We start from the raw sequence: 72,089 nt of genomic DNA on the forward strand, positions 1-72,089 counted from the left end.
GATGATGATTTATTCGATAGAATAGTTTAATGGTTGATTAAATTTCTTTTAATTGTAATCCAAAACGGGAAAAGGTTGTTATGGATTTACCTTTCAATTAACTGATGGCTAATAAGATTATAGAAATTAGAAAAAAAAAATTAAGAACTTTTAAGAAACTTCAAATAAGCAAACCATATCCATTAACAACTAACGTAACTGACGAGGTAAGATCCGGTCCAGCTAGGCCCAATACAACATTTTAGGGCAGAACATAGATGGCCTAACAAAGGCTTTGGCCCTTACCATCCCCTATATATATAAGTCATCTCCCCCATTTAGAGGGATCCCCTCCTTCTCCTCTCTCTATACATATTTACTTACTCCTACTCTAATTTATTTGTACTTTACATATACAACGAATATCACACTGACTTGAGCGTCGGAGGGTGGTCCAGAGACCCCGGTCTCTGGTCCCCTTCTAACGTGCTATTTATGTTGTTTTTCAGTACCCACTCAGAGCAGATTGGAGAAAACGAAGTGTGCTCCGTCTATTTCCTTTAGTAGATGCAATGACCAAATTACCCCGGTGGTGGATCTTTGCTTCTTCAGTGGCACCATCCATGCTTGTTCCTCGACACCAAACATACTTCGTCCTTCTTTGTTCCTCTTCAGATCTGCATTCTTTTTGGGTGTTTTTCCACTGACATGAGTCTAGTTTTCTCCATATCTATGTTATGTTGGATCTCTATAGGATACTTCTGCATCATTACTTCCGGATAAGTGTTTTTAGATTTCACATTCTGATAACGAATCAATAATCTGCAGATTCGAGTTTCATTTGAGCTATTTTAGATGTTGCCAGATCTGCAATTATCGGTGCTCGAGCCTACTTTTAATTAACCAGATTTGATTTTAGAGATCAGTCTGCTCTCTCAAGCTCCATGATCTGTAACTCTCAGATCTGCGTTTCTCGTGTTGCATACACGAGATCCAGATCTGAATTCAAACCTGCATTTGACGTTTTGGGGTCATTTACATTCGAATCCTAAGCTCCATGCATTAGACATCTGGTTTCCTCCGTGCCAGACTTTGGTTTCTCATAACACATGTCAACTATCCAATATCCAGAAGAGCTTTTACCTTTTATTGTGTTTTTATTATTTTCTTATAAAATGTACATTTACTAGTGCTTAATCACAATAATAGAAAAACAATAAACGTATTCAACTAATTATTTAAAAACTAAATCCGAAATAGAAAAACCTACCACTCCTCATCATTCTTCGAAAAAATCTTTCTCCTCCAACTCTTATTCAACTTCACTGCCTTCTTTCTTCTGCTCATGATCTTCAGCTAGATGAAAATTGACTTTGGCAAGCCTGTTCTTATAATTAACCACCCTGACTGCCGCCTCATTGTGGTATCAACGCAGGCTGTAGTCATCCGAGCTATACTCGTCTTTAAGTGGTTTCAAGAGCATCAATTCTGCCTCGATTTCCTTTACTCCACCGGGTTTCTCATACAGGTTGCTGTCAACTTCCCAGCTTTTACTACTGCATCAGCGCGTATACCCTGCTGCCCAAACATGAAGCGAAGATAGAGTTTCCTAACTTTTTCAACATTAATAAATGCAAGTTTCACTTGACCTGAAATGTACAAAAAACGTTGAAAGAAAACAAAAACTACCGTACGTAAAACATAAAAATCGAAACTTTATGTTTTGAAATTACATACCGTCGTCGACCTCCGCTTTGAATCTTTCGTCTCGACCAAAGAACAAGCGCCTCAATCCCCAATCTTTCGGGTTCATAGTAATTGTAATTTCTGAAACAAAACAGAAGTGAAAAAATGGTTTATTTGTCCTGAGATTTAAATGTACACAAAAATGAAAACTCATGAGGTAAAAAAAAACATTCATTTAGAGAACCCTAGATCTGGGGAGATTTTATCAACTACTAAGACAAACCGACAAACATTTCAACAAAACGATTGACGATTTCAGTTGGGTTATGAAAATGATCAGTCTTTATCAAATTCCAAAACAAACCCATAAATATTTAACAAAAAGATTGATAATTTCTTATGGGTTTGAAGAAATTATCAAACTTTATTGACTCCATATCCACAATATGTTGGAAGATTTGGAAAGGCTAGGAATGATCGGATCTTTTCTTGCCGGTTATTCAATGTAGCGGATATAGTCGTGAATGTGAAATATATTGGTTTTTTTGTGGTTTAAATATAGATACAAAGGCAAAAGTGTGAATTGGGACAATTGGTGTAGATTTACCTTGATGTAATCGGTTTGTTTCGGTTGTGGCCTTGGCATTCCTGTTTCATCTTGTAACAAGTTTGTTGTAGGTTGTTGTGTGAATGAAATTGACTTTTCAAAAAAAAAAAAAAAAACAAAACAAAAAAAAAAAACCCTTAAGTCAAAGAAGGTTAAAGGCAAAAACATTTTGGGTTTTACTTAGGGTTCCTACATAATGGGAGAAATTTACAGTGCTATATTTAATTGCCGACGTTCAAAATAAATTTAGTGTTTTAATTAGGAATCTTACTTTATCGAATGGTTTGCTGTGTTGACCATCGCCTTTTGTAGAAAAATACCTCAGTGTGGCGTTTTACAAACAGTAAAAATCTTGAGCCTGTAAAGGCGGCACGACACATCATCATTTTGATACAAATAATTTTCAGGATTAGAATATTTGATTGTATTGTCCCATCATCACTATTTATTGGGTTATCATATAATAGAAAGTTAATTTAGATAGAAATGTTAGTAAGTAATCTTAATCATCTATTTATTAATCAATTATTAAGATTAAATAAGTGAAATGTCTTTTTCGTAAAACGTAATGGATTAAAGACACAAAGAAATGTCTTAATTCTAAAACACAATGGCAAAAAACACAAATAAATGTCTTTTTCCTAAAACACAATGGACTAAAACACAAAGAAATATCTTGTTTCTAAAACGCAATGGACAAAAAAAAACAAAAATATGTTGTTTCTAAAATGAAATGAACAAAAAACACATAGAAATATGTTATTTCTAAAACGAAATTGACTAAAAACATAAAGAAATGTTGTTTTTTTTTCTTAAACGCAATGGACTAAAAACACAAAGAAATATGTTGTTTCTTAAACGCAATGGACTGAAAACACAAAAAAACTTTTTTCATTTCTTTGTAAAACCCAAGGACTCAATTCAAAAACCCAGATCGTAAAAACGCAATTCAAAATTTTCTAACACAAAACGAAGCCGATTTCTTCAACGATTGATGAAATTTTAATGCTAGAAATAATTATTAGCGATTGAATCGAACGAATTGGGTGATTCGCTTTAAAATCACGGGAAAAAAAATGATAAATTGTATGAAATTAAACTGGCCGGTTTCTTCAAAAAAGTTGAAGAATGTGTTGATTTGTTGTTTGAATCATTGATTGATAACGAAAATCGTACTATGATGTAGTGATTATTGAGATAGAAAGTGAAGAAAATGTTGAAGATGCTATGTTTTGAAAATGATGGGTTTTGAAGTTACCAAGAAAGAAAAAGGGAGAGGACATCATAAGATTAACTAAAATACAATTTACATTGCTTCCTACCATTTCTAGCTAACTATACTTGCTATATATACGGAGTGTGGAAGCCATAGGTGCCTTTGTCGTTTCCTACTATTTACCATTTTAGTTTTTTTTGCATGTGAATTTATGTTATTGGTTATGTTATTTCATTTATTTAATTATGTTATTGTTTATGTTATGTCATTTTTTGCATGCTTAACTGGTCCTTCAACTAACCATGGGCGAAGGTACAGTAATAACTGGGTATCACAGGCTATGGCTCAACTTCGTTTTTATAGTGTAATTTTCTTCTGTTTGATATAAAGGATACCTATGAACAAATACATGGATACCCCTAAAATATAGGATACTTTAATTTACTAAAATTCCAAATTTTGATAAGCACAAACCTTTTACAACACCAGACTTATATAATAATTAATCGCAAAGAGTTAACCCAACTTAAGTATAATATAATTGAAAGAGGCCCAATTGACAAACATAGCCCAAGCTTCAAACCAATAAAATATCATTTTGTTTTGTGTATGAGCGGCAACGTAAGAAACAAAACATCACAAAATTACAATGTGATGGAACGATTTCAAGCTATTAAAAAAGAGAGGACAAATCTATTAGGAATTTGTTTTACGTTATTTATTATCGTTCTTTTATTATTGTATGATTGTACGGTAAAAAAATTGATACCCCTTGATGTGCGTAAAATACAACATATAAATTATATCAAATGCGACGTAAAATCAACTCTTTTTAGGTACTAATTTTGGAAAAAAAACATGTTTCTTTGTTTCTTTTTAATTTACAGGATCAAAAGAGTTTAAACGCACAAAAGGAACAAATTAACAGCAGAAACCAACGTAAATGCAAAGAAAAAGGATTGACACGACTCGCCAAGCCTCCATCCACATCCAAACCAACCAAAATTACAAGAACAGAAGCTCTGGCACGGGGCCGTGCCCACCAGGGATGGGTCGTGCCCAATCAAGATTCCCTGCAAAAGAAAAGACAACAGCAAAAGACAAACCAGACAAACCAACACGGGGCCATGCAACTAAACACGGGGCGTGGTCAACTCTAAGATTCGCAGAATTAGAGATAGTACAACAAGTACAATTGCCACGGGCTGTGCCGTTGACATACGGGACCGTGTTAGTACAAGACCTGACACTGCAATTAATGAAGAAGAGAGAGAAGAACGGTCACGGGGTCGTGCCAGTTGGGCACGGGGCCGTGTGAACAGCCTGACTTCAGCTATAAATAGGGGTGCTTGGTTTCATTCCAACTCATCCCTTGATAAACCACTTCTCTCACACTTGCCACCATTCCACCACCACTACACACCAACACCAACACCAACACCATCACCATCACCATCACCCATCTTCCATATTTTAGAATGTGTAGTAGTCTCGGGATCCAAGATCGATCGTAAGAGTTGTAGTCAAACAAAGACCATGCTTGGCTAAACTCTTACATCACTTGGTGAAGACAAATCTTTTATGTGTTACTTTTTGATTTCCAACCTTTGGCTCCTTTTTATTTGGGTATGTATTAATGACTTTAATAACTAGTTTTCTATATTGAAGGTAAATTTTACTTAATCATTCTTCATGTTTTGTTGATTCACTTATTGGTGTCTTTACGGTCTATATAAAGCACGTTAACTGCCTGGAAGGGGGTTAGAAGGGTGGTTGGGTGATGTGTATAAAATGCAACATATAAATTACATCAAATGGGGCATAAAACTAACCCTTTTTTTAGTACTAATGTTGGAAAAAGTGTGTTTCTGTCTTCCTTTTGTATTTTCAGGATTAAAGGAGCTCAAATTAACAAAAGAAGCAAAAAGGCAGCTAAATCTAACATAAATACAAGAAAAGGAACAAAAGTGGATTGCCCGACCCCTCGACAGCATCCTCCCGAGCAAAACAGAGAAGGCAGAAGACTGAACACGCCCCGTGCTCAGCGAGCACGGGGCCGTGCCCAAGAAGCAGTAGAAAAGACAAACCTGTAGAAACTTCTATTGTTCACCATGGGGGCGTGCCCAGTGAACACGGGGGTGTGCCCAAAGTACTGCAGGCGCATTAATTGTAATTGCGAATTACAATTAATGAGGAGAGATAGTGTCAGACAGGCACGGGGTCGTGCCCAGCGGACACGGGGCCGTGCCCAGGCCTCTGTTCAGCCTATAAATAGGAGTGCTTGGCTTCATTGCAACTTATCCCTTGGCACACCACCTCTCTCACACTTCATCCACCACCCACCACCACCACAACACCATCATCCACCACCATCATCCATTGTCCATCATAGAGTGTGTGAGTCGTCTCGGGATCCAAGATTGATCGTAAGAGTTCTTGACAATCAAGGCCATGTTTGCCTAAGTCTCTTACATCACTTGGTGAAGACAAGTGTTTAGTATAATACTTTTTATTTTTAATCTTTTGCACTTTTTATTTGGTTTTGTATTAATGACTTTTAATAACTAGTTGCTTATGTTGAAGGTGACTTTTCCTTATCGTTTGTCCGTGGTGTCTTGGCATTATTTTACTGTCTATATAAAATAAAAGATTTTCACCATTCATATCTCCACGGTCTATATGGAGGTATGTTGGCTACCTGGTCGGGGGTTAAGGGAACGGTTTGGTAAGGGTCTTGCCCTTGTTCCGCGTTTAGAGGTCCTGCAAGGGACCTCGGTCAAATTTAGTAGGATCTCCTTCAATACCTAAAGGTATTGGATGGCGGGGATCCAAACTCTTTGACCCCCTCATAAGTTAACTACTATTAATACTATAACCCGGCTATTTAGGACTGTATCCCTGCTGACTCAGACTACTTAGTCGAGGGTAACGTCACCTCCAAAAGAGGGGCCTACCATAATTTGCATTAATAACTTAATTCATTATCTTTCAATAATCCGACCCTTTAGGATTGTATCCTTGCTGACTCAAACTACTGGGTTGAGGGTAACGTCGCCTTCAAAAGAGGGGCCTACTACAATAACTAAGATAATCTCTTAAACAAGTGCAAAAGTGCGAAAATAATCAAAGGTTATACTAATACACGAGTCGGATCCAAGTGATTCATCTTGTCTATCTGTTTTATTTTTATTTTATTTTTCAGCATTTAGTTAGTTTTATTTTCTTAGTTTTAAAATCTTTTTCTAACATTTTGATGTAACGTCCGCTTTTTCAATAAAGTTAGATTACTCACAAAAGGATGATTTTTCGGATGATTTAAATACCAACTTACACATAATGAAAATTTTACAAAAATTGGGCATGACCCGTTCGTAAAACGGACGTCACCCCTGTTTTAACATAATAGAAAACGTTCACCTAAGACCCTTTTTACACTAAACCATCCCAAACAAGACAACAAGTTTTCAAATCTAAAACTTCTAACAAGGTTTAACAAGTAACAAAAACATAGACCCAAAAGCATGTATGTAAACTTGCGGAAGCGCTTGGTTTAAAGAGGCTTGAACATGTGCTCGCTCCAAATCTCCAAGTCGCCTATAGAGGTGATTTACCTACATAAACATTCAAATTTAAAAGAAGTTAGATATTACTATAGTAAGTCATAACCTTTCGTCATATCTTTATCATACAAAACATTCTTGCTTTTACGCATTCGACAACCCAATAGTTGGGTTAGGAGTTAAGCATACACGTTCAACCCGTTTAATTGGGTTTAGCATAAACACTCTCGTAGAGAGTTAAGCATACACATCCGACCCATTTAATTGGGTTTATTGGCTTTCAACATTACTCTTTCTTCTATCCGTGAAACGGATTATAACTTTCATCTTTATTGTAGCATTCAAGCTATCCGTTGGAACGGATGGCGCTCGTCTTTTACTTGACACGATTGGATTTCAATCGATCAAAATGCATAGCTTAACACCATTTTCGTTAACATGCCCAAATCCACAAGGGAATTGTTGCTTGCTTACTACTTGTCGCATTTGTTACACAAAGATAGTTTTACATCAAAATTTATATAAATAGAGAATATAACAAGGACTCGTATGCAACGAAACATACCTCGATCTTGCGCTCCTTCCGTTTTCTTGGTGCTTGTACCTTCTTCCTTTACGCCTACATTAGAACATTTATTCTTTCATTTAGTCTATCGATTCATTCTACCAATTTCATATACATTTTATCTTTTAGGCATTTCATCGAGCACTTGGTAGGCATCACAATTAAGATACAAGGTACAAGTCTATTAAGCATATACTTACTAGTTCATCATAACACAATAATCACCTTCCTTTGAATTAACATAAATTTTTCATCCTAAATCAATTTATCTAGCATTCAAACATCACAAACAATTTCATATATCAACTAACACATGATCATAATCATTATGAGCTTCCTACTAGCAACATAATCTTTACAAAGTGGGTTTTCACTACACTTTTCATGCAACCTAAAATCAAGCATCATTCTTGCCCTAGAAGGTAATTACAACTCAGATTTCCCTATTTTGATTCAAGAAATCGAGATTGGGATTAATCCCCTCATCCTACAATTCAAGATTTTCAGAAATTGAACTTACCACTTGAGAGATTAGGGTTAGCTAATCACAATTTAGGGATCATGCACCAAATTGGCCTACGAATTTGGATTGAATCACTTGATTTCTTGACTAGGGTTTCCCCTTCCTTTTTGCCTTGTTCGATCGCAGAGAACTCCCACACACGTACTGTGTGTGGGTTTTTACCATTAATCATTTTTAATTAATATTGTTTTTAAGTATTACAACTTTAACCCCTCTATTTCCATCACAATTTAAATTCTAGCACCACCCTTTTATTTCTATATTTTAGCGTATGCATAATAATTATTTTTGGGGTGTTACAAGTCTACCCCCCTTAAAGAGGTTTCGTCCCCGAAACCTGGCACAAACATATTTTTGAGTGAGTACGTACCAAAAAGAAACGGGTAGTGCTTTCTCATATCGTCTTCCGCTTCCCATGTAAGTTCCGACCCCTTTCGGTGCTGCCATTGCACCAACACTTGCCGAACTGCTTTATTGCGGAGCTTCTTCACCTTGACATCTTTAATGGCCATTGGTTTTTCGACATAATTCAATCCCTCGTCCAACTCGATGTCATCGAGTGGTACTAACGCGGTTTCATCCGCAAGACACTTTCTCAATTGCGATACATGGAAGGTATTGTGAATTCCGTCTAGAGCAGGCGGTAATTCTAATCGATATGCAACGCTTCCCACACGAGCCAAGATTTTAAACGGCCCAATATAACGGGGACCCAACTTACCACGTTTGCGAAAGCGGATTATACCCTTCCATGGGGACACTTTCAGCAGAACCAAGTCTCCGACTTGAAATTCAATGGGACGTCTTCTTTTATCTGAATAAGCCTTTTGTCGATCCTGGGCTGCTTTCAGTCGAGCTCTAACCAACTTAATCTTTTCATTCGTTAATGCTATTAGATCACTTGGCGCAAGCTCTCTTTGCCCTATTTCTCCCCAACATACGGGAGTTCTACATTTCCTCCCGTACAGTAATTCATACGGAGCCATTTGGATACCACTATGGTAACTATTATTATAGGAAAATTCCACTAGTGGTAAATGGTCATCCCAACTTCCCCCAAAATCCAGGGCACACGCCCTCAGCATATCAACCAGTGTTTGAATGGTTCTTTCTGACTGGCCGTCAGTTTGAGGGTGGTAGGCGGTACATATGTGTAATTTCGTACCCACACTCTCGTGAAACTTTTGCCAGTAACGAGAAGTAAATCTAGTGTCCCGATCCGAGACAATTGACACGGGCACGCCGCGTCGAGATATAATCTCGTTCATGTAAATCTCCGCCATTTTCTCGGAAGAGTAGGCTTCTTTAATAGGTAGAAAATGAGCGCTTTTCGTAAGTCGGTCCACGATTACCCATATCGCATCATGCCCCTTTTTCGTTCTAGGAAGCTTGGTTATCAAATCCATCGTTAATTCCTCCCACTTCCATTGCGGTATCTTCAAGGGTTGTAATTCCCCGTATGGCTTTTGATGCTCGGTTTTCACTTGGGAACAGGTTAAGCATTTCGCGACATATTTGACTATGTCGCGTTTCATGCCCGGCCACCAATAATTGGCCTTCAAGTCCCGATACATCTTTGTAGCCCCAGGGTGGACCGAGTATCGTGACTTATGTGCCTCATCGAGTAGGGCGGTCTTGACTTCACAGAATCGGGGTATCCAAATTCGGCCGAATCGCGTTTTGAGTCCCGTCGAATTTTCTTCTAACTTATCGATTACACCTTTTAGTCTTTCCTTCTTTAAGTCTTCCGCTCCAAGCGACTTCATTTGAGATTCACGTATCATTTCAAGTAATCGTGGTGTAACAATCATCTTCATGGACTTTACACGAAGAGGAGACGGATACTCTCTTCGGCTTAACGCATCGGCTACCACGTTTGCTTTTCCCGGGTGATAAAGGATATCACAATCATAATCTTTGATAAGCTCCAGCCATCTCCGTTGCCTCATATTTAAATCTTTCTGCTCGAAAAGGTACTTGAGGCTTTTATGGTCTGAGTAAATAGTGCATCTCGTGCCGTACAAATAATGTCTCCAAATCTTTAAGGCGAACACTACTGCTGCCAATTCTAGATCGTGAGTCGGGTAGTTTACTTCATGCGGCTTCAATTGTCTTGAAGCATAAGCGATGACTCTTCCCCTTTGCATCAAGACGCAGCCTAACCCCTGGTGTGATGCGTCTGAATAGACCACTAAGTCTTCAGTTCCATCCGGTACTGTTAGAACCGAAGGACGGGATAGTTTCTCCTTTAGCATTTGGAAGGCCTCTTCCTGCTCCTTACCCCATACAAACTTCTCTTTCTTTCTTGTCAGTTTCGTTAATGGTAAGGCTATCTTCGAAAAATCCTGTATGAACCTTCTATAGTACCCGGCAAGGCCCAGAAAACTTCTTATCTCTGTTGGGTTCTTCGGAGAGACCCACTTCATTACAGCATCAATCTTTGAAGGATCAACTAAAACACCTTCTGCGTTGATTACGTGACCCAGGAATTGCACCTCTCTGAGCCAAAAGGCACATTTTGAAAATTTTGCGTAAAGTTTCTCCTTGCGGAGAATTTCGAGTACTTCACGCAAGTGCATTGCATGTTCAGCTTTGCTTCGCGAATAGACTAAGATATCATCTATGAACACGATTACCGATTTGTCTAACATGGGTCGGCACACCCGGTTCATAAGATCCATAAACGCAGCCGGCGCGTTCGTCAATCCAAAAGACATGACTAAAAATTCATAGTGCCCGTAACGGGTTCTGAATGCAGTCTTTGGAATATCTTCTTCCCGTACTCTAACTTGATGATACCCCGAACGCAGGTCTATCTTGGAGAACCAACTCGCCCCTTGTAATTGATCAAAAAGGTCGTCAATTCTAGGTAAAGGGTAGCGGTTCTTTATAGTCAGCTTGTTTAATTCCCTATAGTCGATGCACATACGCATCGACCCGTCTTTCTTTTTAACAAATAGAACGGGTGCTCCCCAAGGCGACACACTTGGGCGTATGAAGCCCTTATCTAGAAGATCTTGTATTTGTGTCATTAACTCCCGCATCTCGGTGGGAGCAAGTCTATAGGGAGCCTTCGCAACTGGCTTTGCACTCGGGTTTAATTCGATGCGAAATTCTATTTCTCTTTCGGGTGGGAGTCCCGGCAATTCTTCCGGAAATACATCCGAAAATTCATTCACAACCTCAACGTTTTCAAGCTTCGGGAGGGTTTGTCTGACATCTACTACATAAGCTAGGTATGCTCTACTCTCGTTAAGTACGTATTTGAAAGCTTGGACCAAGGTGCATAACTTGGTTTCTACATTCCTCTCTCCTTGAATACTCAATTTTCTTCCACTTGGAGCTTGGATGAGCATTACCTTATTTTCACAATCAATCTCCACATGGTGCCGCGCCAGCCAATCCATCCCCACAATCATCTTAAATTCCCCCAAAACCATAGGTATGAGGTCGATGTCAAATTCCTCATCTTCTATAATGAATTTGCAGTTTCTACACACCTCGTGTAAAATATAGATCTTACTATCGGCTATTTCTACTTCTAGAGGCATTGGCATTCGTTCAATCTTAAAGGACGGATGTTGTATAATTTCATTCGAAATAAATGATATGGTGGCTCCAGTATCGAATAGAACATAAACCGGTATGGAGTTTAGTAAAAAGATACCTGAAATCACATTCGGGTGAGACTTGGCTTCTTCGGATGTAATTTGGAACACCCTCCCTTTCGCTTTAGAACCCTCTTGCTTCTTGTCTTCTTTCCTTGACTCCTGCTGAAATTTTGGGCATTCCGATTTGACATGCCCTTTTTCAAAACAATGAAAGCAAGTCTTCGGGTTGTTTGGACACTGGTAAGACGAATGCCCTTCCTTACCACATTTGTAACACCCTTTCTTGCCTAACAAGCATTCCCCCGTATGAAGCTTTCCACAAGTCTTGCACGGCGTGATACCGCTCTTCGACTTATCTTTTCTTCCTTGCTCTTGATACTTCCCCTTTTTGGCCGGGGTCGAACTTCCACCTTTTTCATTTGGTCTCTTTTCTCCACGTTCTTCTTGCCTCTTGATTTCGATTTCTCTATCCCGCGCTAAATTGATTAGCTCATCAAGAGTCTCACACTTCGAGGGAGTGATGAACTCCCTAAATTCTGCCTTTAACACTCCATAAAAGCGATTAATCTTCATCCTTTCAGTTTGCACAAACTCTCCACAAAACTTCATCTTATCCATGAAAATGTTCGATATCTCATTTATCGTTTCGTTTTTCTGTTGGAGACGTAAGAAATCTTCTTGAATCTTATCAACGGCTGACTGAGGGCAGTGATATTTCATAAAAGGATCCTTAAACTCTTGCCAGGTCATTGTTTGGAGCCTTTCTTCGCCTATCTCTTTACTGTGTGCATCCCACCAATCTTTTGCCTGAAAAGTGAGTTGGCCGGTAGCGAACATCACCTTATCTTCGTTATCACAACGACTTCGAATAAACACCGCTTCTATATTTGAAATCCATCTTTGGCATGCAATCGGGTCAATTTTACCATCATACGTTGCGGGTTGGCATGCCATGAAGTCTTTATACGTGCACCTTCGTTCTTTGCTTTTGTTTCTAGATCCCTCTAATAGTTCTTTCAGTTCTTCAATCTTGCTAGTCATCATAGCGTCTACGACTCCCAAAACCCGGTTTTCCACCTCTTGAGCTAATCGCGGAAGATGGGCTTGCATAACCCCTTCCGCCACCTCCGTAACCCTACTATTAAACGCTTCTTGCCGAGTTGCGTCATCATCCTCATTGACATTTCTTGCATCAGCCATCTACACAATATCATGCTTCTCATTTAATACAAATTACAAACTTTCCGCATATCATTACTCATTAATCATCATTCACTTAATCCATTTCATGTCATTTGCTTCATTTCTTTTGATTCTTATGAATCCATTCTCGTTGTAATCGCTAATTGTGATTACATACACTTGTTAAACCTTATATGGACATTACGTAGCCATGAAATAAGCTTTCGGACAAACCGGTAACACAAAGCATGAAAAACAAAACAAGTTCAGCGTTTTGGCATTATGTAAGCCGTCGGCGACGGCTATATGCCCGTCGGCGACGGGCTCGTATGAAGGCCGTCGGAAGGTTTTTCCCGTCGGCAGTTAGTTTAGGCGTCGGGCAAGAGGATGCCGTCGGCGACGGGGGTTAACCCGTCGGCGACGGGCTTCCGTTTTGCAAAAACGCTGCTGTTCCATTCTTAAGCATGCTCATTCGATTTCTTCCATTCCGTTCAGGTTCTACAGCTCCTGAACTTATCATTTGACCTTCTCTTAAATTCTTTTAATTATTTCTATCAAAATCATAAAAAAGAACACACTTGCAACTTATTTATAACTTCAAAGTTACCTCTTGGGCGATCTTGGAGCGAGCACTCTTTCGAACGAGCCATCGGTTTGAGTTCAAGCACCGCGTTTAACGCTCGAATCCCTCAAACCTTGGCTCTGATACCAACTTGTAACGTCCGCTTTTTCAATAAAGTTAGATTACTCACAAAAGGATGATTTTTCGGATGATTTAAATACCAACTTACACATAATGAAAATTTTACAAAAATTGGGCATGACCCGTTCGTAAAACGGACGTCACCCCTGTTTTAACATAATAGAAAACGTTCACCTAAGACCCTTTTTACACTAAACCATCCCAAACAAGACAACAAGTTTTCAAATCTAAAACTTCTAACAAGGTTTAACAAGTAACAAAAACATAGACCCAAAAACATGTATGTAAACTTGCGGAAGCGCTTGGTTTAAAGAGGCTTGAACATGTGCTCGCTCCAAATCTCCAAGTCGCCTATAGAGGTGATTTACCTACATAAACATTCAAATTTAAAAGAAGTTAGATATTACTATAGTAAGTCATAACCTTTCGTCATATCTTTATCATACAAAACATTCTTGCTTTTACGCATTCGACAACCCAATAGTTGGGTTAGGAGTTAAGCATACACGTTCAACCCGTTTAATTGGGTTTAGCATAAACACTCTCGTAGAGAGTTAAGCATACACATCCGACCCATTTAATTGGGTTTATTGGCTTTCAACATTACTCTTTCTTCTATCCGTGAAACGGATTATAACTTTCATCTTTATTGTAGCATTCAAGCTATCCGTTGGAACGGATGGCGCTCGTCTTTTACTTGACACGATTGGATTTCAATCGATCAAAATGCATAGCTTAACACCATTTTCGTTAACATGCCCAAATCCACAAGGGAATTGTTGCTTGCTTACTACTTGTCGCATTTGTTACACAAAGATAGTTTTACATCAAAATTTATATAAATAGAGAATATAACAAGGACTCGTATGCAACGAAACATACCTCGATCTTGCGCTCCTTCCGTTTTCTTGGTGCTTGTACCTTCTTCCTTTACGCCTACATTAGAACATTTATTCTTTCATTTAGTCTATCGATTCATTCTACCAATTTCATATACATTTTATCTTTTAGGCATTTCATCGAGCACTTGGTAGGCATCACAATTAAGATACAAGGTACAAGTCTATTAAGCATATACTTACTAGTTCATCATAACACAATAATCACCTTCCTTTGAATTAACATAAATTTTTCATCCTAAATCAATTTATCTAGCATTCAAACATCACAAACAATTTCATATATCAACTAACACATGATCATAATCATTATGAGCTTCCTACTAGCAACATAATCTTTACAAAGTGGGTTTTCACTACACTTTTCATGCAACCTAAAATCAAGCATCATTCTTGCCCTAGAAGGTAATTACAACTCAGATTTCCCTATTTTGATTCAAGAAATCGAGATTGGGATTAATCCCCTCATCCTACAATTCAAGATTTTCAGAAATTGAACTTACCACTTGAGAGATTAGGGTTAGCTAATCACAATTTAGGGATCATGCACCAAATTGGCCTACGAATTTGGATTGAATCACTTGATTTCTTGACTAGGGTTTCCCCTTCCTTTTTGCCTTGTTCGATCGCAGAGAACTCCCACACACGTACTGTGTGTGGGTTTTTACCATTAATCATTTTTAATTAATATTGTTTTTAAGTATTACAACTTTAACCCCTCTATTTCCATCACAATTTAAATTCTAGCACCACCCTTTTATTTCTATATTTTAGCGTATGCATAATAATTATTTTTGGGGTGTTACATTTGATTAGATTAGACATTGAGGATAAACCGGTACTAAAAGCTCTTGTGTCCTTGGACGACCTCGGTATCTTACCAACACTATACTACGTCCACGATGGGTGCACTTGCCCATATGTGTGTTTAGTGTTAGTAAATATCGTGTTTTATAAATTTAAAACTTGGCTAAAAAGTGTAAAAAGGGCTTAAAATATATATCTAAAACATATATACACTAACATGCATCAAGTTTTTGGCGCCGTTGCCGGGGACACAAGGATTTTAAGAAAGTTAGGAATCAACGGCCTAATCAATTTTTTTTTTTTAATTTTTTTTAGGATTTTTTTTTTAGTTTTTCAGCTTCTGCAGAGCTCAGCACGGGCCATGCCTGGTCGGACAGGGGCCGTGCCCAGCGTTGTTACTGGCAGTTTTTAGTTTTCCAAGTTACAGAAGGCTGACCACGGGGCCGTGTCGGTGCAACACGGGGCCGTGTCCAACTCTCCAGTAACTGGGATCTGGAAAACAATCACAGTAACTCTGACCACGGGCCGTGTTCATTGAGCACGGGGCCGTGGTGAACCTTCTGACCAGCATTCTTTTCTGTTTTTGTTGCAGGACTTGGAACTAGACGCCAACCCTACGTAGTGTATGAGCTCCAATTCTAATAAGGACATAAAAGAACCTCTAGAAGAACCCGAACGCTTTCTCAGAAAAAGACTAAAAGCCAAAAACCAAGAGAAGGTTTCGGGAAACCCACTTCCAATGGCGGACCAACGTACCCTCATGGATTATCTACGACCCACCATAGGTAACCTCGGCGCCGCCATCAATGCACCGAATGTTGAAGCTAATAGCTTCGAACTTCGGCCGCATTTGATACAGATGCTTCAGAACTCCGCAACCTTCCATGGGCTTGCGGACGAGGATCCCCATCTACATATTACTAATTTCTTAGAAATATGTGAAACCTTTCGGATTAATGGAGCATCAAATGACGCCATCCGCCCCCGAATGTTTCCTTTTTTACTAAAAGACCGAGCAAAACCTTGGCTTAACGCCCTCCCAGCTGGATCGGTAAACACCTGGGATGAACTAGCCCAAAAATTTCTATATAAGTATTTCCCTCCCACTAAAACGGCTAAATTAATGACTGAAATTAATACATATTCACAAGAGGACGGGGAATCCTTGTATGAAACTTGGGAAAGGTTCAAGGAGCTATTGCGAAAGTGTCCACATCACGGCCTTGCGATATGGCAACAAGTGTCCACTTTCTATAATGGGCTGTTGCCACACACAAGGCAAACACTGGACTCTAGCTCCGGGGGACTTTTAGGTAATTGACGTGCAGTCGTGGTACACACAAATTTAATCCGAAAAACAACTATAGATAGTGGTAAGAGGGTATCGAACTCAGGGAGTATGTGGAAAGTATGTCGATTGTATAGCTTTGCAATTAAACTACAATTAACCTAATTTGCAGAAAATAAAGATCAACGATTTTAGATTGTTGTTTTAGAAAACTAAAATTAATAACTAAGAGCAAATTGAAATTGGTTGTTTAACAGATTAGGAAAACAATGACCATCTTAGGATTCGGTTTCTTTAAATAATTGTGTGTAAATTCAACTAAAAAGAGTTACATAGACATAACTCATGTATAGATAATTGAAGTGATAAAAGGGAACAAAGTACTCGGATTGTATAAACGCGAGGTTGTTTCCCGATGACCAATTAATCAATAACCAACCCTAACCCTTCCCGTGATATCTCGATTGCCAACGGCACCAAGAACGTACGATCGAGACTAGAAATTGCACTATCAATTAACACCCTACAAACAATTATGCATACACCATGATAAACAAGCAAACACAAGTTATCATTCTAGAAATTCAGAATTGAACACACAAAAGTTCAAGAGAAACCTACACCTAAGATGATCACCGAAAGTTCTAGCCACACATAGCTTGGTGAATCATCATAACAAGCAATTCAATGTTCATACAAATCGAAAACACAAACCGAATGTTAGGAATTGTTTAGAACCAAGCCAAGACAGCCAAAATCGCCCCCAAAGTGTTTCACAAACCTCGAATCATGAGAATAGCCCAAAAGACACCATCAAAACTCACTTAATGTGGCAGTTACACAAATTCCGCAGACTCCACCGTAATTTACGGCCCTACCGTAAATTACGGTACACATCAAACTGTTACGGTGCTGCACTACTGTTTTACGGTAGCCTCCAGATGACTTTCAGGTCTACCGTAAATTACGGTGGGACCGTAATTTACGGTAACAACCTGAATTTTATGCTTTGTTTCATCCTTTGCTCCGCACTCAACCCGTTTAACTTTAAACCTTCCAAAGCTGCACTTTTCCTCAATTTAAGCCGCCAAACCGTACCTGAGACATAAACAACAGTAGTTATCTAATTCAAGATAATTACATACATAAATGAGGGATAAACTTGTCTTTTAGCATCGCAAAGGGTTGTCCAATGGACCACCCGTCACATCCCCACACTTATCCGTTGCTTGTCCCAAAGCAACTCATCAAATCAGTTTCTAAACAAGTGATCAATGTAAACCAAGCAAAACATGCAATCTTTTTACTAACCCCTTTTTAACACCCAAAACAATGCACCCCTCTCTAAATCTCTCCTCTCGGCTACAATTGAATACTAGCAAAGATAAGCTAGACACACAATAGGCAAACGGGTGGTTGCACAATCATAGGCTTGTACCTAAATCAATTCTTCTCCTATAAGTGCCAAACATGAATGCAAATCAAAGGGACTTCAAGGTTGTAACGTGGCTAGGTGTATGGGTAGGAAATGGGATATATATGAAGTAGTGAAAATTTGGCCCAGTCTTTTTATTACACAAATAAACAATATAACAACTACCAAACTAACTACTAAGTACAAGACAACTAAACATCCTTTCTTTTCATTTTTCATATTTTTTTCTCTTTTTTTTTCTTTTCTGATTTTTCTGATTTTTCTTTTTTTTTTTTTTTTTTTTTTTTTTAGAAAATAACCATGCAATAAAGCATCACATATCTACATCACATTACTACAACTACTACTAATAATAAAAGACCGGGTCAAATTGGGCAAATTTTTAGGTAAGTAGCTAGAGGTAACAAATGATAGGCTTTAAGGCACAAATTGGGCAACTAAATGTCCAAACCCCCGCCCCTCTCACTACCATGCTCATATATAAAACTTATGAGGTCCAACCCCCCAAATCCCACACTCGCTCACACCAACGACGAGGCTACCTACATGCTCTTATCCTTTCTACATTCATGTCTAACTAAAGACTCAAATCGCATTCAAGCACAAGTTCTAACGCACCCCCACCCGTAGCCACTCTCATCAAAGATAAGCATTATTTATATACAAGTGTGGCTACAATTCTCACCAAGAATGAAAAAGGTATCAAGGGTTGCCGGTGCACCATTTGGGGTTAATTTAGGGTGTTCAAATTTTCACATCGTTTCGCTTGGCTCAAAATTTTTCAAAATCTTCAAAAATTCCCCCCATCCCCACACTTGGGATACATTGACCCCAATGTATGGCTTTAGGAGGCTTTGATCACTAAAATCATTCAACATCACAAAAAGCTTCTTCACTCAAACCACAAATTTCTTTTTGTATTTTTCATTTTATATTTTTTTTACTTTTTTTTTAAAACAAACACGACACCACCAACAAGCACCATCCCAAACTCAACAAAACAAACATACACTACCCAACCGCCCAACCATAAACAAAGCAAAACTACAAATATACACAAATTATACAAAAGAGAGAACACCACCTGACTAATAGTAGCGCGGTCCTGGAGGTCCAAAAATGGAAGACATCATGTCATTCCATTCTCCAAATGCAAACGCGCCGCTGCTACTCCCTCCTTGTTGTTGGGCTCCCTCTTGCTGCCTCGGGTCAATCCATTGTGAGTGGTGAAGCGGTGGAGTCGGATATGAGACACTACCATCATAAGGCGGTAACGAGGCATAATCCACATGTTGTGGATCCTCAACAACCGGCCTTCCGGCATGCCAATCTGCATGCATCCTCCTCGCTTGATCGTCATAGTACCTATTATTCGTTTCCACCTCTCGGGAATACGCAAATGTGCGGTTCCATACCTCACTACGATCAAGATTTTGCTTCAAAGAACGTTAAATACTTGCACTCATCATGGTATTTTGGTCATATAACGTCCGCTCTGGACCCGTCCATGTATCGAAGTCAGAAGCCGGAGGACGTTGGTTTGCTATTACTTCTTGCATGGTACCTTCATACGCCCACCCGGGCACATAAGATCGCTCAGTATAATCGTAGAAAGCACCACCAAAACCTCCACCATGACCCCCTTGACCCAAATTCAAATTCACACCGCCTTGCGGTTGCTCCTCATAATCTTCATCCCCACTTGGGATCTCCCCTTCACTCTCGGGTTCATCCGCTTCACCCGGTAACAAATCTCTGGCACCCGCTTTAAGAGCTCTCCATCTTTGACCCTCGGATTTTAACTTGTGATACCGCTCTGATTGGGTATATGTCCAACCACTTCCCATTTTGTCTAACGTAAACGGTTGGTGCCTCTTCGTTACCCCTCGATCCTCCGAAGTAAGAGCTTTCTGCTGTTTCATCAACCCCATGATGATCCTACAATATGGGACAATGTCCCTGCCATATTTGTTTCGGCTGATCCACAGGTGGTGCATGATGAGATATCGTATCGGAAAACGTGGAGACCTATGCATTAGCGAATAGAGAACAGGTACCTCCGGGAATCTCACCTGTTCCTTATCTCCTCTGCGCGGTATCACATTCAACAAACAAATTGCTAGCAACAGCTTTGCCTCGATTCTCAAATTTTTCCGGTACAAAATTCCATGATACGTACCCGGCAAAAATAATGTTGCTAACATATCGTTCCACCGCGGATGCTTCTCCGGTTTCACTAACAGATCATCGAGAGTGGGAATCCTGTAATCACGAGCCGGGAGACTGTCATACTCCCCGAGCTTCTTCAATGTGTCAAAGGACATCTCCACCGGTACCCCATGTACCTCACCAATTAACTTCATCTGTGATGGCTTGTCATAATTGCTACATTTCAAAGTCGCCATCCATTCTTGTATCTCGGTCATAAACAGGTTGCTTTTGTCTTTATCGAAACATTTAAGCGCCGATTCCCATCCTAACGCTCGAAATTTATCAAACACCCCAAACTGTTGGAACTCCACTTCCCGAACTTCTCGTTCACAAATAAAGGCCGCTGCCTTGTTTTTGAGCTTATTCATTCTATCATGATATAACGTTGGCTGCCACTCCTCTGGCTGGTCATCCAGAGGACCCGAATCCCATACCGGCTTATCATGTGGATCCAACTCCATTTCTTCTTCACTCCCACTCTCGCTTTCACTTATCCGACCCACATATTGCCTTTTTCGCGGTTGTTGTTCCACTTGTTTGCCTTTCCCTTTCGATGATGACGAACTGGATCCTGCTTTTTCTTTTGTCTTAACCATTTTCCTACACACATGAGAACAAACAACACAAGGAAACAAAGCAAAATTAGGCTCTTCTCTCCAAAACATCCCCACACTTGCTTGTTACTATGGTTGTAGATGCTAGTGAACTATAAGTGTATAAGTTTTTCAAAGATTTGGGCATGGTGTCTCTACAATGTAGAAATCCCCAAAAGTTCACTACTTTACTAACCATCCTACATCTACAACCATACTCATGTTCAAGAACAAGTAACAAGTAATACTATAAACAAGCAAGTGGGGATGAACAAACATCAACAATAACCTCAATCTTCACAATGCATCATCAAAATACACAAATTAAACTTCCATACCTTGTTTTGAAGATGCTAAAGTGCTTGTGAAACAAAAACTCCAAAAACCCCCAAAAATTTTCGGACTAGGGTTTGGAATTCGGACCCAAAAACAGCGTTTTCTTGTAAATCTCTTGTCAAAATCAGAAACTACGTGAAAAATTAGTCAATATAGACTCCAATTTCACTTAGTTTGGACAAGAATTGATGAAGCTATGGAGGGTTAAAGGTTGGAGAAGAAGAAAAAGATGTGGGTCTTTGAGAGATATGGTGATGGTGATAGATGAAGAAGAATTGTGTGGTTAGGGAAAGCTTCACGTGACCAGATGTCTTTGTGTTTTATTACTTTTTTTTATTATATGCAGAACCCCAAACGACGGACCAGCAATTTCTGCGTACCGTAACTTACGGTCCCACCGTAAGTTACGGTGAGACCTGGACAACAATTCTTCACCGTAAAACAGTAGTGAAATGCCGTAAAGCCTCCCAATTTTTCATTTCCACCGTAAATTATGGTAAAACCGTAAATTACGGTGGCTTCTGGGCGATTAAGGTTCACAAAAATTAAATTTTGAAGTGACTTTTTTTATACTTTTTTCAGTTTTTTCGATTTTTTATGTTTTTTTTTTAAATTTTTCAAAAACGTGTAAAAATCACCCTACCCCCTCAAAAGTCCCGTGTTGTCCTCAACACCGCGTTAGAGAAATTCGTGACCCGAATGTCCCCACACTTGTTTCAAACACGGATTTCGAGGAAATACGGCAATTGTGCAAACTATACAAAACAAACGAAACAAAACACTACTATGTACACTACCAAACCTGGGCCTCTCATGGTTGTTCCTCATCGACCGGGCGCAAGATGTAGCCCGCTTTGTCAAGCTCCAAGTTATTGATGTCGTTCCCCTCCAAGTATGGTTTCAACCGGTGACCGTTCACCGTTTGTTGTTTCAATGTTTGCTCATCTTGGATGTCTACATCACCAAACCTTCCAACTCTCCGAATGACGTACGGACCCATCCATTTGCTTTTAAGCTTGCCCGCGAACATCTTCAATCTTAAGTTATACAACCAAACTTTTTGACCCACTTCGAACGTTTTCTTTCGCAATTTTGCATCATGCACCTTCTTGAGTTTATCCTTATAAGCTGATGCACATTCATATGCCTCATCCCGAATCTCTTCTATCTCGCTCAATTGCAACTTTCTCAACTTCCCCGCCTCATCATAATCCGCGTTAACCGTTTTAATTGCCCAATGTGCTCGATGCGCTAACTCCATTGGCAAGTGACAACCCTTACCATACACCATCCGGTAAGGCGTTGTGCCAATAGGAGTCTTGTAGGCCGTTCGGTATGCCCACAACGCATCATCTAACTTACTCGACCAATCCTTCCTATCCGTTCTTACCGTCTTCATGAGAATCTCTTTGATTTGACGGTTGGACACTTCGACTTGTCCACTTGTTTGCGGATGGTAAGGTGTGGCAACTCGGTGATTCACACTATACCTCTTCAATAGTTTCCCAAAGTTGAAGTTCTTGAAATGCGAACCACCATCACTTATAATGACCCGCGGGATTCCAAAGCGAGAAAAAATGTTGGATTGGACAAATTTACAAACAAACGAATGATCGTTTGTTCGTGTTGCAACGGCTTCAATCCACTTCGAGACATAATCCACCGCTACCAAAATGTATAGGAAGCCATTCGAATTCGGGAAGGGACCCATAAAATCTATACCCCATACATCAAATATCTCAACAACCAAGATTGGTTGTAACGACATCTCATCCCTCTTCGATATGCTTCCCATCTTTTGACAATTTATACAATTTCTAGCGAATTCACATGCATCCTTGAAAATGGTGGGCCAATAAAACCCACATGAGAGCACCCGATAGCCCGTTTTGTGCCCACTAAAATGACCCCCACATGCGGACGAATTGGCATGGGTCAAAATTTCCAACACTTCTGTTTCGGGCACACACCTTCGTATAACTTGATCCGGTCCAATCTTGAAGAGATCCGGTTCATCCCAAATGTATTGTTTTACTTGAACCATGAATTGTTGTCGACGTTTCTTGGTCCAATGACTTGGGATAGCACCCGTGGCTAAGTAGTTGACATAATGAGCATACCATGGTGCAACGAAAGTGGAAACGGCTAAAAGTTGCTCGTCGTGAAAACTTTCATTAATTTCACTCACATCATCGATCCCTTCCACCGGAATCCGAGACAAATGATCTGCCACTACATTCTCACTTCCCTTTTTGTCTCGGATTTCTAGATCGAACTCTTGTAACAATAAGACCCACCGAATCAAACGAGGCTTCGCGTCCTTTTTCTCCATCAAGTACCGGACCGCGCTATGATCCGAATAAACCACCACTTTGCTCCCCCAAATATACGAGCGATACTTATCCAAAGCATACACCACCGCTAGTAATTCTTTCTCGGTTGTGGTGTAATTAAGTTGCGCTTCGGATAGAGTTTTGCTTGCATAGTAAATCACCACCGGCTTTCTATCAACCCGTTGACCCAAAACTGCACCAATAGTAGTGTCGCTTGCATCACACATTATCTCGAATGGCTTTGACCAATCCGGTGGTTGCAAGATAGGAGCTTTGACCAAGTGTTCCTTCAAAACAATGAAAGCTTGCACACACTCGTTAGTAAAATCAAATGGGACATCTTTTAACAACAAGTTGCATAGAGGTTTAGTGATAACACTAAAACCCTTTATGAAACGTCTATAAAATCCCGCGTGTCCCAAGAACGATCTTACACCCTTAACATTTTTCGGAGGTGGCAAAGATGAGATTACCCGTATTTTTGCCTTATCGACCTCCATCCCCCTTTCAGAAATTACATGACCCAACACAATGCCCTCTTGCACCATGAAATGACTTTTCTCCCAACTTAGCACTAAATTTTTCTCAACACATCTTTTTAATACTTTTTGTAATTCGTTGAGACAAGCATCAAAACTAGTGCCAAAAATGGAGAAGTCATCCATGAATACTTCGAGCGACTCTCCAACCATGTCCGAGAAAATACTCATCATACATCGTTGGAAGGTTGCCGGAGCATTACACAAGCCAAATGGCATTCGCCTAAAGGCAAAGGTGCCATATGGACATGTGAAGGTGGTCTTGTGTTGATCATCCGGGTGTATGGCGATTTGATTGTAACCCGAATACCCATCTAAAAAACAATAGTATTTTTGACCCGATAGTTTTTCAATAATTTGATCAATGAATGGTAGCGGGAAATGATCCTTAGAAGTGGCGGCATTCAATTTCCGGTAGTCAATACATACACGCCACCCGGTAACCGGTCGGGTGGCAATTTGTTCACCACTTTCATCCTTGACTACTTGAATGCCGGCCTTCTTAGGCACAACTTGGGTGGGAATCACCCAAGCACTATCCAAAATCGGATAAATAATTCCTGCATCCAACCATTTAATTACCTCTTTCTTAACTACCTCCCGTAGGTTCGGATTCAATCGCCTTTGAGCCTCTCGTGTCGGCTTTGCATCTTCAGTTGTAATGATCTTATGCATAACAATGGATGGACTAATTCCTTTGAGATCGGCAATCGTCCATCCAATAGCTCCCTTGTTCTCTTTCAAAACCTCCAACAACGCTTGCTCTTGTGCCAACTCCAAATTAGAGGCAATAATGACCAGTAAAGTGTCATTATCCCCTAAAAACACATACTTCAAGTGGCTAGGCAAGTCTTTGAGCTCCAACTTTGGCGGTTCCTCCAATGATGGTTTCGTACCCGAATCGATCTCCACCGGTAGACCTTCGAACTGATGGGTCCATGGCGGTCTACCTTCCTTCAACGCCATCGCATCTTGCTTTTCCTCTTCAACCCGGAGTGCATAAGCATGTACCTGTTCAGAAAAGTCACACAGGGAAACATCCAAACCATCCTCCTCATACTCATGCGGGTTGCATCCGTCAACTATATCTGCCATGAAACACTCATCAACACCATTAGCATTAGAATTGTTAGTAAAAACATTCAAACGCATTTTTCTATTTCCAAAAGCCATATCAACTGTACCAAATCTACAATCGATAATAGCATGTGCGGTGCTCAAAAATGGCCGACCCAAAATTATATTTTGTTGTTGCCTAGGGTCCGCCGATGAGTAATCCAAGACTAAAAAGTCAACCGGGTAATAAAACTCATCAATATTTACGATTACATTTTGAACCATACCCCGAGGTAGCTTATGAGACAAATCGGCCAAAACAACCGTTGTCTCCACCCTTGCTAACGGACCAAAGTCATATTGGTCATATAAGCCCCCCGGTAGAATGCTAACCCCGGCTCCAAGATCTAGCAACGCCTTAGCCATTTGAAAATTTCCAATTTGTATATTAATCAATGGCGTGCCCGGATCTTAGAGCTTAGGTGGAAGCTCCCCATTTAAAACCGCACTCACTTGCCCGGTTAAATCCACCCGCTTAGGCACTTTCTTCTTGTTTTGCCTTTTTTGTGTACATAATTCTTTTAAAAATTTTGCATAGGCGGGGACTTGTTTTATTGCATCGAGGAGTGGGAGATTTATTTTCACTTGTTTAAACATGTCCCACATCTCTTCTTTTTGAGGACCTCTCGACACAATAAAATTTTTCTTTCCCGGGTCAAGTAAGGCCGATGGAAATGGGACTTGACTCGGTTCACCCTCAACTTTTTCGCCCTATTCATTTTCACCCAAACCCGGTTTTTTAACAATTGTTTCTTTTGGTTTAACCGGTGAAACTTCATCATCACTTTCATTACCCGTGACATCCTCAACTACCCCCTCAACCAATTCGGGTGACAAATTGGCTTTGAACTCTTTTCCACTTCTTAAAACACTAACATGATTAATATTAACATTACCTCGTGACGAACCATGTGAAGGGTTTACCTTAGTGTCGCTTGGAAGTTGACCCTTACTTTTCTTCAATTCAGCCACATCGGTTGCTAATTGACCCATTTGGATTGTTAGTGATTGGATGCTTTTGTCACGAACCTCGTCCTTTTGCATTCGAACTTCATCGAGTTGGTTCCGTTTTTGCATCTCCATTTGCATGCTCTTTAGCATCTCCATCATCTCATTTCCACCCGAAGACCCCCCTTGTTCTTGACCCGTTTGGTATTGTTTTTGATAGCCTTGGTTGTTTCCGCCTCGGTATCCACCTTGGTTATTGTAAGATTGGCGTGAACCAAAGTTACCTTGGCTACCTTGAAAGTTCGGGTTGGCTTGATTTGAAGGGTTCCCATACCGAAAATTCGGGTGATTCCTCAACCCGGGGTGGTAGGTATTAGAGTTCATGTTGTTGTTGTAATTCCTACCACCTCCTCCTTGACCTTGAACCGCATGGACTTCTTCGTATTGCCCTTCCAACATCCCTTGGCAATTTTCAGCCGCGTGACCTATTTCATTACATAAAGCACAAACATCATAAATTTGGTTAGTAGTTTGAACATTACCATCATCTATGGCATGCACTTGAGGTCGGGCAATGGCAGGTCGAGCTCTTCTTAAGGCTTGAGCTTTCCTCTTTGATGTAGTTGCCATGCTTTCCAAGAACTCCCAATCATCGTTCTCATAATTTGTACCAAAAGTCCCACCGGTAATGGACATCAAATCACGTGCATCTTCGGCACTCAACCCCTCGTGAAAGGCATTCATCAACTCCCACAATTCAATTCCATGGTGAGGGCAATTTTTAATCATCATATTGAAACGCTCAAATGCCTCGTGAAACATCTCACCATGTTGTTGTTGGAAGCTTCTCAACCCCTTTCTTGCATCGTTGGTCTTTTGGGCGGTGTAAAACTCATCCAAGAAAGTTTGTTGCATCTCCCCCCATGTATATATGGATGCCGAAGGTAACGTGTAGAACCATTTCTTCGCCTTATCTTCCAAAGAAAATTGGAACAATACCAATTTGATGTCATCAGCTGAGAATCCTTGACTCCCAAGAGTGTTACAAATTGAATCATAAGCCTCTAAATGAAAGTAAGGCTCCTCCGTTGCCAACCCTTTATATTTTGGTAAACTTTGCAAAGAGTTGGTCCTCACTTCAAATGTTCTCCCTTGATCATTGTGAGGAATAACTACCGGTGAAGGGTTTTGAGTGATTATCGGCCGAAAATGTGCTTCGATGCCCCTCACATTTTCTCTAAGGTGTCTCCTTGGTACACCAAACCTACCCCTTGGGCGAATAGGACCCATTGGCCTTGGTACATGCCCTTGTGGTGCATTTGGTTGTTGAAATTGCTGTTGCGGCATCGGTGGGCGTTGAATTGGCCTTTAGAATTGTTGGACATTTGGTTGTACATTTTGTGGCCGAATTTGTTGCAATGGAATAGGATGTTGCATTGGTGGCACTTGTGGTCTTGGCCGAATGTGTTGTGGTACGAGTTGTTGTTGTTGTGGCATTCCACCAACACTTGCCATCCCGTGAGATTGACTTTGAACATATCCAAATTCTCCTTGATCACCATAACCCCCGTAAAAATACCCATCCTCATCATAACCCTCAAATTCTTCAAACCCTTCATCATACCCATCTCCTTTAATTCCTGACGATTGCCCAAATGGAATGTTTGAATATTGAAAACCTGCTTGATTCGATGGTCTAAATGTTGAAGTAGCATGGACAATGGTCGAAATTGGTGCTATGGTATGGCTTGAATATGACGGACCCGCACCCAGAAAGAAATGGGACAATGGTGGTATAGCAGTGGATGGGTTAAAGGTAATGGTCGGTTCTTCTTGGGTAGTAATGGGTTGTGTTGTGTTGGTTGGTGTAGTGTCATGAGGTGGAGTAGGAATTGTAGTGGAATTTGGTATAGTTGTGTTTGGTGATGGTTGTGTGGAAGTAGGTATAAATGATGAGGTCGTTTGACCCATTGTAGGTGGAATTTGTGAATCGGCCATGATGTTTCTTGGTGTAATGGGTGAAGTGGGTGAACCAATGATTCGGTTCTCTCGTAATAAAACCCTGTTTTGCCTTAGCGTTCTTTCGATTTCCGGATCAAATGACAATGGTGACGCTTTGTGAGAGCCTCTAGTATGCATGCACCTGTAGAACCTGCACACTAAACACACCAGTGTAAACCCGAAAATAACAAAACAAAACTAATAAACTGACACACGTTGCGCACTACTCCCCGGCAACGGCGCCAAAATTTGACGTGCAGTCGTGGTACACACAAATTTAATCCCAAAAACAACTATAGATAGTGGTAAGAGGGTATCGAACTCAGGGAGTATGTGGAAAGTATGTCGATTGTATAGCTTTGCAATTAAACTACAATTAACCTAATTTGCAGAAAATAAAGATCAATGATTTTAGATTTTTGTTTTAGAAAACTAAAATTAATAACTAAGAGCAAATTGAAATTGGTTGTTTAACAGATTAGGAAAACAATGACCATCTTAGGATTCGGTTTCTTTAAACAATTGTGTGTAAATTCAACTAAAAAGAGTTACATAGACATAACTCATGTATAGATAATTGAAGTGATAAAAGGGAACAAAGTACTCGGATTGTATAAACGCGAGGTTGTTTCCCGATGACCAATTAATCAATAACCAACCATAACCCTTCCCGTGATATCTCGATTGCCAACGGCACCAAGAACGTACGATCGAGACTAGAAATTGCACTTCAATTAACACGCTACAAACAATTATGCATACACCATGATAAACAAGCAAACACAAGTTATCATTCTAGAAATTCAGAATTAAACACACAAAAGTTCAAGAGAAACCTACACCTAAGATGATCACCGAAAGTTCTAGCCACACATAGCTTGGTGAATCATCATAACAAGCAATTCAATGTTCATACAAATTGAAAACACAAACCAAATGTTAGGAATTGTTTAGAACCAAGCCAAGACAGCCAAAATCGCCCCCAAAGTGTTTCACAAACGTCCAATCATGAGAATAGCCCAAAAGACACCATCAAAACTCACTTAATGTGGCAGTTACACAAATTCCGCAGACTCCACCGTAATTTACGGCCCTACCGTAAATTACGGTACACATCAAACTGTTACGGTGCTGCACTACTGTTTTACGGTAGCCTCCAGATGACTTTCAGTTCTACCGTAAATTACGGTGGGAACATAATTTACGGTAACAACCTGAATTTTATGCTTTGTTTCATCCTTTGCTCCGCACTCAACCCGTTTAACTTTAAACCTTCCAAAGCTGCACTTTTCCTCAATTTAAGCTGCCAAACCGTACCTGATACATAAACAACAGTAGTTATCTAATTCAAGATAATTACATACATAAATGAGGGATAAACTTGTCTTTTAGCATCGCAAAGGGTTGTCCAATGGACCACCCTTCAGTAATCGTCGCCCGCATGAAATATATAATCAAATTGAGGAAATTGCTCAAACCAATTTTCTGTGGCACACTCCCCGAGGAAATAAATCCATTGCCACGGGCGCCCATAAGGTTGATGAAAGCACTTCTTTACAAGCCCAAATTTAGGCCCTTTCTTCAAAAATAAAAAAATTGGAAATGACAAAAACGGTCTCGGTTATGGCTTGTGAAGGGTGTGGTGGGCCACATGAAAATTGGAGTTGTATGAAAGAAACAGACGATCAACAAGAATCGGTAAACTACATTGATAATAGACCTAGGCCGTCGGGTCCTCCAACGGGCACCTACAACCAAGGATGGCAAAATCACCCTAACCTTGGTTGGAGAGAACCCGGCAATGGTAGTAACCAACAAAACGTAAACCAACGAACAAACTTTCAACAACCAAGAAATGAGTCACAAAATTTCTCTCAACAACAGAGTGGACGAGAAAGGCTTGAAGATACTATATCTCGCCTCATCTCCGACACTGAAAAGAAAAACTCGGATAGATTTCTACAATTAGAATTAAATTTTAGAAATCAACAAGCTAGTATTCAAAACATCGAAAAACAAATAAGTCAACTAGCACAAAATTTCTCCGAGAGACCATAAGGCGCGTTACCAAGCAATACTGAAACAAACCCAAAGGCGCAAGTTCATCTCATAACACTACGGAACCGCACCGTGGGTCCTACGGAAAGCCCGCCGCCTACCGAGGAGACCATAACACCGCCCTTACAAGAGAAAGGTTCCCCTCCCTCATCAGAACCTACCAAGACTCCTCGAGTTCCGTACCCCAGTAGGTTAATCCGACAAAAGACCGATGAGCAATTCGCAAAATTCGAAAGTTTACTAAAACAATTGCATGTCAATATTCCTTTCATTGATGTCCTAACCCAAATGCCTAAATACTCTAAGTTCATGAGGGACTTCCTCACTCATAAAAGGAAAATTGAAACATTGCAATTAGTTAACCTAGGCGAAGAATGCTCCGCCCTCGTACTCAACAAACTCCCCCAAAAGAAAATCGATCCCGGAAGCTTCACAATTCCTTGCTCAATTGGTGACTCCCCCGTTCGTAATGCACTAGCCGACCTTGGAGCTAGCATTAACCTCATGCCCTCATCAATGTTCAAAAGACTCGGCCTAGGAAAACGAGTCCTACAAAAATGAGTATACAACTTGCTGATCGATCCGTCAAATTCCCGCAAGGTGTCATTGAAAATATCCTAGGGTCAAGGTCGATAATTTCGTCTACCCGGCCGACTTTGTCATACTTGATATGGAAGAAGACACCGAAGTCCTCCTCATATTAGGGAGACCATTTCTCGCCACCGCACAAGCAGTGGTAGATATGAATGACGGAACACTCACTTTGAAATACGGGGATAATGAAGTGAAGTTCGGGGTTGGGAAGAGAATAGAGGACGATGACCCGGTCAATTACATGAAGGTTATTGATTCAAGTTTGGATGATGCTCTCCGACGGTGCAACATGGGATGCAAAACATCCCGCTCAGAAAACATATAACCTTGCCTTGGGTCTAGCCAAGGACCCTTATAAACGTGGCGCACCACGGAGGCAATCCGCGAAACTATCCTTAGTTTAAGTTTAATCTTTTAGTTTTAATTTGCAGGAATAAAACACACTCATGGTGGTCAAGGATGACAAAGGAAACGAGAAACATAAACCCATGCACAAAAACAAGGCCACCCGACAACAATTTCTCCATTACAGTAAGTTCAGCACGAGCCGTGCCCAGCTAACACGGCCCCGTGCTGAACACCCTGCAGACAAATGCTCAGTTCAGGTAACTGGACACGGGCCGTGTTCACCGAACACGCCCCCGTGTCCAGGCTTCTGTTTCTTTTCTTTAATTATTGTTACTGGCACCTGAACACGGGGTCGTGCCCGGTCCCCACGGGGCCGTGTCCAGACTGCCAGTAACATAAATTTTTGCTTTTAACACCATTTTACACATCCAATCAACCTAAAAATTTATTTTTGGGACACATTGAGGACAACGTGTAATTTAAGTGTGGGAGGATGCTAAAACCTTGAATTTTGCAAGTCCTAATAACAAGCCTTACACAAAACTCTATTGGAACCGCTAATCACCCCAAATTTTTTTCAATTTTTTTTTTTACTTGTCTAAGTTTAAGTTGGGAATTCTAAGACTAACACGGTTATATTTTTACAAATTTACAACCGATAGCGTCGTGATAAAAAGAACCAACATAAGAAAATTATGAAACGGCATGACAAGCTTAGTTAAAATTCGATTATATATACGTGATCACATAAAAACCCATTCCCACAAAAGTGAGTTTTGAGCCTTTATAGAGCATACAAATATACATCTTTACGTTAAATGCTCATTTTTCGTTTCTTGTGTGAATAGCCGCTTGGTTCTTACGACTCTAGAACTTGCCACGACAATTCATTCCCGGTCCTTACCAACTTAAACCCAAGTAAGTAAATGATGGAGGCATTAGGACTAACCCTTTTTCTTTCAACACCATTATTTTTATTTTTCTTTTCACCTACCCAAAAACTCCCCCTAGTTAGCCCCTTTGAGCCTAAACCTTTTCATTTCTTAACCCAAAAACCCTTTTTACCCACCAAAAACCCTTTTTATTTTTACCCTTTATTTTAGTAACAAGCTCGGTTTTCGTGTGACTAATATATATATATATATATATATGAATATTTACAACGAAGTTAGAAATAAACAAACAAAGCTCCTCAAACAAAAGCTTGTTTAAAGAAATACTTCATTTAAAATAAAAAAAAGTCACAAAAACAAAATGTTTTACGAAAATCGACGCTTTTTACGACTTTCGCCCTTTTTTCTACTAACCACTAACCCAACTACCCACCTTTAGCCCAAGCCTAACCTTTACCCAAAAAGTCCTCTTGATATTTACAAAGGTATAAAGTTAAAAAGGAGGAGGATTGATTGCTTGGCAAGCTTATGGTAGGAATAAGTTCCATGCCGCTCTCGAGTGATTCACTAAAAATACACCTTCGGCCGAGTGTGAGTGATTTCTCCCGTGAGGTATGTGAACTTGTATATAAATGGAATTTTAGAAAAGTATGTTATGCCTTAATAAATAATTCACCTTATGAAAAGTTCTTAATAAATCATGACGAATAGGATTGTAAATAAGTAAAAATAAAACCTAAACAATCTTGGAAACATCCCGACACTCTATGACAAGCCAAAACCATCTCTTCTACCCATTCTATTGGGAGTGTAAGCCACATATTAAAGAGTTTTGCTTGAGGACAAGCAGAAATTCAAGTGTGGGGGTATTTGATGTGTATAAAATGCAACATATAAATTACATCAAATGAGGCATAAAACTAACCCTTTTTTAGTACTAATGTTGGAAAAAGTGTGTTTTTGTCTTCCTTTTGTATTTTCAGGATTAAATGAGCTCAAATTAACAAAAGAAGCAAAAAGGAAGCTAAATCTAACATAAATACAAGAAAAGGAACAAAAGTGGATTGCCCGACCCCTCGACAGCATCCTCCCAAGAAAAACAGAGAAGGCAGAAGACTGAACACGCCCCGTGCTCAGCGAGCACGGGGCCGTGCCCAAGAAGCAGCAGAAAAGACAAACCTGTAGAAGCTTCTATTGCTCACCACGGGGGCGTGCCCAGTGAACACGGGGGCGTGCCCAAAGTACTGCAGGCGCATTAATTGTAATTGCGAATTACAATTAATGAGGAGAGATAGTGTCAGACAGGCACGGGGCCGTGCCCAGCGGACACGGGGCCGTGCCCAGGCCTCTGTTCAGCCTATAAATAGGAGTGCTTGGCTTCATTGCAACTTATCCCTTGGCACACCACCTCTCTCACACTTCATCCACCACCCACCACCACCACAACACCATCATCCACCACCATCATCCATTGTCCATCGTAGAGTGTGTGAGTCGTCTCGGGATCCAAGATTGATCGTAAGAGTTCTTGACAATCAAGGCCATGTTTGCCTAAGTCTCTTACATCACTTGGTGAAGACAAGTGTTTAGTATAATACTTTTTATTTTTAATCTTTTGCACTTTTTATTTGGTTTTGTATTAATGACTTTAATAACTAGTTGCTTATGTTGAAGGTGACTTTTCCTTATCGTTTGTCCGTGGTGTCTTGGCATTATTTTACTGTCTATATAAAATAAAAGATTTTCACCATTCATATCTCCACGGTCTTTATGGAGGTATGTTGGCTACCTGGTCGAGGGTTAAGGGAACGGTTTGGTAAGGGTCTTGCCCTTGTTCAGCGTTTAGAGGTCCTGCAAGGGACCTGGGTCAAATTTAGTAGGATCTCCTTCAATACCCAAAGGTATTGGATGGCGGGGATCCAAACTCTTTGACCCCCTCATAAGTTAGCTACTATTAATACTATAACCCGGCTATTTAGGACTGTATCCCTGCTGACTCAGACTACTTAGTCGAGGGTAACGTCACCTCCAAAAGAGGGGCCTACCATAATTTTCATTAATAACTTAATTCATTATCTTTCAATAATCCGACCCTTTAGGATTGTATCCTTGCTGACTCAAACTACTGGGTTGAGGGTAACGTCGCCTTCAAAAGAGGGGCCTACTACAATAACTAAGATAATCTCTTAAATAAGTGCAAAAGTGCGAAAATAATCAAAGGTTATACTAATACACAAGTCGGATCCAAGTGATTCATCTTGTCTATCTGTTTTATTTTTATTTTATTTTTCAGCATTTAGTTAGTTTTATTTTCTTAGTTTTAAAATCTTTTTCTAACATTTCGATTAGATTAGACGTTGAGGATAAACCGGTACTAAAAGCTCTTGTGTCCTTGGACGACCTCGGTATCTTACCAACACTATACTACGTCCACGATGGTTGCACTTGCCCATATGTGTGTTTAGTGTTAGTAAATATCGTGTTTTATAAATTTAAAACTTGGCTAAAAAGTGTAAAAAGGGCTTAAAGTATATATCTAAAACATATATACACTAACACGCATCATTGGGTAAATTCTTGTCTCGTTTAGTGTATACGGTCTTTACGGTCTATATCATGCGAGAACCTGGTTCAAGCTTAGTAGGACTTCACGAGAGGTAGGTTTTAACCGCCTCGGGAGAAGTAAGAACCGCTTGAATCCCTTATCTATAAACTACTATTAAAACATTAAATCGACCTTGCGGGACTGTATCCTTGCTGACTCAGACCAATAGCTTGAAGGTAACACTGCCTGGAAGGGGGCCTACCACTTTTCGCATAAATAAGTTACTAAATTATCTTCAATAATCTGACCTTACGGGACTGTATCCTTGCTGCCTCAGACCAATAGGTTGACGGTAACGCTGCCTGGAAGGGGGCCTACTACTATAACTTAAGGATAATCTCTTAAAATGCACACACGTCAAGTTTTTGGTGTCGTTGCCGGGGACATAAGGATTTTGAGAAAGCTTAAAATTAACGGCCTAATCCTTTTTATCTTTTCTTTTTACGTTTTTTCCTTTTTTTCTCCAATTTCTACTTTCTTCGGGTACAACACGGGGCCGTGTTTAATCAACACGGGCCGTGTCAGACCTACAGTATCTGGGAAAATCTGTTTTCTGGTCACTGGAACAGAGACACGGGGTCGTGTTAAAGGAGCACAGGGCTGTGTCAAACTTCCGGTATCTGGGAACTTGAAAATAGAAACTTTCTCCAGACAGCACGGTCGTGCCAACACCAACACGGGCAATGCCAACACACCAGCATGGGGCCGTGCTATTCTTTTGATCAGACATTTTTTTGTTTTTATTCGCAGAAAATCACACAATTCTTTATAATTCGCAGGAGATACAGTTTGGTGCATGACCTCCACCTCCGACAAAGACAAAAAAAGTTCCGCTTGACGAACCAGAGCGCTTTTTGAGAAAAGACTTCAAGCCAAAAACTGACAAAAAGCCTCAACCCAAAACCCCCCTATGGCGGATCAACGCACTCTCATGGATTACCTACAGCCTACGATCGGTAATCTTGAAGCCGCTATTAACCCTCCTAATGTCGATGCTAATAACTTTGAGCTTCGACCACACTTAATCCAAATGCTCCAAATTCCACCACTTTTCAGGGCATATCCGATGAAGATCCCCATTTACATATTACCAACTTTTTGGAAATATGTGACTCCTTTCGGATCAACGGAGCCTCCAATAATGCTATCCAGCTCCATATGTTCCTTTTTCCCTCAAAGACCGAGCGAAAGCTTGGCTAAACACCTTCCCAAGTGGGTCCGTGTACACTTGGGATGAACTTGCCCAAAAGTTTCTCTACAAATATTTCCCTCCCGCTAAAACCGCCAAACTCATGACCGAAATTAACACTTACTCGCAAAAAGATGGAGAATCATTGTACGAGACATGGGAAAGATTCAAGAAGCTATTAAGGAAATGCCCACATCACGGTCTTGAAGGTTGGCAACAAGTGTCCACTTTCTACAATGAACTGTTGCCACACAAAAGGAAAATCCTTGATTCTGGCTCTGGGGGACTCATCGGGAATAGGCGTCCCGAGAAAATCTATAATCAAATTGAAGAACTTGATCAAAACAGCTTTCAATGGCACACTCCTAGGGGCTCAAAATCCATAGCCTTGTGCGCTCACAAAGTGGATGAAACTACTTCTTTGCAAGCCCAAATCGAAGCCTTAACTACAAAAATAAAGAAACTTGAATTAAACAAAACGACTTCGGTTATGGTTTGCGAAGGATGATGCTACCCCCATGAAAACTGGAGTTATATGAAAGACTTAGAAAATCAAACGAAAGTGGCAAATTACCTAAATAACCGGCACGGCCACTGGGAGCTCCAAGTAACTCTTTCACTCCCAAGTGGCGAAATCATCCCAACTTTAGTTGGAGGGAATCGAGGGGTAATAACCAACAAAATCAAAATCAACGATCTAACTTTCAACAACAACCGCAAAATGAACAACAAGGTTTCCAACCACAAGGAGAAAAAGAAAGGCTTAAGGATCTCATCAGTCGCCTTTTCTCCGAATCCGATAAAAAGTACTCGGAAAGGTTCCTACAAACTGAAGCCGAAATTAGAAACCAACGGGCTAATGTTCAAAATATAGAAAAATAAGTAAGCCAACTTGCTAAAAATTTCGTCGAGAGACCACAAGGATCCTTACCTAGTAACACCGAAACAAACCCAAAAGCCCAAGTAAATGTAATCAACGTCAGTAACCGGAAGGTAGGACCTGAAATTGAACCAACAGCACAACAACCCGATCGAATCCCCACAAAAATACCCATTGCCAATAACCAAGAAAACACTCAACCCCAAAATACCGACACAACCAAACTACCCCCGGTCCCTTACCCCGTTCGTTTACTTTGGCAAAAGACCGACGAGCAATTCACTAAGTTCGTAAGCTTGCTTAGACAACTTCACATCAATCTTCCTTTTGTGGAAGTCCTCACTCAATGCCAAAATACTCCAAATTCATGAGAGACTTCCTCACTTACAAAAGGAAGATTGAATCCATTCAACAAGTCACCTTAAGAGAAGATTGCTCGACGACCATCCTCAACAAGCTCCCCCAAAAGAAGATCGATCCCGAAAGCTTCACCATTCCTTGCTCTATTGGTGGATCACCAATAAGCAATGCATTAGCCGACTTGGGAGCTAGCATTAATCTAATGCCGACTTCTATGTTCAATCGACTTGGGTTAGGCAAGCCACGCCCTACAAAGACAAGCATACAACTTGTGCATAGGTCGGTAAAATACCCTCAAGGTGTCATAGAAAACCTATTGGTGAAGGTTGGTGAATTTTTTTCCCAGCTGACTCTATAATCTTAGACATGGAAGAAGACACCGAAATCCCGCTCATATTAGGAAGACCCTTCCTTGCCACCGCACGGGCCATGGTGGATATGAGCGATGGAAGATTAACATTGAGGGTTGGTGAAAAGGAGATCACATTCGAGGTGTGACAACGAGCAGAGGATGATCCGGTCAAATACATCAAAGCGATTGATTCAAGCCTAGACGATGCCCTTCAACGATGCAACTTTGGATGCGAGTCATCACGCTCGGGTAACATTTGACCAACTTTGGGTCTAGCCAAGGACCCTTATAAACGTGGCGAACCATGGAGGCATTCCCTGGATTATCCATTAGTTAAATAGTTTAAATCTTAGTTTAATCTTTAGTTTAGTGTTTCTTTTAAGTTTTGTCTTTGTAGAAATAAAAACGCTTAAAAGAGGATGACAGATGTTGAAAAAGGGACCCCATGCAGGTAAACCAGAGCCTCCCGCTTCAACAACTGCAGATCAATGTCTGCAGCACGGGCCGTGCCCACCAGGCACGCCCCCGTGCTCAACTGTCTCATGTTAAAATTTTTCTGCCGAGAAGGTGGCACGGATCGTGCCTACTCAGCACGCCCTCGTATCCACCATATTGTAAGTTTTCTATTCAACATTGTTACTGGAACTTTGGCCATGGGGCCATGTCCCCATAGCATGCCCCCGTGCTGCAGTGCCAGTAATCATAAAAAGGTTATTTTACCCACTTTTAGCACATTTAATCAAAACAAATCCTGTTTCGGACACATTGAGGACAATGTGTAATATAAGTGTAGGGGGATGTTAAAACCTTGAATCGTTTGTCCTAAAACAAGCCTTACACAAAACTCGACTTGGAAAACCGCTAATCACCCCAAACTCTTTTTGTCAAAATTTTTCAATTTTTTTACTTATCTTGGTTTAGTTGGGTAAAATAAGTTCTAAAAATTATGTTTTTACTAATTTACACCTGATAGCGTCGTGATAAACAGAACCAATTAAGAAAAAATATAAAAACGGGTATAACAAATCTTTGTAAAATTTGATTATATATACATTTTTACACTATAACCCCTTTTCCCTCAACTTTCTGATCAATTTGGAAAAATCGCAAATCATGGAAGTTCTCCACTAAGAAAGCCTCGGCCGATCAACTGGTAGAAGACATTATGATAAACAACTTCAATTGGATTAAAGTGAGGTCTAAGAATATTGTATTAGATTGGAATAGATGGAAATTTTGTCCCCGTATTGGTATATTTAAGGCTTTAACTTGAATGTAAGGGAATCGGGTTTTACTTTTGTCTATTCCTTCGGGTTGTATTGGGCTTTTTCTATCTTCCCGCTAGGTCTCTTTGTTAAAAAAAATAGTTGTTAACAAGTGTAAGTATTGATTGTGGAGAATACATATGTTAGTGGAAGGGTATTATTATATTTTGAGAAATAAGCTCTACTTATACGTGGGCATTAGGGGCTGTTTGTTTAGTTCTTAATGAGACTCTTGATGGTTCAGATCTCTTACTGGTTCAGTATTTAATGGTTCAGAGTGTTTGTTTCGTGAGCAAATTTCTGAATGATTTAGAATTTTTTATTTGAATGGTTAAAACCTCTTACCTGAATTGGTCAGACATTTGCCTGAACGGTTAAACATTATACTGGTTATTAATGGTTCAGATCTCTTAGGCTAGAGGGTATGGTGCCCATCCTCCCTTGAAGGATGATCCGCCACGTAGGCACCACATCATAGTCCTCCCAATTGTCACACCCCAACCGATGGCGGAATCATCGGGGCGCGGCACTGAGCGAAACAGATTGTCCAGAAGTTTTCATAACAATTATCATTACTATTCAATTTAAATAACACGTCCCATACCGTATCTCAAACAGTAAACAAATTATTACAGACAAAACCCAGGCAAATGTTTCTGTTCCGACAACTCAGATTTTAAATACAACAATTGTTTATCTTCTTCTAGAGACCCAAAATTTGACCACTACAGACAACTATTTGTTGCGCTCTAGAGCTTTATTCTAGCCTCGCTTTCCTAGCAGTTAAGCATCTTAAACACCTATCACAAACGTTAAAATAAAGTCAATACATAAAATGTAAAGATGAGCATACAAGTTTGATAATAGCACAATAGACTTCGAAATAGTTTAGGCATAACCAGCACATACACAGAGGAAAACGAAGCATGTTACTTATCGGCATGGATCTATCGATACCAATGACTGCGGGTTGACTGCCCGAGGCAGTTCGCAATACATGATTACCACCGTAATCCATGCAAGTAATTGTCCTTAACAAACCCCGTGTGAATGGGTGCTGAGTCCAAACTATAGTACTATCATCGTTAAGGCAGGTAGACAGCATTCCACATGTAAACATAACAACAAGCATTCATTTAGTCACGTAATACATGCGATAACGGTTAGCTTTTAAAGTATTGCGTAGTGTGTTCGATTGTGATCTAGAATAAGTAACGTATGTAACACCCAAAAGTGCGAAAGCAAAAAAAGGGTTCGAGTATACTCACAGCGATTGATGGATTGAAGGGAGCGCTTGAGAGTAGGGTTAGCCTGAATAGTTCGATAGCATAATGATAAGTAAGCGTAAAACGGAAACAAGTGTCGATGGATCGGACAGCTGGTCGATCGGACGGTAGTCCGATCGGACGGCTGACCGTTCGGTTGATAGTCCGTTCGGACAGTTGTCCGGTCGGACGGGAGTCCGATCGGATGGCTGTTCGAGCGGATTGTTTCTTCCTTTGAGTATGATGTGTTTGTGTATGATGGTTGACTTTTGAAGTTTTCGTTGTAGCATTTGAAAACCTTGAAGTATCTTTGCCTTTCAGGTCGGTCAATCGGATGATCGTTCGATCGGTCGGTAACCCGATCGGCTAGGTACTTCAGCAAAACAAGTTCTCAGCAGGGTGTCACCTAATCGGACGGTTGTTCAATCGGGTGGCACTACTAGTGCGTCAAACATGTTGAAAAATCGATTAAGTGTTGAAGTCAAGTATCTCATGATCCGACGAGTAATCCAACTTCGTACAAGTTGATTAAGTGTGGGACCATGTGCTAGCCGATCGGCTGGCCAGTCGATCGGCTGACTGTTCGATCGGCTGGCTGTCCATTCGGACAGCAGTCCGATCGGTCAGCACCCTGACCTGGTCGGCCTGTTCGTCTAACACTTGGTTGTTCTGATTGTTTGTCGTTTTATCGAGGTATTTTGACACGAGTCAAACAACAGAAACCTCGTCTTTACTAGGTTCTCATGTTCGGACAGGAATCACCCAAATCCGGTCGGTGAACGGTTCGAGGCGGTGTTTAATGTTTAACCCGAAATCGGTGAACCTCGTGGATAGATTCCGGATCTTGAGCCACGCAACCACCGAAATGGTTAGTAAGTCGGCACAAGCTCCGTTTCTATCGGTTTTGGAGGTATTGAGTGTAAAAGAGTTGAAAGAAAGTTGGAGAACCATCTTTCGATCTCTTTTACCATGAATATGTTTAGATCTGTGAAAGATCTTTGTTTGTTTTTGTGGAAATCGGTTAGATCCAAGCTATTCTTGGTGGATTGAGGCCAAAACATGAAGTTCTTCAAGAACCCATGATGACATCATCCTAGAACACTTGAATCTTGATGATTTCACAGTTAAAAGTTAAGATTTGAAAGACAGAAAGGTGTAGGAGTGCGTGTACATCAAGAAAGTACAAGATTTAGGACGAAATCTTACCAGAATCGAGAGAAATCTGAGAAAAAGTGAGCTGAGCGTGCTGGTCGGACAGAGGTTTCCAAAAATGGAAAGTTTGAAAATGACAGGGGTATTTATAGGATGCCAAAAGAGGTAAAGGCTGGCCGATCGGTCGGTCAGCACGATCGGACAGCCTGTCCGATCGGACAGCAGTCCGATCGGCTGACTGTTCGATCGGCTGGTAGCCTGATCGATCAGCTGCCTGATTCGAGTGTTCGGTGCGACGATTTCTGATATTTCGATTTCGATTGAGGACGATGCGAGTACGATAGAGTTTCCTTTTCAAATTACTTTTAATCCCAACTACTATATCTAACATACAAGCATCTATATTTCGCACTGTCTTTTCGCCACCAATTATCATAATTCGATTTCGATTGAGTTTCGATTGCGATTCGATTGATTACCACACATAACATAAAGTAAACATGCACAAGTAACACATAAGGCACACACACACGTATAACAATAACCAACATTGCGATATTCAAGTTTCGAGTTCGATGATGATTAGATTAGTTCGATTAGCGTTTGATTAACTTTATCGCATTGTTACTTCCTATTATTCACAGTCGTAAAGCGGTTCGTGGCGAAAAACATTTGGTTACTTCGATTGTAATTAATTACTCCACATAATACAACTAACGTAAAAACATAAAATAGATTAACTATAGTCAAAGAAGTCAAGCAGGGATTGAGCAAGGAGAGACAGATTGCCATTAGCGATCTTTTCCTCCTTTGACTTCAATCTTGACTTTGACTTTGACTTGCGAAAACACGGGGTGTTACACCAATGATGGTCCATCCCACAAAACTAGTGGAAATGGCAGGATGGTCCTAGATGATCCTACCCCACCACTTTTATGTTGTTTATGTTTTTTAATCTTCTACTTTTTTTAATATTTAACAAATAAATTAACAAAATATTTTTATTAATATTAAAAAACATTACATAAACTTAAAAAAAACATAGACTAAAAAAAACATAAACTTAAAAAAAACATAAACTAAAAAAAATCCTAATATATTAAAAAAAGCTACTAGTTTTCGTCCTCTATATGGTCGTCTGGTTCTTTTTGAGCGTTGTTCCAAATGTACTCCACCAAGTCCGCTTGTAGGTTATGATGTGTGTACTCGTTACGTAGAGCGAACATGTTCAAATCTTGTTGTTCCCCACTAACTGGAACAGAATTTCCGATAGACGCGTTTTCGTCGTACTCGCATATCGCTCTACCTTCGTCTTCAATGATCATGTTATGAAGGATGATACAAGCGTACATAATGTGTCGTAACCTCTTTGGTGTAGCCGAACGTGCTGGATGTTCAATGATTTGCCATTTTTTTGTAGAACACCAAAAGCCCGTTCAATATCTTTTCTCGCACCCTCTTGATACTTCGCAATTTCTTTTTCTTTTTTCATCTGTCGGGTGCGCAATAGTTTTAACGATTGTCGAGTACGTTGGGTATATTCCATCGGCTAGGTAGTAACGAAGATGATGAATACCACGTAGATGAAGACCCGAGCCGCGTTCATAATCATGTTTTCCATAAATGCATTCTCTTCCGAAGATGATGAATACCACGTAGACGAAGAAGATGAAGAAATGGAAGAAGGTGAAGCCATGGTAATTTTTGAGTGAGAGATGGGGTGGTAGTGGGTAAAAAATGGTATAAAAATTGATGAGTTTTTATAAAAATGGGAAGAGGGCTTATAAAATGTGAGAGAGATATGAGATTATAGTGGGTGAAAAGTTGTGAAAAATGGTGTAAAAGAGGTGAGTATTTATAAAAGTGGGAAATATAGCCGTTACTTTTTAAATTAAAAGTTAGCATTTAATTTTTTTAACGGTCATAAATCAATGGGGGCCCACCAAATTTGGATCGTCTCGAACGTCTTGATGTCGCCGGTGAGGACGACGGGGGGGGGGGGGGGGGGATGGTGTTAAGGCGGCGCCGGTCCAATCCATGATCCAATCCACCACCCCCATACCCCATAGCCTAAGCAATGAGTGACCTCACGTTGTCAATTACTATGATGTATATATGCGAGCATTACTAAAATTTAATATGATCATGTGAGGTAGAGGTGTGCACGGTTCGATTCAGTTATTAGCCTCAAACGAAACTGAATTTATTGGTTAATATATTATTGACTAATTAGTTTTCTGTTGATCGGTTTGGTTTATTAATTTCGGTTAGTTTGTCTGTTTTCGGTCCGGTTTTGGTTAATTTCGGTCAATATCAAAATCAAACTTGGGCTAGAATTTTTTGTTTAGAAGTACATGGAATGGAGGTATGAATACATAAAATTGATATATAAATACATGAAATGAAGGTATAAATACATGAATTTGAGGTATAATTACATGAAATACATGACACAAAAGGATACAAGCTATAAATGTATGAAAATATGAATCACTTCCATTCAGTTTGGTTGTTAACTGAGGGCACAAAAATAACTAATAACCGATTCAGTTAATTGTGGGTCTGTTTCCTTGGTTTTCGGTTAGATTTCGTTTAAGGGTTAGACTAAGGCTATAGGGTGTGGTCATGACCCTCGTGATCACCATGACCCTCCACGTCAGTGCTATGTAACTCACCTCTAATCCACCATCCAAAACCACTACCCTAAGGGTGTGGTCATGACCCAAACCACTAGCCCCTTATTTTTTTTAATTTATCTTTGTTAAAAGAAAAATGAAATGATTTCTTGAAAAATGTAAAAGAAGACCATGGTTGTCATGATTTAATCGATACAAACCATGGTTGATCAAACAAGGGGGTGACATAACTTTCTATTCATATTCATATGTGATGAATCATGTCTCATAGTAACCCTCACACCTTTTATCACAAGTGATCCGTAATCTACATTGTCAATTACTACGATGTGTTTATAACTAAAACTCAATATGATCACTTGAGGTAAGTGATCTAGTCTTGTCTTTTACGTCAACCAATGACCCATTTATAATTATTGCTTTAAATTTATGCAAGATATAAGTAAATGGTTGGCTAAATGCACCCCCCTTTTTTACTAGTCATACCCCCTTTCTAAAAATATATTTTAAAAGTTGTCAAATTTCACCCCTCTAAACAATTCACATATTTTTTTTAAAAACTATTGTGTTTTTATAATATGAAGACACACTTTCTCTTACAAGTATTTTATTATTTTTCTAAAACGTCATTAAAATTAATAAAAAAATATTTTATATACAATAAAAAAGTTATAAAAACTTTTTTTGAAAAAAAAAACAGTTGCTTTTATATTTTTTTATTTATTTTGTATTTTAGTTCTCTTATCTTTCTATTTCTATTTCTATTTTTATTAGTATTATTATTATTATATTAAATGTTTTTAATATAATTAACAACTTTTATTTTTTAAAAGTAATAAGACGTAAAAAGAAAATAAAACGTTATTTAAGTTTAGGGATGGCAATGGGTCGGGTTCGGGTCGGGTATTGGTAATCCCATACCCATACCCGGTTGTAAAATTGTGTCCCATACCCGACCCAATACCCGTCGAGTATTTGTCGGGTAATTACTCGTCGGGTACCGGGTATACCCGCGGGTATCGACTATACCCATTAGTTTGTTAAAAGATATACATTGGGATTTCTAAATACATTTTTTATTATTATAATTATTATACAATTTTATTTGTGCAACAACTATTATAAATTAAAAATATACATTACATACATATAAGTTTTATCATAAATTAATAATAACTTTATAATAGTTGTACACTTATATGTATATACTTCACAACTACAGAATATAAATACTAAGAAAATTTATTTTTTCGCATTATGAACATACTAAAATAAATCACTAATAGATAAGGGTTAATGGAAAATAAAAATATAAATTAAAAACTTCGGGTATATGATCGGGTATATAGTTCGGGTAAACGGGTATATGGTTTCGGGTAATCGGGTCGGGTATCACCCAATCCCATACCCGACCCATACCCGCGAAAATTTTTAAAACTAATCCCATACCCGACCCAATACCCATCGGGTATCGGGTATACCCGTCCCATTTGTGTCGGGTTTCGGGTATACCCGTCGGGCTCGGGTATTTTTGCCATCCCTATTTAAGTTGGCTGGCTTTAAAGCTTCATTTAAATTTTTTGTGTATCATTGTTTATACAAACTAAATTGAATACCCACTTCAAGCCGCTATGAACAAAAAAATCCATTTTAAAATTAAAATGACTCGCTTTAGTTTAAAATGTAAGAAAACGATTATTTTTCAAATAATAAAAAAAGTTTCTTTTTAAATAAAATAACGTTTTAAAAACAAATAGTAGTAATAATAATAATTAAAAATAATAAAATGGAAGAAAAACAAAAGAGTTTAAATTGTATTAATGTGAAAGTTAAAGGAGGGTGTACGTTTAGTAAAAATGGGTGCATTTAGTAGCACCAATAAGTAAATATCCAAGTTACCAATTATATCGTGACTCGTTAGTTGAGTATATTGGGTTTACTGTTGGAGTAATATCGTTATTGTCTTACTATCTGCCATCTTTAATTTATCAAATTTCTTCCCCCTCGCGAAAATACTTTTCATTTTTATTTGATTTAGTTGGTCTAAACCACCACTCTACTATCCCACCTTCTATCTCTACTAATTTTCCACTATTTCCTCACTCAATAAATCAAACTCTACCCACCATTTCTATACTTTTTTTTACATTTATAAACATAATATTTAAAATATTTAACATAAAAGAATATATTAACAAATTTCATAATGTTTTGTAATAAAAAAATAGTTGTTATTATCATCAAACGTTAATAATCTTTGAAGTTCCAATTATATTATCATAAGCTGTAAATCATATTTATGAACGATAATCAAGGAAAAAAATTAAATAGGAAGTTTATTTTGGCTAGGAAGGATAGAAAACAATAGGATTATGACATGTGGTAATATTTAAAATAAAGAGTAAGGGTATTTTAGTCAATCGTATCCTTTCTTCTTCCTTCTTCTCCCCAGTAACTTCAAAACCCACCATTTTCAAAACTCACCATCTTCAACCTTTTCTTCACTTTCTATCTCAATAATCACTACATTATAGTGCGATTTTCGTTAACAATCAATGATTCAACACCCGATCAACGTGTTCTTCAGCTTTTTTAAAGAAAACCCAGTTTAATTTCATACAAAATCTCGTTTTTCTCATGATTTTGAAGATAATCACTCGATCCGTTCGATTCGATCGCTGATAAGTGTTTCTATCATTCAAATTTCGTCAATCGTTGAAGAAATCGGCTTCGATTCATGTAAGAAATTCTTTAATTTCAGTTTTATGATCTGGGTTTTTGATTTAGTCGTTGTGTTTTACGATCTTGGCGGGGGTCCGGGGGCAGCGCCCCTGTTAGCAGGGTCCAAGGGGCGGCAGCCCCTGGCTGGGGTTGAAATTTTTTTTTTCCGATTAAACTGCTTTAATAAAAATGCATCAGAAAATTTAATTTTCTGTAAATTGCCTCTGGAAAACTGCATTCGTAGACAGTTTTTTTATCTCCTGCTTCCTGGTTTACACAATTCACATACAAAACTGCATTCGTAGACAGTGTTTCTGGTTCTGTAAACAATAGGTTCTGGTCATTGCGTTTTAGTTAGATTCTGGTTCTGTAAACAACAGTTTCTGGTTATGTGAACAACAGTTTTTGGTCATTGCGTTTTAGACAGATTCTGGTTCTGTGAACAACAGTTTCTGGTCATTGCGTTTTAGAAATAAAACATTTTTGAAGTGTTTTTACTCATTGCGTTTTAGGTAAACACATTTTTATGTGTATTCAGTTCATTGTGTTTTAGAGATAACAGTTTCTTTTGTGTTTTTAGGCCATTGCGTTTTAGAAATAAGACATTTTTATGTGTTTTCTAGGATTGCGTTTTAAAAATAAGACATTTTAAGTGTTTTCTTGCCATTGCGTTTTAGAAATAAGACATTTTTAAGTGTTTTCTGGCCATTGCGTTTTAGAAATAAGACATTTTTAAGTGTTTTGGGTGTATTGCGCTTTAGAAATAAGACATTTTTAAGTGTTTTGGGTGCATTGCGTTTTAGGTAAAACACATTCAGTCCATTGCGTTTTAGAAAGTACATTTTCTTTTGTATTTTTAGGCTATTGCGTTTTAGAAATAAGACATTTATTTGTGTTTTCTGGTCATTGCTTTTTAGAAATAAGACATTTCTTTGTGTTTTTGGTGCGTTGCGTTTTAGAAAAAGTCATTTTTTTACGTTTTTTTTCATTGCGTTTTACGCAACTGGGTTTTCTCCATTGTGTTTTACGCAACTGGGTTTTCAAATTTTTTTTTTTCGAAAATATAACAATAGTATACTCGTTTTAAAGATAAAAAAGGCTCGTTTTTTTGGTGCAATTTTTATAAAAAAATAATGTCGTATGAAAAAATTATTAACGTTTAAAAAATGGGGGGAGGGGGGGAATTGGAGGAGAGAGAAACTATTGTGCTGAATTGACTAGAATGCCCCTAACAAACTCACACACCTCTTTTTTTGCTTCAATTTCATTCATTTAATCTTAGCCCTTGATTAATTAAATGGATGGTCAAGATCACTTCCTAGCCTTCTTAGCCAAATAAATTTCCTATTGTATCTCCACCCCGATAATCAAATAAAAATAACAAAACTGCTACGATAATGTTTTATGTAACAATTCAGATTTGACGAATTAACACACCGTAACATGTGCCCGTGCTTCAGCATTTTTACGACTATTTTTGTTTGGTATAACGGTCTCGTCGCAAGGCGCGGGTTCTAAATACTAGTTATATATAATTATTATAGAGAGAATACAAAGATGATGAGAGAAATATAAGTAGATCTTGAGGTGATTTTGTGAAGTTAATGATAATTAATGTGTAAACTAATGGGTTCTAATCATGTTTATGGAAGATTAAAAATATAATGCAATACCATGACCCAGTGGAAGATTACGGCAAGCTATGTCGTTGAAATTTACAGATCTCTCGATATTGTATAGACAAGGAGTTTAACAAATGTTATCAAGAATACATCTAACTAACAACAATATGCAGTTCAAAAGAACAAATACATGAATGAATCATATATGCAAAACCTCAATAAGGAACAAGATATGTGCCTCATAATTTAAAAAGAAAAAAAAACTAAGATTTATAAAAACTAATTGAAGATGAATGTTTATATACATTTGAGCTAAACATGAAATTTAATTGGTTAATTACATTTAATAAAGTGTGTTCAAATTCTGGATTAGGTAAGTATTTTCATACCCATGATCTATTGCTCAAATGATGTGGTGTCCCCTTATAAATGTAAGATTGTGGGTTCAAATCCAGACAAATGCAAGGTAAAAGTGGAATTAAGGTGTTTAAAATTCTGATTTTTGAAAAAAGGTAAGTATTTTCATTCGACAAGTCAATGGATCAAGATGGGTTACAACGAAGTTGCAACAAATTAATGGCGAACGTAAATGTGCTTAATCAAGTTGACTCGAATATGATATTAATTATTTAGGGTGTAATAAATGATTATAATCATTAACGTAAAGTGAACTTTGACTTCAAAAAGCAAGTGTGACGAACCTAGTGTTCAGGATAAAAACATTCCTTCGGACTAATATAACTATATTTTATATACATTTTGTTGTAAAACCTCCGATACTTGAATATGTTTTATATTTACATCACGATAATCTGTTGAAATCTAATCTAAGAGTTAACTTTTGTTATGATGCTTATATGCATATGTTTTATATATTTAACTTTTAACTTTTGTATCTGATGAAACAATGGTTAACCGGGCAGGGTTAACACACTGGTCTCGTCAAGAAGGGTTAATCCCTTCCTCTCGAGGATCGCTGGCTGGGTCACCGGTGGTTGATCTCCTGCACAAGGAAACAAGCCGTGACTCGTAACAAGGAGGATGGGGTGGGGGGTGCTCCTTGTTACCACTCTCCGGCGTGAGAATCAGTAGTTTGCTTGGGAAGCAAAGTAAGATAGTAGTAGTAGTGAGAGAGTTGTGAAGAGATACCTCAAACCTGGTTTGGGGTTGGTATTTATAGCCGAGTAGTGAAGGAGGATGATGATGGATGGACTGACGACATGCTGCACCTTTTCAGGTGTGTCAGGCTTGTCGGTTATGGAGGTTACGCCACGTCAGTCCATTGCTTACGTAGCTCTGACAGGTAACTGCCATTGGTGCCACTTGCACTGTGGTGTCAGTACCACTTGCTTGAGTGCATAGGATGCGGTGCAAGCCGCATCGCTACGTGCGGTAACATCTGAAGTTACCGCGTCTCCTACTTGTGATCAAGGAATACGCGAGATGCGGTGCTAGCCGCATCGTCGTCTTGCCTGCATCCCTTGTCGTGACGAAAATGCCCGTATGGTGCGGTGTCAGCCGCACCGCTACGTTCATCTTCTTCTATGCCTAAGGTAAGGCTTTCCTGTATTGATAGAAGTGTTCACTGGATGCGGTGCGATGCCGCATCGCTGTGAATACTTCCGTTTTCATACACCAAATGTGATGCTATGTCGCATCACTCTACCGTTCTCATGTTCCATGTAAGTCCTCCTTCGTTACTAGATAGATTGGATTCAACCCTTGTGCCGACGCGTTCCCGCATGGGCACAAGTAGGTTGTTAGCTAGTGGGGGTTTTGATAAGGGTAATGGTCACTCGCGGTCAATGCTGACGCGAGATCTGGGACCATACCCCTTCAAGGCTCTTGAAGAGGCGAATGCGGAGCGCATTCGTTTGGACAAAGTTGTTGCCAGCCTGCAGGTATGTTTCTTTAACTGTGTTACTTTCTTCCTTGTTTCGTAAATGTTTATCGTGTAAACTGTTTGCTATTTTTTGACAGGCTGAGGTTCAGGCCCGGGAGGTCGCGGTTACAGACCTTACTGCCCGCGTGTCTGTTGCGGAAAAACGGGCTGACGCCGCTGCTGAGGCCAAGGATGTCTTGGTGTCCTCTTTTAACCAGCTGGAGGCTGACCGTGAGTGGTTGCGGACTCACGGCATCGCGCGTGTAAGTATCCGTTGCCTTTACATTTGCTTGGATTAGTATTCAAGACTTATGATCCTTTTATTGCAGATTGTTGAGGCTATCATGAATGCCCCTGAGACCGCGGCTGGTTTGGATCTGGTCAGGGATCGCGCGCGTGATGCAGGCTTTAAAGCTGGTTATAACCGCTGCATTGGGGATATTAATGTATTATCCGCATGCGGTTATACTGATAAGCGATCCGGGTTCCATGGTGTGGACACCGAGTCGCTTCTTAAAGCGGCCGAAGTCTCCTTTTATGATACGCCCCTTGCCTGTGTAGGGGAACTGGACGATTGTTTGGAGGCTGCGGACTATGTTGACCGCTTGCGGATGCTTTATCCGGATGCGGAAGAGGAAGAACCCGCTGGTGGTGCCGGAGGAGATGCGGGAACCAGCGGTACAAGATAGGGTTTAGGTTGGCTAGTGTGCCTCTTTTTTGTATTCCTCTTGTATAGAATAGGAACTTTATGTAAATTCATTAAGCATCATGTGGGTGCTTGAATTTTTTGAATACAAAGTTTCTTTGTTCAGTTTGTACAAGTGTTTTTAATTCTTGCATGTCTGAACGTATGTATGCGTAACTTTACCCGTTTATGAACGGGGTCGAGTATACTCCATACTTTTGTTGTATGAGTACGCATCAATTCTGTTATTTACCGTGTGAGGGTTTTTAGAATTGCTTAAGCTTTGTAAAAGCTTATATATCCGGAACTCTACCCATTTGTGAATGGGGTCAAGTGTACTCCATACCTTTGTCGTATGAGTCCGCGTCAATTCCATTGTTTGCCTTTTTGGGCTCAGGAATTGTGTTAAGTGTTTAACAAAAACTTGTTTATCCGGCCGGATAAACATGCAAGTCTTTTTGCCTTTTGCTGGCCTATTACAATATTTGTGTGTGGTTACCACTTTGTATGGGTATCGCGAATGAAGATTTTGCCAATCTGTTTTTGGGATACCGCAAAGTGGAACACGCATTTGTAATAGTAATAACAAACAATAATGTATAAAATTGCCTATTTATTTATTTGCAAATGGCCTGCGGCCCGATAGGTTACATAGAGAAATGTAAGAACATGGCTTACATATAACAGCGTCGAAGCTGTTGTGCATTCCATGTGCGTGCGATAGGTTCGCCTTCTAGTGTTTGCAATTTGTACGCGCCTTTCCCTAAGACCTCTTTGATGAGGTAGGGTCCTTCCCACTTGGGGGCGAGTTTGCCTGGGCGCTCGGCATTAGATGCCTCATTGTCGCGTAGGACGTAGTCTCCTGGGTTGAAAGTACAAACGCGGACGCGCGCGTTGTAGTACTTTTCAAGTTTGGATTTATATTTGGCCTCGTTGATGGCAGCGTTTTCGCGCCTTTCTTCCAAGAGGTCCAAATCGATCCTGCGTTCCATGTTGTTGTCTAGTTTTTCAATAGCCAACATTCTAGGAGAGGGGAGACCTACTTCTGCGGGGATCACCGCTTCTGAACCGTAGACTAGGCTGAAGGGTGTTTCCCCATTGCTTGTTTTTGGGCTTGTACGGTGAGCCCATAAGATACTTGGGAGTTCATTGACCCAGCCACGCCTGGCCGTTCCCAACCGTGCCTTGATCCCTTCGACTAGGCTTTTATTGATACTCTCGACTTGGCCATTCCCTTGCGGGTGTGCGACTGATGAGAATATGTGCTCAATATGTAGTTCTTTTAGCCATTTTTGGAATTCGTCGGCAGCGAAGTTGGTGCCGTTATCGGTGACAATGCACATTGGTAAACCGAAACGGCAGATGATGTGTTCCCAAATGAACTTCCTTGTTATCATAGCAGTGGTTGAGGCGAGCGGTTTTGCTTCCACCCATTTTGTGAAGTAATCAACCGCTACTATGATAAATTTAACCGCACCTGGAGCGTCAGGGAAAGGTCCCACAACGTCAATTGCCCATTTCTGAAAGGGCCATGCGGTTGTGACGGGGACTAAGTTGTTTTTTGGCCGCAAGGTTTTTGGAGCATGACGTTGACAGTCGATGCACTTGCGCAACTCTTTGACGGCGTCCAGGTGCATGCCGGGCCAGTAATACCCGGCATTCATGATTTTGGCCACTACCATGCGTGGTCCAGCATGTATGCCACATATGCCCTCGTGTATCTCTCGAATGAGGTATGTGGCATCCTGGGGGTTGACGCATCGTAGTAGTGGCCCGAGGTATGATTTGCGGTATAAGATACCGTCTCCCATTTGATAATGGCACGCTTTGTATTGTAGTTTGCGTGCTTCTGATTTGCTTTCGGGAGTCACACCTGACTGTAGATATGCGATAATAGGTGTCATCCATGATGTTGAACCGTATTGAATGACGTTGACTTGGCGCAGGGGTACCGAAGGATTTTGTAGGATTTCGATGCGTATCTCCTTTGCCAAGTGTTGGAAGCTGGTAGATGCAAGTTTTGATAGTGCATCTGCAGACTTGTTTTCGCTTCGATTAATATGGTGAATATTGAACGAAGCGAATTTGGATTTTAGTTGCAGGGCTTGCTCGAGGTAGAGGATCATGATATCCCCTTTTGCGGCATAGTCGCCGCGTACTTGGCCTGCAACTAACAAAGAGTCGACGTGTGCTTCCAGATGTTGCACGCCGATTTTGATTGCTAAACGTAGCCCCGCTAACAGAGCCTCATATTCTGCCTCGTTGTTTGTGCTTTTGAATTCGAGGCGGATTGCATATGTAAGCTCTTGGCCGTCAGGGCTGACGAGTCGCAGACCTGCACCCGCACCTTCGTCGTTGGAGGCACCATCTGTGAAGAGTGCCCATGTCTCTGAGGAGGGTGGCGTTGGTGCAGGAGTTTGTGCTTCTTCGCATTCTTGGATGCGATTCACCGGTACTTCGGCGGCGAAATCAGCTAAGATCTGGCCTTTAATCGCGGGGCGCGGTTTATAGTGTATCGTGTGCGCGCCCAGCTCAATTGCCCATTTTGCTAATCTCCCAGAGATGTCGGGTTTGGAGAGGATCGGGCCGATCCTGTAATTGGTTAGCACTGTGATGACGTGGTTTACGAAGTAGCGTCGCAACCGTCTTGAAGCGTGCACTAATGCTAGCACCAATTTCTCCATTATTGAGTATCTCGTCTCTGGGTCGTTGAGCATCTTGCTGATGTAATAGATGGGTGTTTGAACCCCCTTTCGCTCCACTATTAATACCGCACCCACCGCGTTATCTGCGGCGGATAGGTATAGTATGATTGGCTCATCCTTTCGTGGTGCGGTTAGAGTTGGGAGTTGTATCAAACACTCCTTCATTTCCCGGAAGGCCTGTTCCGCCTCTGCGGTCCATTGGAATTGTTCTTTCTTTGAACAGCTCCGCAGGGTCTTGATGAACGGATAAGACTTAGCTGCATGGTTGGCTAAGAATCTGTTGAGTGCCGCTAGCCTGCCGGCTAGCCGTTGCATATCCTTCATCGATGAAGGCGATGGCATGTGCTCGATCGCCTGGACTTTCTCCGGGTTTACCTTGAATCCATCTTTAGTCACGATGAACCCAAGGAATTTGCCTTCTTCCATTCCAAACGAGCATTTCCCTGGATTGAGCTTTATGTTAACGCTTCGCAGAGTTTGGAATGTTCTTTAAATATCTGTGAGCATGGTATCTTCTTCCATGCTCATGACGACCAGGTCGTCCATGTAGATCTCGACACTTTTGCTTATTTGCCCGCGGAAAGTGTCGTTCATCAACTTTTGGTAGGTTGAGCCCGCATTGCGCAACCCAAACGGCATCTTTGTGTAACAGTAATTTCCGGTGGGAGTCCGGAATGCCGTTTTGTCCTCGTCCTCGATTGCCATTTGTACTTGATGGTACCCTTTGTAGCAATCGAGGAAACACTTCCACCTGAATGGTGCGAGATTATCGACTTTTTCGTCGATTTCTGGAAGCGCGTAACAATCCTTGGGGCAGGCTTTGTTAAGGTCTTTGTAATCGACGCACATGCGCCAGCCCCCGGATGGTTTTTCTACCATGACTGGGTTGGATAACCACGTCTGGTATTTGACTTCCCGCAGGATGCCTGCGGAGAGCAGTTCTTCGATCTGCTCTTGCATCGCCTGATTTTTAGCTGACCCAAGGTGGCGTTGGCCTTGGATCACTGGCTTGATACCTGGCAAGGTATTCAAGTGATGTTGCGCAATATCACGTGGGACCCCGGTCATGTATGCGGGTGTCCACGCGAAGATGTCCTGGTTACTGAAGAGAAGCTGCTTCAGTTGCGCTTTTGTGGTCGGGGATAAGGCGTGACCCAATGTGACCTTTTGTTCTGGGTATCTCGCGTTGAAAACCCACTTTTCTGGTTGGTCGTTGGGGGTGGGCCTTGCGACCTTGGTCAGACGTACTTCGTCCGACATCATGACGTCCCTGCGGGCATAGATTATCGCGACCCCCGATTCGGTTGGGAAACCAACCGCAGAGTGGGGGACGGACGTAATCATATTGAAATCTCCTTGGGATTCTCTCCCGAGGAGTACGTCATATCTGGAGGTGTGAGGTAAAACCATGAAGTTTACCTCTTCTGTCCTTGTGCGGTTTCCGCTGGAAAGACGCACAGGGAAAGTAATCTGGCCTAGGGGAAAGACAGTTTCCCCTGCGAACCCGGTTAATGGGTAATCTACTGCTTGCAACCGATCTTTGTCCTCCTGGTCGAACTGGTTGAAGCATTGTTCGTAGATTATATCAGATGTACTGCCCGGGTCGATGAATAGACGCTCGGTGCAGTAGTGTGCCAGTTGGCCTGAAATGACGACGGCGCGCCTATCGCGCGGTCCGCCTCGGACTCTTGGAAAGACGACTTGCTCGTCTTTCCAGTCACATTCCGGCCTTCTTGCCGCTTTTCGCGGCCTGCCCTTGCCTCCGTGGATCATGTGGGTGGAAGCCACGTGCATGGTTCTCTTCCCGGAGGAGGTACCTTCGCCATGGGGGGTAATGCGCTTGGTGGGTTTTTGCCCACCTGGCAAAAGATGTTGCAGTTTCCCCTCCTTTAAGGCGCGCTCAATCTCCAGTCGGAGACTGATGCAGTTGTTGGTGGTGTGGCCCGAGTCCTTGTGGTACTCACAGTAGAGTGTGAGGTCCTGATTTTTCTTGGACTTCATTGGTTGGGCCGGTCGCAAGAACTGTGGGTCCGCAAGGAGGACCTCACTTGGCGACATGATGATCTCGGTCCAGTTGCGGTCCCGAGATTCTTTTTTGACGCCCGACTGTCTCAGGCGGGGTTGTAGTTCTTTGGGTCGAACGTGTTGGTTCGCGGGAAGTATGGTTTGGAAATATCACGATTTCCAACGTCCCGGTTGCGTTTATTGTTACGCTTGGACCCTTGGTGGGATGTTTCGGCTTGGGGCTTTGCCTTTGTCACATGCGGTTCAAGTGACCGCTGTGTCTGGGCGTATGTCTTGACCGCGGTAATGACATCTTCCCATTTTTTGGGCAAGCCCTCCTTGCCAGAGATGGTCATGATCATCTCTCTGTCTTTGACGGCCCGGATGAAGTGGTTTCGTGCCATCTGGTCTGCCACGTCACCTATCTCATGGCACTCTTTATTATATCGGACGACGAATGCTTCGAGCGATTCGTCGTCCCTTCGCCAGATGTTCATGACGTCCAACGAATCTCGTTCGTGGCGTCGCTGCTGGCAAAAATGGGCGAGGAACTTGGCACGCAAGTCCTCGAATGAATCCAGTGATCCCACTGGCAAAGAATCGAACCATGCCCTGGCCAGGCCCGTAAGGGTCTGGGGAAAAAAATTACACCAAGTGGGTTCATCCCACTGGCCGTTGATGCCCGCGCCCATGAAGATGTTCATGTGGTCGTCCGGGTCGGTCGAACCACTGTATTTCCCATCGTTGAATGGGAACTTTGTCGTGGTAACATGGGCGTTGGCAATCCGCGTGCCGAACTTGGAATTTTCGGCCGCTGCCTTTGGCCTGTATGGCTCGTTCGCAGGGCGCTTTGCCGCCCTAAGGTATGTGTTGCGGGGGTGACTGGGAGGAACATAGTTGCGTCCTCCCGGTCTGCTACTGGTGTCATGCGAATCACCGCGGTAGCTATGGTCGTCAGGGTCGGTGTGACCGTACCCTTCGGTGTATGGTTGTGGGCCCAATCGGCTCTGAATGCCTGGGCCGCGTCTGGAGGTTGATCGCCTCCTGTCCTCGCCATGGGGGCCAAGACGGGTATGTACCGGTCCTCTGGTGTGGGACCCGTATGAGGAATCGTCCTCGTTGAGGGTGTGGACCGAACAGTAAGACGATCCCCGTTCTTCACGTCGGCTTCTTGAAGCCGGGCGTGAATGTATCCTGCCGTCGTATTGTAAAATACGCTCAACAGGGGTGTGTGGTGCTGGGGGAAGCCCAGCTCGTATATTTGCTTCAGTACAAGCGCGGTTGTATGCTGCGGTCAGCGTGGCTGCTTGCTGCTCGTACCAGGCATGAATGGTCATGCCTGGTGGGATCACAGATGGGAACTGTGATAAGTCATGTCCAAACATAAAGGAGGGGCTCCTTTGTGTGGACGTGCCGATGTGTCCGGGTTGGGAGGTCGAGGCATTGACCCCTACCGGGTTTGGGATTGGAGGATTTTGGTTATCCGCAGTGTTGTTTTGGTGATCAGTCATGATCGTGAGAGAGGAAAAAGGATGGTTTAGAAAATGCTAAGAGTAGCGGTGGGCGCCAATGATGAAACAATGGTTAACCGGGCAGGGTTAACACACTGGTCTCGTCAAGAAGGGTTAATCCCTTCCTCTCGAGGATCGCTGGCTGGATCACCGGTGGTTGATCTCCTGCACAAGGAAACAAGCCGTGACTCGTAACAAGGAGGATGGGGTGGGGGGTGCTCCTTGTTACCACTCTCCGGCGTGAGAATCAGTAGTTTGCTTGGGAAGCAAAGTAAGATAGTAGTAGTAGTGAGAGAGTTGTGAAGAGATACCTCAAACCTGGTTTGGGGTTGGTATTTATAGCCGAGGAGTGAAGGAGGATGATGATGGATGGACTGACGACATGCTGCACCTTTTCAGGTGTGTCAGGCTTGTCGGTTATGGAGGTTACGCCACGTCAGTCCATTGCTTACGTAGCTCTGACAGGTAACTGCCATTGGTGCCACTTGCACTGTGGTGTCAGTACCACTTGCTTGAGTGCATAGGATGCGGTGCAAGCCGCATCGCTACGTGCGGTAACATCTGAAGTTACCGCGTCTCCTACTTGTGATCAAGGAATACGCGAGATGCGGTACTAGCCGCATCGTCGTCTTGCCTGCATCCCTTGTCGTGACGAAAATGCCCGTATGGTGCGGTGTCAGCCGCACCGCTACGTTCATCTTCTTCTATGCCTAAGGTAAGGCTTTCCTGTATTGATAGAAGTGTTCACTGGATGCGGTGCGATGCCGCATCGCTGTGAATACTTCCGTTTTCATACACCAGATGTGATGCTATGTCGCATCACTCTACCGTTCTCATGTTCCATGTAAGTCCTCCTTCGTTACTAGATAGATTGGATTCAACCCTTGTGCCGACGCGTTCCCGCATGGGCACAAGTAGGTTGTTAGCTAGTGGGGGTTTTGATAAGGGTAATGGTCACTCGCGGTCAATGCTGACGCGAGATCTGGGACCATACCCCTTCAGTATCCTATAGGTTTTATGTATTTTAACTTTTGTTATAATGCTTATATGCATATGTTTTATATATTTTAACTTTTAACTTTTGTATCCTATATGTTTTATATATATTAACTTTTGTTATAATGATTTATATATTTTAAGTTTTGTTATAACTAGGTTTTATACCCGCGCGCGTTGCGACGCGCTAAACTTAATCATTCTCGGTTTGATAACATAACATAATGTAGGGAACAAACGGGTCACGATCAATATCGCAACGCAAAGTAATATTTTTTTTGAATTAGGTTTGGCATAGTGATCATGTTCTCCAAGACTACAAAAAAAATATCAAAAAATAAATAATGAGCCTTTGTTCCGGTGGCCAAGGGGGAGGTGGGAAGGTTTACTCTTCTAAGGTTTCTGCCCGGGCATGAGTTCAATTCCCGGCACATGTGTGCGCTCTAAAAATTGGGCAGTACCACTGTAACTCTGTAAGGGGGTTTCGAACCTGCGAGTTGTGCCGGGTCCTCGAGCAAGGGGAGTGTCCACTTTGCGGAGCCCTTGCCGGTTGATCTGCGCCATCCCAAAAAAAAAAAAAAAAAAATTCAAACCTTTATGAAATTAACCCAAGATACTACATAAGTGCAATAATTCCAATTACTAATATTCTAAATCAATTGTTTGGTTGATGCTATTCACACTGTAACAGTTTTCCACTCCTTGTTGTCTTTCATTCTCCACAATATAAGCGCTGTAGAACAACATAGATCCAGATTAAAGAACAGTAATTTCAAAGGGAGATTTTGGAAAGTAATGGATAAAAAAGACCTAAAGTTTTTACCATAGGAATTGGTGTGAGAATTGCAAAATCCACCATTCAACACCAGCTTTGTTTCTAATCTCAAATCATGATACACATATGATAATGTCATGATACACGCATCTATTTATCTGAAAATGAAATCTATATTGGATTAAAGTTACTTTACGTATCTTTCTATTGTACTCAAATTCAACTCATATATTAGGTGTTCACTAACTACCAAGAAAATTTTGAAAACCTGTCGCGTAAAAAGAAAATGTGACCATGTCAATTATATGGTGAATGGACAATAATGATAACTTTAAACAACAGATGAAAAGCCAATATAATAAAGTAGCATTGCTGTAGGATCGTTTGCTGACCCGATGAGTCGTTCAGAAGAGCACTTAGACTAATCCAGAGGCGGAATTCATTGAATTAGTCTTTGTAAAGCTTGATTTCACACTTTAACGTCTCCTGTATTGATTATATATCAAATTACAAGTTCGTGGAGACAATCGGACAGGGCTTCGCCTTTACACCTTGGAAAACACCTACATGGATCGTTCATATGGACCACTATTTATAGACATTGGGGATCGCTTATAAGACATGGTCCAATAAGCGACCCACACACTTGCCACACGAGCGGTCCAACCCAATGACACTCGAGCGGTTCAGATGAGATGTCATATGAACGATCCTACTATCTAATTGGGTCATAAAAGCGATCTAAAGCCCAATAAGCGATCCTATCTTAATACATGATTTCTCGTTTACTGTTCACTATACAATCAGCCCTATCCTAAGACTCGAACTAAGATGTAGTCGACAGACAACTGCACCAACAGACTCCCCCTTGAATGTTGACGGAATCTTCAGTGAGAGTCTTCAATCATTCCCAGCTCTTCACTCTTGTTCGGTCTTCTTCAGGAACTCAGCCTGGAATCAAATCTTCTACAAGAACTTTTCTTCTAGAATCATATGCCTGGATCTTTCTCTGGTTTTAACTTTCGTCAGACTCCCCCTATCATCATGCTAGGATCTCTGTCTGGAAATCGTTATCACCATTGAAATCAACTCCTGGCTTTCTCTGTTTAAGCTCTTCTCTGGTTCTGATATGTCTCCTGGCTATCTGTAGCAACAGGATCAGAAACCTGCAAAACTTAACCACTCTATCACAAATCAGAATAATTTGTGATTCAATTTAATGAATCAACTAAGCATTGATAATTTTTACACTTAAAAACTGATTCACAAATTTGAAACATTCCAATTTCTAATTCAATCTAATGAATCATTTTAAACATTTCACACGAATTAACCAACTTGTCTGTTCGTCAAGTTTAGCCTTTGAGATTTTGAAAATCAGCTCTTCAACATCAGTTGTCGAAAATCTTTTTGAATTTTCAAAATATGAAACATAAATGCAAAGACAGAAATTTAAAAGCAGAACAAACATCTTTTTGTGAGTTTGTGCAAGAGGATCATATCAGTTTTTGAGACATAACACAAGCACCGTTAAGCTTTTAATCGTTTTAAGTTCTAAACGATTCACGTAGATTGACGATATAATTGTCCTCTTAAATTTTCATACAATTTTCAATCTATTCAGGATACTATTTAAGTGTTTTATAAACTTAGTTCAATTCATGTGTCCCACCTCTTGAATATACTCCCGTATCCAGAATCCCAATATTCAGTTTTACAGGTATGAACACTACAATGATGTCTGTATATAAATTAGGGGAAAAATGCGAGAACTGAGGGATCTCAGGTCAGAACTTTCGTTCAGCAGAGAGATATCAGCTTCGACTTAGCAGTGTGTCCCCTTTAGAGGATCTTTTCAGCTACAACAGATGATTATCAATTTTATTGTCTAATCAGCTGAGGGCTTTATGCTATATTTCAAGCATTTTGCGGAAAGTATTAGCCAAGGACTAGGTCAGAACTACCGTTCAGCAGAAGTCCCGGAATAATACCCCAGACATCATAGAGTATAAACACCTAGTATATCAGAATACGAGACCTTTCAAACGAGATTTCAGGGGTTACCTATATATCCAAGTAGTGTTCCCCACGAATTTCATAAGTTTAAAATTTTAGGTTTATATCCCGAATAAATCTACTAAATGTACAAAAACCTATCGTCACATCATCAGTGAGACCGTTTATCACATTTTACATTACATTTCTTTAGCATGCTGTGATAGTCCACTGATTTACAATCATTTCCTCTTTTTCACAACAAAACTCATTTTTAAATTTTTAATGTTTTTGACATTTTCAAATTTTCAAATTTTTTTAAAAGTTTTCTCCCCACTAAAATCAAAATATGTTTCAATTTTGATTTTCTGGGAAAATTTGAAACAAACTGTACAAACTTGACAACCTGATGAGAATCACTTCAATTCTCTATCCACCTGGCATAAACAATCAGAACTCCCCCTCACAACAAACTATTTTCCCATTGTGATTTCAAAACACTTAAGTTTGTTTTAATCAAAATGGCTTTTCCGGAAAATATAAGTTTGTTTACCAAACAATTTAGGTACGGGGTTACTTCATCATCTTGTTTTCCAAATTCTTGAATGATAATTAAATCAAGTCCAATTTAATGACCTTGATTTAATCACTTGTAAGATCTACACCAATCACTACCATACAACCACTTGTAGATTTAGCAATTCAAGCTCTTCAAACCTGTTTTTCAACCAATTACCATCTTAGTTGAATTCTCAAGGTGCCGATTCCTACTCCTCGCTTACAAACCTGGGAGTTCCGGTAAGTCCTGCAACTTCACAAACAGATTTAGAAAGATGCCGATTCATGATCCGCAATACCATCTTGGGATCTCCGGCAAGTCAGGTTTTTCACTTAAAAAGATCCACCCAAGCCCGACCAGCCTTGGGTGTTTTTGATAACTTTATCTCTACCAAAGGCTCCCCTGGCTTTGACGAACCAGAATCATTGCCTGAATGTGGCTTGTCTGATTTTGACCTATCAGATTCATCGCTGACATGTGGCTCCTTTGTTTCCGAAGAAACAGATTCATCGCCACAGAATGTTACCTTTTTCTTCTTCTTCTCTTTTGTCCCCAGATTTGTATTTGATGAATTCTTTTTGCTTGTCTTTGCAACTGAGGGAGTAGATTCATCAGAACTGTTATTCTGTTTGTCTCGTGAACCAGAGGACAAAATCTTCTCGAGATATTCTCTTGCTTTCTTCCTCTTTTTTCTCAGTCTGTCGTTTTGCCCCTGTGAAAGCTTTACTTTCTTTTCTTGAGTTGACTGTTCTTGAACTTTGGGTTTCAGAACCTTCTGTTCCTGGGACTTGACTTTGACTGGAATTTTTGCCAATTTCTGAGAATTAGCCCTCAATCTTTCATTCGATTTCCTTGGGCAATATTTGGCAACGTGACCTTTGATGTTGCAATTAAAGCACCTTCTGGTCTCATAACTCCAATACTGGCAGTTAACAGCAATGTGTCCGTGATATCCGCAGCTGTAACACACTCTGTTATCGTACCGATCACCATTTTTAGTCCAAACGCTCAGATCAAAGCATTGTTTGGCTTGGTGATATTCCTTTCTCAACTTTGCTGGATTTTGCTTTGAAGCACTGTGGTTCAACCTGCACCACTTATTACCAACAATTTTAGAATTTTCATTTTTTACCTTTTTTAATTTTTTCTTTTGATTGGATGAACGATCTGATGATCTTTTAATATCTTTTTGAACAGTTTTCTCATTGTTAATTTTTTGTTTCTGTTCTGCTTTCTTCTTCAAAGGTTTTTGCTTCGAGCATTCACCCTTTTCAGTTGATTGTAGAACAGTGTTCTGAAATTTTACCTTTTTATCATCAGATTTTTCATCACAATCTTTAACTTTGACTTTGTCAAAGTCTGTGACATTGTCACTCATTGGAACAGAGTTGATTGGTTTTGGACAAGGAATATTCAACTTGTCAAATGAAGTCACAAAACCGATCAATTTCTTTTCAAGTTCATCAATTCTTTTCCTCGAATTCTCAGCTTCACTTTCAAGCTGAGAGATTCTTTCAAGATGAGACTTGATTGAATTTTCATTTTCATTTTTCAAGTTTTCAAGAACAGATTTTTCATTTTCCAAAACATTTATCTGTTCTTGAAGTTTCACTTCATTAGCTTTCAGATTTTTGTTCTCCAATTTTATCCAGAAATCTTCATTTTCTGATGATTTCTGTTTGCTTTCAAAAACCTTTACATTTTCTTTCAACTTCTTGTTTTCCGCTGTCAAACTGTTCAGATTACTTAACAGTTTGTCGTTTTCAATTTTTATTTTCTCACAATCTTCTTGTAACATAAGAATCTGTTTAGTATCAGCTTGCTTCACATCTTCTAGCTTCTTGACTTCCGATGTCAAACTTTCCGCATCCTTCAAGAGTTTGTCATTTTCAGTCTTGAAGCGGTCACATTCGAAGCATACTGTTTCAGAACATGAAGTTTCATTCTTCACAGATTCTTCAACCTTTGGAGCATCCTTCGTTTCCATCTTGTCGATTCCTGCACGAAATAGTTTAACAAAATCAAAAGGATTCATATTATCATCAATATAACATTTCCTTTTGATATCATATTTCAGAGTACTCTTTGTTGCAAGAAAATCACAAACTCTTCTATCAACTTCAATGAGTATATCCAGATCCAATCTATGTAAATTCTTTTCCATCTCAGCCAAAAATTCTCTCCTTTTCTTTTCTTCCTTATAAAACTCTGTTCTTACTTCATTAAAGAACTGATGTTGAAACAGTTCTGGAAAGAAGTCTCTCTGTTTTAGTTCAACCATAAACTCATCCCATTTAGCAGGTAAAGCAGTTGTCAATTTTGATAGATATTCATCATTTGACAACTTAATACCCCTATACCACATATTGTCCGTTAAAATTTTAAATCGGTTTTCTATTTCGTTCAATGTTTCCTCCTTTTGGCATATGAATAGTTCAAAACTTTTCGTCCAAATATCCAAGCTCACATTTTTATAATCGGTATCCATATTTCTCATATACTAATTATTAAAATCCTCTAGCTTAATGTTTTCTTGTTCATCAAATATCATCGTCATTTTTCGCAAATCCAACACGTGCTAGTTGACTAAAAAGCGGATCAACTGTTTGTCAGATAAGCGGTCCAGTCAAATTTGTCGAATAAGCGGTCCAAACTAACTGTCCGAATAAGCGGTCCACAATCAGTCCAAATAAGCGGTTCAGAACTCGTTTGTTCAAGCAGCCCAAAAGATATCTGTTCGAGCGGTTTAAACTATGTCCGTTCGAGCGGTTCAAGAAGTGTTCAAACAAGCGATCCAAGATTGTTTGAATGAGCGATTAAGTCACCAGTTTGGAGCGAACCAGAACCTAATTTGTACCAATCAGCGGTCCAACTATAGTCAATTTCGAGCGGTCCAAAAAAGCGAACACCACTCGGACATCAATTTGACCTACTTTTCCTTCGAATTTCGACACCAAACTTTCCAGGGTTTGTCACGGTACTATTGTGCACAATCCCTGAGATTTTCAGTAAATTTCGACCGTGAAATCTCTTCGAATCAGAAAAAGAAGGTGTAGAAGTGAGAATTTCGAGCAAAAATCGAGCTAAACAACAAGAACTCTTCCTCCAGAGCTCTGATACCACATGTAGGATCGTTTGCTGACCCGATGAGTCGTTCAGAAGAGCACTTAGACTAATCCAGAGGCGGAATTCATTGAATTAGTCTTTGTAAAGCTTGATTTCACACTTTAACGTCTCCTGTATTGATTATATATCAAATTACAAGTTCGTGGAGACAATCGGACAGGGCTTCGCCTTTACACCTTGGAAAACACCTACATGGATCGTTCATATGGACCACTATTTATAGACATTGGGGATCGCTTATAAGACATGGTCCAATAAGCGACCCACACACTTGCCACACGAGCGGTCCAACCCAATGACACTCGAGCGGTTTAGATGAGATGTCATATGAACGATCCTACTATCTAATTGGGTCATAAAAGCGATCTAAAGCCCAATAAGCGATCCTATCTTAATACATGATTTCTCGTTTACTGTTCACTATACAATCAGCCCTATCCTAAGACTCGAACTAAGATGTAGTCGACAGACAACTGCACCAACAATTGCAAATTTAACTTCATAGGAAAAGTGTTTTGAGTTTGATCTTAAAATAAATATATGCAAATGTGTATTAAAAAACACTTTACATCCAATAGTTGAAAAAACTACTCCCATAGTTCACATTGGGCCAGGTGTGCTTCACCATTCCACCATTTTCATGTTTACATAATATGTCCTGTTCGACCCGTTTAGTAATGTTTAGAAGAAAATGATCATGCTACCTGTTTGATAGAATTAAGCTTTGACTAACTATACAAATCGACCCGTCTGACACATTTAGTAAAATTTTAGAATAAGTAGTTTCTATCAATTTTAAATAAGTAATTTAAATATCACACATTTAATGGGTCTTGAATTAAATCAATAATTGGGCAAACTGAGTGAGCCCAAACAGACATCACTAATGACTCGACCTAAAGCTGACCTGTTTAACCAGCCTGTTAGTGTTTTGTGATACAATGGTTGATGTGTTGTGTAACTTTTGTATAGAATTTGTAATGTCTTGATTGTAGGGGTACTTACTTGGAATTTATCAGGATAAGGTTGACAAAAAGGACCTCTGTCACCTTGACTTGGTCTTCTACTGATTGCGGTAGTTTGATACTCCAATAAAATCTGAATATGGCGCAAACATATTAAACATGATTGTTTGAAATTTTTGGTTGGCAAAATAAGGTTGTTGACTACCTACTACTTGTTACTCACTTTCGTTAAGTGACGCGAGTCTTTCGTAGCCATAGAGATTGAAATATAATCTTGGTAAATCATTGTTGTCGGGTACTGGGATAATGGATGCAAGGGGTCCAATTCGAAGGTTAACCTCATGTGACAGTATGTTAACATAGCGCTTAACTGGACCGCAAACATAGTCTTCGATGCGATAACACATCAGCATATTGAGCTTTGATCCAGCATACTTTCTGTCAGTTATTTGCGTTATCGCCTGGATTGCATCTCCCTATATGAAAGATCAAAAAACACTTACAGTTATTTGTTGCATCAGAAACAGATGTAGCATGAACATAGATTAATTGTATTGTTACAAAGTTGTCCAAAAATACGTAGCAAGTGTATGGTGGCTCTAAATGGGGAATCCATTTCCTTAAGATGCAGACCCGTATAGTTGTACCGGGAGTTCCTAGTTTGAGAGCGGCAATTCTTTCGGTATCCATCATTTTTACAGAGTGATTAAATGTGGTAATAGTTTACAACGAACACTCACCCCACCAAATTGGTATCTTCAATGGGGTTTACTAATTGAAAGATAAATTATGGGTAAAAAATGCATATGATTTTAAATTAAAGTTGCTTAAATCTATAAAAATGTCACTATGATTACCTCAGTCACAGTCCTGGTAGTTTCAGCAGGTCCAAGTATGTGTGCCCATTCTCATCTACCTCGGACATTTTTGCAAAATCGAAGAAAGCACAGACTTCCTCTATAGACCCCTTAAACAGTTGAATATCTAATTTAAAAGCAGACTCAGTGGACACCAATTTTAACCATAATAAAAGAAAAACATTCAATACTAAAATGCAGTTTTAGTAAAAAGTTAGATGGCTTAAACTCTTCGATCCTAGTTGAAAGTTGAGCACTTGCACCTGACGTTTTCCACATTTAGAGCCTTTTAGCATTAGATTAAAAAGCTAAATAAAATCATTTAGATAATAACTATGGATATGTATTTAACTTCATGTTTCCTTATTAGAATAAAGTCTTTTTTGCCTATCTTGAATTAGAGAATTCAGTTTTGTCGGCTCTAATAAACAGAAAGTCCAATTACCTAATGAAGATATAATTAATCTGAATTTTTTCAATATTTCTTTACTTTATATAAACATTAGCTCTGGGAACAACCAGACCATAGTTGTCGATAGCGAATAGCGACAAATAGCGACAAGGCATGGCTAGGCTACGTAGCGAATAGCGACAAATAGTGACGGCTATTTTATACATATCGATTACACTAGAAAAAGATTTTTGAAAATTTTTATATGTATATTACATCAAAATACCCTTGTATATATGTTATTTTACATGTATATTTAACAAAAACTAATAGTTAGTAGCAAAGGACTTATATGTTGGGTGTGTGAATGAAAGTCTCAAAAGGTGGTAAATACTTTGTCCCACATCGGTGTGTTAACAAAGTTAGTGGTGGTTTATAAGGTAAAGTCTTTACTACTCCATTGTAGCTTTATGACATGTTCTACCACAAGTCCTACCCGCGCGCAGGGGGGGGGTGCAAAAAATGAGTTTCTGAATTGAAATTTAATTGAACTCGTGCATGCCCGCACGTCCTGCGGACACGAATGCAGCTACGAAAACCCCAGGCCTGCGTGGGCTTTTGTATCGCTAAAGGTCGCTAGTCATCGCCATGAACAGCTTAGCGACAGATTACGAAACCCAGAGGTCGATTATATTACAAAATAACCACTCCAAAACCGTTACCATAGAGCGTGAAGGCTGAAATCTGGGTTCATCGGTCGCCTTCTGTCACGACCCCCGACCCACCCTGGACGGAATCGGGTGCCGTGAGCAGTCCCGTGGTACCGGTGATTATTTTTGAAAAACATTGCAGCGGAATTTTCATCAGGACCGTGAGTTAGGAAAAATATCAGAGTTTAGAAAACACCGGATTTGGATAACTCCCTATTTTAAAATGGTAGCTTTAATAAAGATAAATTTTATTTTATAAAACAATATTTCTTTAATAAGCCATTTCTTGATGCCTTTCAGTGCCGTATCCAGCCTTATGATAATTACCTGAAACATGTTTGAAAAAGGTTTTGTCAGCGGGAATGCTGAGTGAATTCATTCCATTTTTTATACAAATATATTGTTATACCTTACAGTATTAAGGTTTTATATTTATTTGCATTTACCTTACTCAATCAGTATTCTGTCACATAATAGTAATTTAAATATAACAGCAATAATATCACTTATTGGTTTACTTTCATCCAATAGTGAATTAATCAAATAACTATACGTTACTGTTATTCAATTTATCTGTTATTTAGACGATTCCTACGACTGGGTCAAATCATTGTTCATAACACTGTTGATCATTCTTTCAACTAGTGTTCCTGGACATTATCACTGTTGATCATTCTTTCAACTAGTGATTCTATTCATGGCACTGTTGATCATTCTTTCAACTAGTGCTTCTGGTCATTATCACTGTTGATCATTCTTTCAACTAGTGATTCTAATTATAACACTGTTGATCATTCTTTCAACTAGTGCTTCTGGTCATTATCATTGTTGATCATTCTTTCAACTAGTGATTCTAATTATAACACTGTTGATCATTCTCTCAACTAGGGTCTTTGGTCATATCGCTGTTGATCATTCTTTCAACTAGCGATTCTATTCATGGCATTGTTGATCATTCTTTCAACTAGTGCTTCTGGTTATTATCACTGTTGATCATTCTTTCAACTAGTGATTCTAATTATAACACTGTTGATCATTCTTTCAACTAGTGTCTTTGGACATATCACTGCTGATCATTCTTTCAGCTAGTGACTTTGGACATAATGATGTCTTATTACTTTGTCAAATATATTATCTCTAGCACCAAATCATGCAATCCAGAATAATGACATTTTATGTCAATTATTATAACTTATCAAAATATGTTAATTCACTAATTGTAATATTATGATATAGTAACCTGACTACATTTAGAATACAGTATACTTGACTTTGTTATGGTATCCGCCATTTAGATTTATATATAATAATTATGGTTATGCTAACTTTCTGGGTAATAATAATGAGAATCAAATAATGTATAATACCTCCCATACCAGTAAAATATAATAACTTAATCACTGTAAGTATAACTGGTAACCATTTAGGATTTTAGAAAGCATTTTGTAATATAATTGTTTCACAAAAAGGTGATAAAACTGTGATAAAAGAGTATGGACTCACAAACGGTGAGAAAAGAGAAATGAACTCACATTGCAGATTTCTACGGGCAAAGTTTAGTCTACAGATAAGCCTTGATATATTGCTGATTCAATTTGGGCAGAGTCTAGCCTACTGATTAACCTAATTCACACAAACGGGGTTGTAACTAATACAGCAGTTACGACAATTCACGAGATTAAACCCTCACAACGATTAACAAGTGCAATACTTAACAATTCAATCGGATTCGCAACGAATAACAGAGCATAGTCCGAATTCGAACAACACTCAAATATTCAAGTCGAAATCACGATGAATAATCAAAGTACAAGCTCAATTTGAGCAGCACTCGGACAATCGTTGGATAGTTACAATCGATCGGACGTTGAATCGTAATAGCGATCGAGTTATTACCCTGATTGCGGCAGCGATTCGAGGTTTGTGTGTGTTAATTGTGGTAAACAGAGCATAACTCCGTGCCTCAGACGAATTTCTTCGTCGTTCAAACGCAGAATTTCAAGTCCCAACCTCTCCTATTTATAGCTGAAAAATGTCCTCCCTCGCGTGTCACGACAGGGAAACCTGGTCCTGGCGCGTGGCGCGAGAGGTCACTTTTAATATGAGGTAGCCACGCGTCTCAGTAGCTTGGGTGAGTCGACGGTTCGTTAAAATTCAATTTCTATCGAAAACAGTTTGGATAATACTAACTAGGAAATACCCCCCTGAGTTTTAGGGGCCCTGATCCTGATTCCGATTGTTCTGAAACTTTCAGGGTTTGTGCAGAATTACTTGGGTGTCTCAGTTAGGTTTTTCTATTGAATAAAATAATATACTAAATAATAGTTTTGTCGAGGTTTGTTACATCCTCCCCACCTTAATAAAAATCTCGTCCTCGAGATTTGGGTTATGATATTTCTGTTAGATTTATGTCATAATTTAGTCACTAGATTCTTAAGGTAAATGACATAGAGTCAAATTTTGTGAATACCAATAAATAGGACTCAATGGTTCAACTGAATTATTTCAAGAAATTGATGATAACCGAATGAGATGAAATGATATGGTTTTGAATGGGACTAGGTTCAAGTCAACAGATATGTGATCAAATAGATATCTGTTTACAGTTAGTGAATGACTTTTTAGAATTCATGGTCCAAAGAAAACTTACTTTGATTGGCAACTGGGGAAGACGCAGAATCAATAAGGTCAGAATGAAATAATAGCACGAAGATGATTGTTAATTATCGAATCATATCAAGAGAAAAATCAGTGTGTTGACATTGCAAGGATACACTGGAGTGCAATAAAGTTTAGTGTATCATTGTCTTAATACACAATTTTATTAAGACGATTTTCAAATGATGAGTCAAACGAAAGATATACGTGGTTTTGAATGGTTAGGATTAGCCCAAGCTACAAGTTTGTAACGATTCCGCAAGGTGTCGTAATGATTGGAATAATTTCAATAATTACGGTGCTCGAACAATTTCACCGTATAATCAACTGAAAGTTTAAATGAAGAAAACTTGGATATTCATTTCAAATAGGAGTTTCAATTTATAATAAAAAAGACCAATTGAATTACTCTAAAATTTTCAATAAATAATGAAAGAAACGTTTAAGAAGTACACCGGAATATGATACGAATTTGTGTACTTTTATCTTAACACATAGTTGTATTAAGATTGGTTAAGAATATGAACCAAAAATTAAAATTCGTATATTAGGAGTGAAATTGAAAATAATTCAAGCTATAAATTTATTATGACGCCACAAGGTGTCATAGTAGTGGTGAATGAAACGAGTTTCACCATGATGTATATCAAATGAAGTAAATCCGAATGTTTCAAAATGGGTAGGATTTTTGGATTGAAATTGAAATGATCAAAGATGATAAAGCAATAAAGATTGCGAAGCGCTCGATAGATACACGGAAATATGAAATGAATTTGTGTATCATTATCTTAGCACACGATTGTGTTAAGATTGTTTTGATAGAATAAATCAAAGTGATTCAACATGAATGAATAATTAAACCCGTATGTAAGAGGTGCAACGAGATTAGCACAAGCTTCAAATTTGTGAAAACGTCACCACAAGGTGATCGTGACCAAATAAATGATTCAACGAAAGTGAAACCAAACAAGTCTGTTATGGTTCGGAAATGGATGAAATATTTTTATGAACTTTTATTTGTACTAGGGTCAAATAATAACTTAACTTAGATATATATCAGTGACTACGTCTGGAATCATCTCTGTTTCTTGTGTAGTAAGTGCGTATGCTAGTGCGTTCTTCTTAGCTCCGTCTGTTGTTCTAGCCATGTTGTCAGATGCTTTGGTTAGTTTCGGGCAATATGGTTTAATATGTCCGGTTTCCCCGCAATTGTAACAGATGTTAGTTTTTCTTCTGCACTCTTCCTCTATGTGCCCGGTCATCTTGCAGAAGTCACAGTAGGGTGTGTTCCTAAAACGACATCGTCCTGAATGCGTTTTGTTACTGTTTCTTTAGATAGGTTGCTCCAATGACGGTTCAGTTTCTTTCTTCTTGAGTTCTTGGGAAATTTTCTGGGCTAATTCTTTCTTCTTGTTTTCTTCTCTTGTGCGGATTAGTCCATCTGTCAGCATGTTAGCTAGTTCAACTGCTTCCTCAATAGTCTGTGGTCTAACGGCCTTGACTATGTCTCGGATTTCGCTAACTAATCCCCAAATATAACGAGAAATCAGTACGGGTTCTGGCGAAGCCAGAGTTGGTACCATTCTTGCATATTCGAAGAATATTGTCGTATATTCACGGCAATTCACATCTATCATTTTATGATTTAGGAACTTGTTAGTTATTCGTTCCTTTTCATAAGGAGGACAAAATTTTCTTTCTACTACTTCCTTGAATTCTTCCCAGTTTATGGCATAAGCCATGGTCCTTCCTTTTGCCTGAAGAATAGTATTCCACCATTCTAAGGCTTCTTCCTTAAAGAGATTAGATGCATAAATCACCTTATCTTCTTCAGCACATTTGCTGATCGTAAGAACAGCCTCTGTCTTTTCCAACCATCGCAGAGCAGCCGTGGCACCTTCACTGCCCGCGAGCTCGGTTGGTGTACAAGCTAGAAATGCTTTGTAGGTACACCCGAGAGTCATCGCCTTCTTCCTCTTGGGAATTGGGGTTTTGGTAATATTATTATTATTATCTCTATTGATATTATGGTTAAAACTATCATCACGGGTATGCTTACTGCTCATAGCTTTGGTGGGTTCTATGGGATTTTTAACAGCTTTAATTATTAAAGGTAAAGCATTAGCTATTCCTTGAGCTATTAGATTTTCTATAGCATTTTTATCCAAAGGATTTTCATTATTAGCATGAAC

The 72,089-nt window shown here is 39.9% G+C and overlaps 3 non-coding genes across 3 annotated transcripts; 1 reads left to right on the plus strand and 2 right to left on the minus strand.

The window, feature by feature from the left end:
• Window positions 1–16,455: 16,455 nt before the first annotated feature.
• Window positions 16,456–16,562, minus strand: LOC118481524. Its single transcript, XR_004865733.1, has one exon. It is a non-coding gene; the product is annotated as a small nucleolar RNA R71 (small nucleolar RNA).
• A 10,335-nt stretch (window positions 16,563–26,897) lies between these two features.
• On the plus strand, window positions 26,898–27,003 carry LOC118481421. The gene has a single exon (XR_004865629.1). It is a non-coding gene; the product is annotated as a small nucleolar RNA R71 (small nucleolar RNA).
• Window positions 27,004–35,922: 8,919 nt separating this feature from the next.
• Window positions 35,923–36,029, minus strand: LOC118481412. Its single transcript, XR_004865619.1, has one exon. It is a non-coding gene; the product is annotated as a small nucleolar RNA R71 (small nucleolar RNA).
• Between the last annotated feature and the right edge of the window lie 36,060 nt (window positions 36,030–72,089).

This window comes from Helianthus annuus, chromosome 8 (assembly GCF_002127325.2).
Source record: "Helianthus annuus cultivar XRQ/B chromosome 8, HanXRQr2.0-SUNRISE, whole genome shotgun sequence".
NCBI classification, from domain to species: Eukaryota; Viridiplantae; Streptophyta; class Magnoliopsida; order Asterales; family Asteraceae; genus Helianthus; species Helianthus annuus.